This window comes from Ixodes scapularis, unplaced genomic scaffold (assembly GCF_016920785.2).
Source record: "Ixodes scapularis isolate PalLabHiFi unplaced genomic scaffold, ASM1692078v2 ptg000972l_1__unscaffolded, whole genome shotgun sequence".
Classification (NCBI taxonomy): Eukaryota; Metazoa; Arthropoda; class Arachnida; order Ixodida; family Ixodidae; genus Ixodes; species Ixodes scapularis.
This window is the reverse complement of record NW_024610076.1, coordinates 733,285-805,373: the sequence shown is the minus strand read 5'-3', so window position 1 is coordinate 805,373 and position 72,089 is coordinate 733,285. Positions and strand designations below refer to the sequence as shown.

The following is a 72,089-nucleotide window of genomic DNA, read 5'->3' as shown; positions in this document are numbered from 1 at the left end:
TGACATTTGAGTTTTCTTCAGTACTTTTCTCAACATCTGTGCTTGTTGGGCCGTACTCAAGACCATACATCTTGTCTTTCACTAATACATCAATATATAAAACTGTTGATGCCGAGTGAGAATTCAAGGTACCGAATCTGTCGTGCGAGTTAAATAAGAACCAATAAAAAGCTCTACAAAGGAAATTTTGTTAAAGGAGGCTGTATAAGCACTAGAATAGCACATGCCATGCTAAAAAAAAAATACAAATTCTTGTTAGGTATGCAAGGATGACACTGCTGTGCTGTTTCTGATGTGTCACAACAAAAATCAGTGCCGTACAGTGTTCCTTATGGAAGTACAAACTGTCGAATTCAAAGCCCAGAAGTTTTATTCAAGAATGTTCCTCAATACAAATGTATTTAGAGATCTGAGCCACTGACTCATACATGACTATGTGGCGAACATTCATTTTCATGTGCATTATAGTTTACAAGGTCTAGTCTGCATTGATTTATTGCATTCATGCTGAATCTGGGAGGGGTTCTCTGGGTATGAATAAAGATATAAACATTTCTTAAAATCAAAACATTTGAGAACAGACTATACGGCTCTGCATTGCAGTAGTAGTTTTATTTGTAGTCTTTACAGTTGAATGTGAATATTTGACAGAAGTCTCTCAGGTTGGGGCGAAAGAGGGTTAAATGAATGCATTTGATCATTCGCCTTAATTCGGTAGCCATCATTTTAACGCCTACGTGGCCTTGTCCTGGGGGGTGACTATGACTAAAATAAGAGGATCTATGTGCTGATCACGAAAGAATATGCTAGCCATTCTAATGTAGCTCTGCCAAGTACGTGATTGTGATTTGTTTTTATTTTCAGCTACTTGGGTGCCTCAAGATCTGGAGATCCTAGTGGCCACAAGCTTGGACTCAATCTTTTTCTGTGGTCTGGCCAGGACCATGGGGGAGATAATCCCAGCAACAAGAGCATCGCAGTATCTCCCTGCCTATGACTTTCGATCAGCGTCACGACAGGGGAGTCCTCGTGCCACCAGGTGTTAGGTATGCCACTTGAAATAAGCATTTTTCTTACCTATTACTAGAACAGCAAAAGCACTACTAAGCCTAAAATGCAAAAAAAAATATTCAAATCTTAGGTTGGATGGAGTTCCAATTACAAAAAAAAGTCTGCAGACATGTTTAACATGTGAACTTAAAGATCGCGGATGTAGGTTCGACGGTGTCACAGAAAAAACTTCCCGCAGATCGCTTTGCTCGTGCTATACCCAAACAAATTCTTAAAATACAGTATAGACCACTTACAACGTAACCGCTTATAGTGCAGGACCGGGTATAACGCGGTTTTTTTAAACCACCGGTTCGCCTCCCATAGAACTCCATGTATTTACATACCGCTTAAAATGCAGGCGCGCGAAGGGAAATACCGGCTATAGTGCGGTTTTTGGCACAGCCCGCCGACCGCGCCGACGACCGGAGCAGCGGGCACGCTTCCCTGTGCGACACTAGATAACGGCGCTGACGGCGCGGGGCGAGGAGGTTGCTCGAAGAAGTGGGGAGAAGCGAAGAGAGAGGCTTCAGTCGCCGTAGCGACAGAGGGACGCACGCACGTGTCGTTCACGTGCGTGCGTCCCTCCGCTGCGAAAGAAACAAACAACCGCACCGACAGACCAATCGCAGATCGAGGAGAAGTGTTCGCGCGTGTTGCGCACCGGTCGCGGGCCGGCTGCTTCTCCGCAAACATGGTGTCGGTTGTGATCGTCGTCGTAGACGGAGTTCATCTCATCGTTCTGCGTAAAAGCGCTATCCTTGACTGAATTTTCGTTGTGTGTCGCTATGATAACCCAGCACGTACTAGAAGGGAAGATCCACCTACTCGTGCAGCGATGTCGTGGCGGCGCTCTCAAGACGGCAGAAACGCCCGTGTCGTCGTGTTTGTTTACTTCGACTACAGTGGTGATTTCTAAGCATTTGTTGCCTCAAACATCGCCCGGATTTCTTATTTGGCGCATTTCATGCGTGTGCTCAAGTTCAAGGTATTACTGGCGCGTACCGTATGAAGGATGTGAATTTTCACGCGTTTTCATCTCCGGAGAAAAGTGATTAGGGTTAGCAATCCTGAACGCTCGCAACGTCCGTCCGCAACCCGCGACGCCGTTAAAAGGCTGCGCCAGGCAAAAGCCGCTAATTTCTTTCAAATGTGTGACACACTTGAGACATAACTGTACTAGTCTGGTGAAATAAAGACTTCCATCAAACTAAGCTTTATTTTTCATCTAACATAAAATAAATTCTTTTACAAAGGTAAGTTGTCTCATGGCATGTATTTTGGCCTGAAAAATTGATGTTTTGGTTATAACGCGGTACCGCTTATAGTGCGGATTTTCGCGACTCCCGCGACATACGTTATATGTGGTCTACACTGTAATTATTGTGTTTCGTTGGTGTCATCAATCTTATGTCCCTACCACACCCAGCAGTCGGGACATGTGAAATATAAAAAAACAGGAACTTGCACATTGTCAGCTCTGCAAAGATTTATACAGTAAACAGAGCATAGCACGTTCAGCTTAAGAAAAAAATTCAGTGCAGGCCTATATTCATGGTTCACATATGTGTAATTGCTCTTCATAATGAAGGGAAAACTGCTTAAGTTGTGGCCCACTACAGGCTTTCTATTAGTGTTAAAAAGTGTGGTAGAAAACAAGATTGCGCTTGGAAGACGGGGACATAGGAAGGACAGACACAACAGAGCGCTAACATTCAACTGATTTAATTCAAGAACCTCAGCGTAGAAACGGACTTTGTCACCGCACCACATCTCAACCAATCCGTTCTGCCACGGACCGCAAGTACGCCAACTCCTTATCCGCCAAGTCAATTGACGCCATACTGACACAACTTGTGCCGGAACTATTTATAGTGTCAGCCTCCATAATCTCGCTAACAGTCCTATCTTTGTGCCTCTCAAGAACAGTAGACGAAGCAAATAATTGTTTGCACCCGCAGTCATGACAGTGACACGACAGATCATCACTGCGAGTGCAAACCATTATTTGCTTTGTCTACTGTTCTTGCTAGGCACAAAGATATGACTGTTAGGGAGATTATGGAGGCTGATGCTATAAATAGTTCTGGCACGTGTTGTGTCAGTGTGGCGTCAATTGACTTGGCGGATAAGGAGTTGGCGTACTTGCGGTCCGTGGCAGGGCCACGGATTGGTTGAGATGTGGTGCGGTGACGCGGTGTGTTTTTACGCTGAGGTTCTTGAATTAAATCAGTTCAAAGTTAGCACTCGGTGGTGTCTGTCCTTGCTATGTCCCCGTCTTTAAAGCGCAATTATGTTTTCTAACGTACCGTACGAACTTGCCCAACAATCAGCACTTGTTAAAAAGTGCTATTGTGTTTTAAGCAGCTCGCACCAAATATTTTCTTGAAATACATAGGTTCATGAAAATTATTATGTAGATGTTGGCAGACAGTCATGGTGAGGCCAATCTTTAATGCCAAGTGGTCCACTTATTCAGAGTTAATTGAGTTTGTAAATATTGTAAGTCGCAAATTAAATTTTTATGGTATGCAATGGGCACAATCATCCGTAATGACTAGCTCTACCTAGGGGAACTTTATACGTTTACTACGGCAAGATGGTTTCGCAAAACTAAGTATTTAGTTTATTCAACTCCTGCACTAACCTTCTCTCTAGAAACTTTTTATATTCTTTACGATGCTGAGTTAGGATTCTGGAAGTAGTTTTTCTAGAACTACGCTAGATATTTCCAGTTCATCATTTTTCTCGCAAAGCATTCGAAAGAGCCAAACCCTGTAATGTACGGAGGGAATTCACAAAATGATGCGACTGACAGTTTGGAACATTCGGCACTGTAACAGTAATAATGACTTGTCACTTATGTAATGCTCATTATCGCAGATCAAACTGCTTTTTCCGTCTACACTCATTTTCAGTAGACTCATCCAGCGAACTCCCACCTGTGAGACTGCAGCGCTGGGTTCTGCAAAGTAATTTGAATGAATAATGATGCAACAGGTTTCTTTGAGCGTGCGTCTAACACATATTCTTTATATTGAATCTGCTAAGTGTATTCATGACCATGTCCATAATTGTATCCACATTCCAGCTTATTTTTATTTTGACATTTGAGTTTTCCTCAGTACTTTTCTCAACATCTGTGCTTGTTGAACCATACTCAAGTCCATACATCTTGTCTTTCGCTATTACATTAATATATAAAACTGTTGATGCCGAGTGAGAATTCAAGGTACCGAATCTGTCGTGCAAGCTAAATAAGAACCAATAAAAAGCTATACAAAGGAAATTTTGTTAAAGGAGGCTGTATGGGCATTAGAATAGCACATGCCATGCTAAAAAAAAAAATACAAATTCTTGTTAGGTATGCAAGGATGACAGTGTTGTGCTGTTTCTGATGTGTCACAAAAAACAAAAAAAATCAGTGCCATACAGTGTTCCTTATGGAAGTACAAACTGTTGAATTCGAAGCCCAGAAGTTTTATTCAAGAATGTTCCTCAATACAAATGTATTTTGAGATCTGAGCCACTGACTGATACATGACTATGTGGCAAACATTCATTTTCATGTGCATTATAGTTTACTAGGTCTAGTCTGCATTGATTTATTGCATTCATGCTGAAACTGGGAGGAATTCTCTGGGTATGAATAAAGAGATAAACATTTCTTGATATCAAAACATTTGAGAACGGACAAAAGGAAGGATCTGAGAACGGTATCTTAGATTCTCCTTATTCTTACAGTATATCTAATGTTCACTTTATTTCACCTGATGCATTTAGTTTTTAGCGCAGCTGTTAGCACCCGTTTCCGCGTTTCGCGGCGTCGCTGTCGGCGTAACCGCCCAACTAAACTTGGCAGGAAATTGAATTAATGTTGTGGTCATGTGACGTTAATATTTCCGCTAAGTCGCTGAGAAACTGAGTGTTTTTATGGATGACGTGACACGGTCATGCGACGTCATTTTCCCCGCTACTTTTAGAGGAAAAACTGCATTTGTGTTGAGGTCATGTGACATCAATTTCCGCGCTAAATTTATTGGGAAACTTAACCCGCTAAATTTTGTGGGGAAATTTCCCCCTAAATGGGAGGGAGCAGAAGAGGAGGAGGGGAGGGGAAGGAGGGGCATACCCTCCCATCTTCCTCTTCGAGAGCTGTACTGTATTTTCTCATTACAGAGAATTGTAAACGTCTCATGTTTCATCTCATGTTTTTTCAACTTTTATATTGCAGGTGCGCTTGCAGCACAAATCTGGGTTGTGCTGATCCTCTACGCACAAGTTAGGAACTCCTGAGTGACAAGAGTGGGAGTTTGGTCTGACAGCTCAAGGGACACCATTGTTCAGTATTGAATTTTTAATTATCTTCTTTTGAGCAAAGTTAAGCTTTGCTGCATGCAGTTCTTCTAAAAATAAATACCTGCAACCAAATTTACCAGGTCACGACATTTTGCCTCTGCTCTTAGTGCTCCTGGTGAGCCTCGGATGAGAGCTTACTGGGGTGCAAACATCATAATTGTTTGAAACCACTCACTGATGTAGAGACTTATTGACATCCAGCATTCCAATGAAACGCTGGATATCCACAAGTCTTTCTTGAACAATGCAAGCGGGAAAGGAACCATACAATCATATTGTATTGGGGGACATTCTACAGAGTGTTTTTTTGTATATTTTACAGATTTTTAAAAAAAAAGCCGTAAAAGCTACATTTACGCAGTCTGTACACGTGAATTATATGGCCAGGGCGGCATAGTATAAAAGGCTAATTTGTAATGATCAGTCGGCTTATTACAGAGATGTGCCAGACTTCTTTCAGAAAACTAGATGGAGGTTCATTCTCGCGTGGTTTTATCCCGCGAATCTGAATATCCCATTCGTTTTCCACAAAGATATAACTAAACGTGAGAAAACACAAAAAAAACATCCTACCAATAGTGACATCGTAAGAAGACCTTTCAGCCGCCAAGTGTATGTCGCTTAAGGGCCGCGCGTCCAGTCGCAAGTTTTCTAGGTATATTCTCCCGCATTGGCACCAGTCGTGACACATTTTTCTGCCCCTTTAAAAAATAGCATGTGCGTGCATAGCTTTCATAGGCACTGAAGATGCGTGAACAAAGATTTTGAAAGCTGCTCTTGTGACGTCCCTCTCTAGGGAAGTGCTTTCAAAGCGCTTTAAAAATGACTCTATGCAGCCTCGATTAATTAAATTAGCAAATAATTTTGATATTTGAGATTCTGGAAGTCAAATGAAGAAGATTTAAAAGTGTTTTCTCAAATACAAAACCGCTTCAGCCTCTCTCTAAGTATAGTATGTTCCTAAAATTTTTAATCAGTGAAAATAGACCCATGGTTCCAAATAGAAACTTCTAAGCATCATCAAAACACACTAAATCAATTTTCTTTGTGAAGATATAAGACAAGAGCAGCATTTTATGGTGTTCTAAAAGAATGGTCAATTTGGACGCGTTTCCAGACTTCGGTTTCTTACCAGAGCGCATCTTTGCACCTACGGTCCTGCTGCCCGGTGGCCGCAGTGCGAAGCCGCCCCCTCGCCTCCCTCGTAGGATGGAGGGAAGCAGGGCGCACGTGTGTTGCGCGTCTAAGCCCCTGGGGAACAGGACCGTGAGCGCAAAGATGAGCTCTGATAAGAAACTGAAACCTAGAAACTCGTCCAAATAAAGCATTTTTACAGAACGCGTAAAATGCTACCCCTGCATTATATCCTTCTAAAAAGAGTTGATTTTGTGGTTTTCAGTGACTCAGCAAGTTTCCAATAGAAACCATAGTTTCATTTTCACTAATTAAAAAGTTAATTAACAAATTGTATTTAATTATCTGACTGATCGTTACGACTAGGTCCCTATACTACGTACGCCTGGCCATATAACTCTCCTGCACAAATCGCATTAATTTAGCTTTCACGGCCTTTCTAAACATATATGTAAAGCTTAAAACTAAATTGCCGTGTACAACAGTGAAAAGGCGAAACCAGCATGTTGGAGCCATATGGCTCCAACATGCCGGTATCGCCTTTTCGCTGGTATAGGATGTCCCATATTACGTTATCCATGTATGGTTCCGTCCGGCTACATGGTTCCGCCATAATCCACTATGCCGGTATAGGATGTCCCATAATACGACACGCTTGTATGTTTCCGCCTACCTGTATCGTTCCGCCGTAATCCAATATAGTGGAGCTGCCTTTTCGCTTGTATAGGATGTCCCATATTACGGTTACGCTTGTATGAGCCTTTTCCATCATCTTTCCATCATCGATATTTTCCAACAGGGTACGCATGAATAATTGTTTTCTGTTTTTGTTTGTCTTATCATGCAATAAATACAACAAAGAAAAAAGTCAGTAGCTGAGGGGGCTAACTCACACCAGCTCCGAGCATGTATAGCGGAAGCGCAAGCTGCGGACCCCTGAGATACTGGGTCCGCCGATAAAGCTGCAAAACGTGCCTGCCTTTTCTTTCATTTCTCTGGGTATTCAAAGTGTAGCCCGACGTGGCTTGGTCAAAACCAGCAGAGTAGCGTTGTGCGCTTTCGGGGGGATTTCGCCTCCGGGTAGTTTTCCCGCCATCAGCGGGATAAAAATAATTTTACCTCTTTTTTTTTTATTCTAGCTAATCACTGTTGGCCACGTAGGCTAGCAAAAACGTTGACGTGATCGGTTTCCTAAGATTAGCCAGACTTGGATTAATTTTGATTTCATCAACGAAAATAAAAGTAATATCAGGGGGTCAATATTGACGGTGATGTTATAAGAACGCAATGACTCCAAGCTTACACCGTACACAATCAAACTTGTCACCGTCGATTCAAACACGCACCATTGAATTCGTCATTCCAAACTGATAATCCTGATCATGGGGGCTAAGCTCGCCTCCGGCGGGAATCTCTCCGATGCCACGTCACGAGGGAGGGGAGGAGCTTGTTCTGACTCCGCCCCGGCGAGTTTCCCACTCCCCCTCTTACATTTCGACCCCCCCGGCGGCGGCGAGTTCCCCAGCGTAGCTCCGATTTTTCCCTACGCTCCGCAGTGAAGGGTTTTTATTTTATTTAAATCGGGGGATTGGTGGCCGGCTGGGCTATAGTCGGTTACAAGTTAAGAAGGTAGTAGAAGCCCCTCCCCATAAGCGTGATGCGCCCGCTTCAGACGCCTCCGCAGTCGAGAAGATAGTTCGCTGAAAACGCCCCTTCTACTTCAATGGATGGATATTGACTACAGACAGACCTTGTAGCGGGCGGCAGCTTGCGCCACCTAGCCGAGGCAAATTACTCGCTCCGGAAGGTTGACGTAAAAAGAAGGCTTCAGTGCAACGAAAATTGTAACTTTTGTTGGTTTTAGCTTGATAACCTTCCTACTCGAATTAGGTACATTCCGTGTATTTTCTGCGTTTGTTAAAAAAAACCTGCGTTTCGGGTTTTGAAAGTTTCTGCGATTCGCGTTTTAACAATGCCGAAGTCGCCGTTTTCCGTTATGAATCCCAACGTGGAGACAGCGGAATGCGATTCCTCTGATTCTTCTTCGTCAAGAGAATCTGGTGCAACCTCGCCGCCTACGCCAAGGCGCCTCTACAAGAAGCATAAGAGCGGCGATGTCCTCAACCGAGCTGCACGGCAGCTGATAATGAACGCGTACGTTCAGGTGCGACACGAACCGCCCGCCAAGCCCGGCCAGCCCGGCCTCACTGTGGAGGAGTCCTGCATCAAAGTCAGCAAGCTGCTTGGCGTTGGTGTACGCACCGTCCTCGAGATTAGGAAGCAGGCGAAAGAAACCGAGGGACAAGTTGTGACACCTTCTCGGAAGCGCCCAGCAAGTGAAGGCAAGAGGCGGCGCAAAGTCAGGTACGGCGAGTTCACGTTGTGCGCGCTAAGATCGTGCGTCCACCGTTTCTTTCGACGGAACGAGGTCCCCACGGTCAAGAAGATAACGGCTGAATTCTGCGCGAGCACTGAACTTCCCTCGTTGAAGGCTTGGACTGTGCGTCGCCTTCTCCACGACATCGGATTCGAGCATGACAAGAGGGAACGAAACTCCCGGTTGATTGAACGAGAGGACATAGTCGCCTGGCAGCAGAAGTACCTGCATGAGATCGCACGTCACCGACAAGATGGTCGGAAGATCTTCTACTTGGACGAGACGTGGGTGACAGCGCTGTCTAAAGATCTTTGCTACGCAGCAAATGGAATTTTGAGTGCAAATAAGCTCTTTTTTGTCTAAGAAAAACGACACAACATATCACTGCCAGTGCTCTGCTTTAAAGCATAAATGGGACGTCTGTGGCCATTTACATGACTGAGGCTTCTGGGAATAACAAAGCCGTGTGTTAGCACAGTGGAGAGCGAAATCGCAGTACCAGTACTCTGTTTCTAAGTCTAAAGGGAACACCTATGGTCATTCACATGACCGAGGCCCCTCTGAAAACAACAATAATGTGAGCCAGCACTGTGGGAAGCTAACTCTTAATGCCAATGACCTGTTTCGAAGCATAAACTGGACGTCAGTGGCCATCCACACGACCGAGGCCACTCTGAGAATAAGAATAACGTGCATCAGCGCTGCGGGCAGCTAACTCTAACTGCCAGTGACCTGTTTCGAAGCATAAACTGGACGTCAGTGGCCATCCACACGACCGAGGCCACTCTGAGAATAACAATAATGTGCATCAGCGCTGCGGGCAGCTAACTCTAACTGCCAATGACCTGTTTCGAAGCATAAACTGGACGCCAGTGGCCATCCACACGACCGAGGCCACTCTGAGAATAACAATAACGCGCATCAGCGCTGCGGGCAGCTAACTCTAACTGCCAGTGACCTGTTTCGAAGCATAAACTGGACGTCAGTGGCCATCCACACGTCCGAGGCCACTCTGAGAATAACAATAACGTGCATCAGCGCTGCGGGCAGCTAACTCTAACTGCCAGTGACCTGTTTCGAAGCATAAACTGGACGTCAGTGGCCATCCACACGACCGAGGCCACTCTGAGAATAACAATAACGTGCATCAGCGCTGCGGGCAGCTAACTCTAACTGCCAGTGACCTGTTTCGAAGCATAAACTGGACGTCAGTGGCCATCCACACGACCGAGTCCACTCTGAGAATAACAATAACGTGCATCAGCGCTGCGGGCAGCTAACTCTAACTGCCAGTGACCTGTTTCGAAGCATAAACTGGACGGCAGTGGCCATCCACACGTCCGAGGCCACTCTGAGAATAACAATAACGTGCATCAGCGCTGCGGGCAGCTAACTCTAACTGCCAGTGACCTGTTTCGAAGCATAAACTGGACGTCAGTGGCCATCCACACGTCCGAGGCCACTCTGAGAATAACAATAACGTGCATCAGCGCTGCGGGCAGCTAACTCTAACTGCCAGTGACCTGTTTCGAAGCATAAACTGGACGTTAGTGGCCATCCACACGTCCGAGGCCACTCTGAGAATAACAATAACGTGCATCAGCGCTGCGGGCAGCTAACTCTAACTGCCAGTGACCTGTTTCGAAGCATAAACTGGACGTTAGTGGCCATCCACACGTCCGAGGCCACTCTGAGAATAACAATAACGTGCATCAGCGCTGCGGGCAGCTAACTCTAACTGCCAGTGACCTGTTTCGAAGCATAAACTGGACGTTAGTGGCCATCCACACGTCCGAGGCCACTCTGAGAATAACAATAACGAGCATCAGCGCTGCGGGCAGCTAACTCTAACTGCCAGTGACCTGTTTCGAAGCATAAACTGGACGTTAGTGGCCATCCACACGTCCGAGGCCACTCTGAGAATAATAATAACGAGCATCGACATATCTTGCTATGTTTCGTCGACAAGATCTTGGTTTGGTTAAGGGTGCGCTGCTTAGTTGGTGAGCAAGGGTACGGGTACATGCACGGGGGCACGACCACCCTTACACGCTGCTGCGAAGCGGCATGTACGGGTGGGCTGGGTGGGTCCACATCTTTCTAATGAACTGCTGGAGACTGTCGCCGCAAAGCGTCGTGAACTGGGTCGGTCCGATAGTTTAATATGTGCTTCAGTGATAAACGCACAACAAAATGTTCCTACAGCGTGAAATTTTTGTGTCGATGAAACTTCACAGCACAGTGTGGCAGTATCAATGAAACGAGTCGTAAAAAGTTGATGAAACGTGTCGATGAAACGACAGGGACCCTTCTTTCCAATGGTTCCATGGAGGCTCTGACAATGAGGACTGCAAGGTTGCCTCCAAGAAGCTCTATGATTTTACACGAGTCTGTCTTTGCCAAGGTAGACCAGAAAGACGATGGCAGATTCTGAAGAGCTCGTTCGCGGCTACGGCCTGGTATGATCCAGAGATAAACATACATCAGAAATGCAATTAGGCGGTTTGAGCTGCTGCTTTATTCAAACATTGTTGATTTTATTGTTATATAAAGACAAATCATTCTGCCACCTGCATTCGGACCAAGATCAAGAGTATTCGGTATGTTTTCAATTCTTGATTTAAACAAATATTTCGCATATAAAAAAGCCACAAATCATGAAGCAGGAAGCTGCCCTTGAAATCAATTTTTATTGACCATACTTTTCATCTTTTACAAATTATTAAACCAACGCTGCTATCCAGTATTGTGGACACATTTTCCTTCTTAAGTAAATTGGAAAAATTGGTGCGTGTTTACCGGTAATACCTCAGGCCGCGACGCAAAGCGAGTGGAGGTACAGGCGTCACGTACCCGGGTTTCGAAGCATAAACATACGACTGAGAGCGCCTCGAGAGCAAGCAGAATGTTCGGAAGCATTTGAGAGAACCGAATCTGCTTCCCTCAAATTCTCTGGTATTTCTTCCAAAAGAAGACATCAGCCTCTTAACGTCCAAAACAATATCAATTGAATGTTTATAACATACGCATCACTGGCTTTATCATTTGTGTGCCACCTGTATGTAACAGCTCTTTATTGCGAACGAGGGTGTACCCGCGGGTACTATCGCAATCATAGATTACCGTGCAGCCGATTGCGACGCGGAAACTTGAAAAGGACGCCACGTTTCAAAGATGAATGCATACTGCTTCGAAAGCGTCATTTGAGTTGACAGACTATTTATTAACGCCAGCAAAGGTACGGTCGAAATTGGGTAAAGACACTTACTGTGTTCGCGGTTCACTTATGCCCCTCCCGCACAGCCCACTACACTTATAAAGAAGAGTTTGGTGACCGCTGCATTTTAACGTCGCTCCACGGAAACCACTGCGAAGAAAAGCCGATGCCTTCACGATGTTGAGGCGCAACCCGAGGCACAGAAGCAGACGGCGTTCGACGTATGTACGATGCTAGGCCTTACTCCCGCATCGAAATTTTCGATGGCAATGCTATCGCTGGATTCTCACGCTGTCGCGCAGAACCTATTGCGAATAAAAGTGGACGCGGTTACGACTTAGCGACGTATGCTCGGGTAAGTGAAAAACCGCATTAAAAACAGAATAATTGCTGCAAGATACTCGAGTCGTAGAAAATCTGCCCGGCAGCCATGTTGAAAATATTCATTTGCCAGAACAAGATTGGTTCGGGCAGGTCGTGACGTCACGGAAACAACGGGACGTGATTGGTGGCGGAGGAATACAAGATTCCCTTTGAGGGGCTTTTGCCGCTACCTTCTTGACTTGTAACCGACTATAGCGCACACCAGCTCGGAGCACGTCGAGCGAAATGTCCGTTGGAGAACCCAGGATGCTGGGTTCAATCCCCACCCCTGCCCGTTTCGATGTTGATGAGCATCGTACCGGCGTGCAGTCGTGTAACACTACTGCGGGATGGACGTTAAAGACCCCAGGCTAGCGGTTGTACGGCACTGCATGGCTAAATTTCTCATCTACAGCTGGGAGAATCTTCCCCGTTGAGGCAGACCAAGTTTTAGGCAGTATCAACATACATACAGCCCAATTTTTTTTTATTTAAATCGTAAATGACAAATAAGAATAGGTAACAGCAGGGATGCTAATTATACAAACATTGCTTGGATGTGGGCTAGTTGACTAGACATTGTGATGGTTTGCTGCGCCACGTAGATGCAAGAAAAACACTCTTGATAAAGATATAAACTAAAGCAGAGTATAGACGAAACACGACATACAGGAATGGAGCAGACTAACAACTGAGTAATTTCTTTCTCATCTTTTTCCCCCCACACCGCCACACAGCCACAATATATATATATATATTTTTTTTTTTTTTTTTTTTTCAGAATAGGGTGCACGTGGAGCGAAAGCTCGCGCATCAGAACCCAGGATCGTGGTACAGTGTTATCGTGGATTCACTCCCACCCCTGCCCTTTTCGATGTTGATGAGCATCGTACCGGCATGCGGTCGTGTATCACTACTACGCGGTGCACATTAAAGACCCTAGCCTAGCAGTCATACTGCACTGGCTAAATTGCTTATCTACAGTAGGTGACAATGTCGCTATGTTCTGGCATGTTCTCCCGCTGTATAAACAACTAACGGTCAATTTGTTTGTCAAAATACGGTGTGGAAGAAGAAAGATGAGAAATAAATTACACAGTTGTTAGTCTGCGTCATTTATGTATATTGCTTTTCTTCTATCATCTGTTTTAGTTTGAATTTTATCAAGTGCGTTTATTTTGCATCTACGCAGCACAGCAACCCATCAAAATAATTTTAAAAGCCTGTAGGCAATGGTAAATTGCGTTCCTGGTTGCAGATTGCCGTAAAAACACATTTGTTTCTAGGATTCACTTTGTAGAATTTGGATGTAGGATTCACGACGGGGACGACGGTTCATTCACGGCTCCATCGCCTCAAGCCCGGTTCGCCACGCAGTTGATCGCACAGCCACCTTACCACGTCTTTCGAGAGGCGATAGTGTTGTTGAAAATGAACGTCGTCCATGTCCAACACATTGGCGTGGTTTAAATACCTATGCCGACGGCAAAACACGAGCGAAAACGCTGCCATTTTGGACGCTTCTCCCTGATCTCGCGCCCAACTCGCCCAAACTCGCCTAGGTCGGAGCCGGCAAGCTTTTCCCATCCGCGGCGGCTTCTGCCACGTCACAATGACGTCACCGCATCTCGCCGCGAGTTCCGAATATGCAACTCTCCGACCGCCTCAAACCCTCCGTTTAACGTCACGATCTAGGGAGTGCCGGCGCGTGTCGTCATGCACGGCGCCGACCAATCGCGGCGGTCGGCGAGTTTGGCGGAGAACTCGCCTCGATCTTGCCGCGCCGAGCTTAGCCCCCCATGACGGTAAAGGTGTAAAAACTGTAGGTGGACGCCACCGAACGCGCCTGCACACTAGGGCTGTGTTCCAAAATTTACTCGATCCGACTCCGGAGTAAAGTTTTCGTACCGCGGCGTTCCAAAACCTACTCGAGCTTACTCGATGACGTCAGAACTCGCGTTCCAGAAGCGGGTTGATTACTCCGGAGTAATTACTCACGCTACCCTCCTCAATCGGGGGGTAACGTCGGATCAAATCGAGTAAATACGTCACGTGATCTGTTCGTCGTCTGCTTTCTGCGCCGACAGCCGTCAAAGCTCGCTTGCTACGTTGGTTTTGGTGGCGGACTTTCGAAATGACAAAGAATAGGAGCAGCATGCGTGGTTATTGTGATTTGCTGTGTTCTGGGCACGAATTGACTGCATTACACCCAGACCGTGCACTTTCCCCGGGAAGTTATACGTGTTATTATCAGAGTGCGAACGTAAACAGGAGCTTCTCCGCATTCTCGTCCTGGGTGTGGGAAGGAATGCCCTATTCTCACGTTCAAGGCTGAAGATGTTTGAACACAGTAAATGATAAGGTAGTATTTTTGTTTCATCCAGAGTGTGTGTAATGAGAGGATAACGCTTGTAGAGCTGTGAAGACTTCGATGATTTTATTGTAATCATATTCGCGTCAAAGCGAACGTCAGTTTCATATCATTTTTGAGAAAGCACCCTCGCGCTGTACCAGTACACCGTGTGGAATCAATTTCTGCAAAACATAATCGGTCCAAAGTACAAGGCATGGAATATATGCATTTAAGGCGATCGCACTGATTAATAAAAACACATTTTTTGATATCTAACTGTAAGGAGTAAGTAATTTTTATCTCAATATACAGCTCAAAAGGAAGGTGAGTAAAAGGAGCTGGCGGATCCACTGAAAAAGAAAACAAAACGCGTCGTCCTTAATATTATCGTCTCTTCGAGTGCTTTCTTTGTGATCAAAAGGATCGTCTGCTATTTTCTGCCACCGCTGCTGTTTTCTTTCTGCCGTAGCCCAAGACGAAGCCAATCCGCGTAGTATCCAGGTTATTATCCCGGCCGTTCCAAAATCGAGTCGCGGATCGTTTACTCGCGATGTCACGTGGTATTACCCTCTGACAGAGGCAGGTTACTCGGGTAAAATTTGGAACATAGCCTAGGAGTCCTTGCACGAGCCTCTTTCTTCAAAGTCTGTCAGGGTTGCCCGTGAGTACATGGAACGCGAACCATTTTAATTCCAGAACCTCTAGAACCATTATTTTCAAAAATGGCACGCTGTGCTTTTCCTCGTTGTCGCTCTGTTGGAACGCCTTTAAAGGTGTATCCACACGACGGAACGGGCCGCGGACCGACTGATCACGTGATGCACGACCCCCGGGCCGCCCGGCTGCAATGAGCATCCACACGGCGGACCAAAAGAGCAGACGACAGAGCGAAAGGGCCGGTCTAACCCTCGACCTCACAGCTCCGCCAAACGCATGCAGCGAGCTGCTTTGAGGCTATTTGTAAGGAGCCAAAATGGAGGTTGAATGAAGGAGACGTTTGGCCGCGGTGGCCCTAACGTTGGCCATTGAGACCGAGGAGGACTTAAGTGAAGCGAAAAAGGCATGGGGACATCTTTAGATGATTATTTGAGTAGTCGTCGCGACTATTGTCCCACAGAGCGGGGAATTGCTTCACGAGCGCGATGAAGTAAAATGTTGCATCGTCGCACAACAAAATGTTCGTCTTCTTCGTCCTCAACAGTTGGCGCCAAAAGAAAACGACTTTGGATTTGGATTCCAATCCAAGCAACAAAAGTCAGCTTGTTGCCAGACTTAGCGCTTCAATTATACTAAAAACACCGCGGTCCGCCGCCAAGGTCCGGGCGAGAAAAGTAGCTTGGCATTTCTCAGAAGCGCGGGCCGCGGACCACCGGCGGACCTCGGAAACCGGTGACGTAAGATCACGTGATGCGCGGCTGCACTGAGTATCCACACGGCGGACCAAAAGAGCAGACGACAGAGCGAACGGACGGGTCTAACCCTCGACCTCACAAATCCGCGAAACGCATGCAGCGAGCTGCTTTGAAGCTATTTGTAAAAAGCCAAGATGGAGGTTCAACGAAAGAGACGTTTCGCTGCAGTGGTCCTGGCGTTGACTATTGAGGACGAGGAGAACTTAAGTGAACCGAAAAAGCCGTGGGGACATCTTTAGATGATTATTTGAGTAGACGTCGCGACTATAGTGCCACAGAGCGGGGAATCGCTCCATGAGCACGATGAAGTAAAAAGTTGCATCGTCGCACAACAAAAGGTTCGTCTTCTTCGTCTCCAACAGTTAGCGCCAAAAGAACACGACTTTGGATTTGGATTCTAATTCAAACAGCAAAAGTCTGCTTGTTGCCAGACTTAGCGCTTCAATTCTACTAAAAACGCCGCGGTCCGCCGCCAAGGTCCGGGCGAGAAAGGCGCTTGGCATTTCTCAAAAGCGCGGGCCGCGGACCGCCGGCGGACCTCGAAAACCGGTGACGTAAGATCACGTGATGCGCGGCCCGCGGACCAAAACAGCAATTCGGTCCGTCGTGTGGATAGACCTTAAGCAGTGGCGTCAAAGCAGGGAGACGGGGAGGGAGGCAAGTCACCTCCACCCCCCACCCGCCTTTAGTGCCATCAAAGACGAGCAAGGGGCATAAAGGTGGAAAGGGGGGAGGTAATCGCACCAGTCCCTGATCACAGCCTCCTCTATAGTGCTCATACATTTAAGAAACGTATACTGAGAAATTCGGGAGGAGGGATATCCCGCCTTTTCACTACCAACCCCCCTCTCTCCCGAACATTTTCTACTGAACTTCTTGACCCCTGTGTGTGTGTGTGTTTGTGTGTGTCTGTGTGCGTGTGCGCGCGCGCGTGTGTGTGTGTGAGCGTGCGTGTGTGTGTGTGTGTGTGCGTGTGTGCGTGTGCGTGTGTGCGTGCGCGTGTGTGTGTGTGTGTGTGTGTGTGTGTGTGTGTGTGTCGTAACACGTTTTTTTTCCCTCCCTCGGTTTTTCCTCGCCATCCCCCGTCGCATTCTCATCGTTCACATACTACCGACGTTGCTACTTAAACCACCTCTAGGTGACCCCGGTAGCGTTGTTGGCAGAGGCTGAAGATAGCTGTAGAGCCGCGTAAATCACGCATGCCTCCGCAATATCACAAAGTTCAATCATCGCTTCGATTCCGAAGCGAAGATTTTGGCCTCAAATAACTCCTTACCAAAGTTGGGAAACGTTTCTTTGTCGTCACCAATAGCTTATATCAACGATGATCTCGTGGCGAGAAAGCTAAGAGTATTCACAGCCTGCCTAGAGACAATCTAAGCAGCACTTACTCGAACGAAGCGTAGCAATATAGGGACACAGGGGCACTGGTCATCTGCGCAGCCGTTCAATCGCCTGACCCGGCGGTTTTTCTCGCGAGCGCTACGGTGAAGCTCGCTACGACTTTCTGTTTAACAATGTCGCTATAATTTGAGCACCGAGAGTTGTTTGGATGATTAAACATCTCTAACATTTGGCGCCAACTTTTTGTTTCACGGGTTTAGCGACGCTGCCCGTTTTGATCTGGATGAGTACGGTGCCTGCGTCCGACCGTGTATCACTCTGCGTGGTGCAGGTTAAAGACCCCAGGCTAACGTTTGCACTGCACTGCTTAAATTGCTCATCTACAGCTGAGACCCCAGACGTCCGTTAGGGTTGACCACGGTGAAAGATACATTTAGGTGATGGCTCTACGTCGGACGCGGAGACCACAATATGCTCGGCGCACCAAGCGCTCAGTTAGTTAGTTAGTTAGTTAGGTGGCGGTACCTAACCCCTTTCGAGACAGGTGGGTAGCAAAAGTTCAGATTAACGACCCAGGTACAAGTTTAAGTTTCTTCTTTTGGTGAAGCGTTTCTCACTTTTGGGACACTTTCTCTGATTGGCGATCGCACGCAGTCTCTCCCACTCCTCGAGAATGTTCTTGGTTGCTATTGTACCAATGGCCCCTTCCCCGAATCCCAAGATTTCGGGAATCCTCTGTTCGCTGGTAGGCCAGGGCGGTCGACAGTTGTCTGGGGCAGGGCACCACAGCAGCACATGGGGACGTCCTCGCTTGACTGCCCTCACAGAGGACAGGCCGTGTCGTTGTCTCCGAAGAGTTGGGCACGTCGGCAGTTTGTCACCAGCACTCCTACCCGTGCCTGAAAGAGTAGCGCACTTTCATGGTCCCCTCGATGCTGTATGCAAGGAGACGGCTCTAGCTTGTGATGCTCGTAGATGCTCTGCAGGCTATGCTTTTTCATCACCACCTGTCTCCAGGCGTCAAGTTTAATCGCGTTCACCTCCTCTGTCAAAGCTTTGAACCATCCTTTCTCCAATGTGGCCTGATGTCGCTTTCCCCCTTTGCTGCACACAGAGTCATGCCCCGCAATGGTGTTTGACCGGTCCGTCCTCCTGCTGCCATATTTAGCGTAGTGGAATGTTTTTATGGCGTACGCTTTATCTGGCATGTGGATCAGGCGTCCGAGTTAGCCAAGCTTGGCCCTTGCATCCCGTTCTTTGAAGATCAACCAGGCCATCCCTCCCGTGACGGGGTTGCAGTTGCCCCGTTTCCGCCCAGTGCCCACCTCTCGATTTTCGCTTGATGGCGGTCCAGTGACTTGAGGGTGGTCTGCTGGAAGACCACTGCGTCGTTTGCGTAGTTGGCAGCCGGTAGATTTGTGCACGTTGCGTGCACAAATCTAAATTCCGGACCATCGTGGCCATCGACGTGAAAAAAGCGTTCGATTCGGTGCCCCACTCGACAATTATCAAGGAAGCCAGCCGGCGTAACATCACCGGCAGGACCCTCAACTTCATCAAGAGTTTCCTGGAAGGGAGGACATTCTCGGTACCCTGCGGCAGGTACAATAGCTCGCCAAGAGAGAACCACGTGGGTGTCCCACAAGGTTCGGTCCTCTCGCCTACGCTATTTCATCTAACGATGGTGGCGCTACCACATGAACTCAGTAAGATCTCTGGCCTAGAATTCACCGTATACGCGGATGATTTTTCTATCTGGGCTTATGGGGACAATCTCGAAAAGCAGCGAGATATACTACAATCTGGACTAGATATAATCGAGGCTCACCTGGCCCGTGTGGGAACGCAGGCCGCACCAGAAAAGACGAACTACACGGTCGTACGCAGCCCGAGAATTCGCGTGAAGGAGGACTATGCAGCCAAACTCAACCTGGTCCTGGCGGGGAAACGAATCCAGCCGTCCCCTTCGGTAAAGATCCTGGGGATCACCATCGAGGAGAACGGCAAAGGAGACGCTTGGCTCCGCGACACACTCAAACAGTGCAACTCGGTGCTCAGCATGATCAGACGGATCTGCAATGCACGCGGAGGAGCGTCACAAGACATTGCCAAAAAAATGGTCAAGGCTCTCGTAGTATCCCGGGTATGCTACGGAGCACGCCAGTATTGGCTCACAGCAAGGCAATGGGAACGTCTCGAAGCTTTGAGCAACCACGCTATGAGAGTTATCACTGGGCTGCCCCGTTTCACTCCTCTCGTCAAACTGAGGCAGTACGCGCAGTTGAACAAATTGCACGACGTCGTGGAAGCAAGAAGGAACGCGCACGACGAACACCTTAAGACGACACCGCAAGGCATCATGCGACTCCTAAAAAAATCAGTAGATGGCCTCCCAGAGCTGCAGAAACAACTGCCTCCGTGGGGAGACCTCGCGGCCATCACAAGCAGCAAGCCTCTAAGGGCATGCGGAAAAGGGGACACCAAACAACTGGTCCGCCGGGTAAAAGCACACAACAAAATGGTGGAGAGCTGGAAGCAAAGCAAGACCGTAGTTGCTGCTTATACGGACACTGCATCGCTTGAAGGCCCCGTCACCCTCAAGTCGGCTGCCGTGGTATTCCCAGCACTTCGACTCGAGGCAATTGAAGCATTACCCCCTACGGTGTCGACAAAGGGAGGAGAACTGGCAGCCATCAGTTCTCCTCCCTTTGTTACCCCCTACATTACCCCCTACGGTGTCGGCAAAGCAACATTACATGAGCTTCCTAACACCGAATCTAATTCTGAGGATGTCGCACTTTTGAATCATGACGATCGGCAGTTGCGCCTGCTCAGCACAAGCACCAAAATGGCGGCGTTCACAACACTGTCAGGGAGGAGAATGCCGATACTCTAAGCGCAGCTCATTTATCGGCTCTAGTTCCCGCGGAACTCCTTTTCCCTGACTGAAGCTGAAAGTAAATATGAATAATACACCATTATTATAGCTTATTTAGTTATAATTAAATACAAATAATGAGAGGAGGAAGCGGGCGGCTAGCAGAAACGCGGGTTTTATGTGCGACCGTTCTAACCGCCTCAAAAGAGAGAACGCACTAGCTTGCGCTGGTTTTAAAAAAAAGGCATCCAAAGAAAAGAGGCGGCACGCTGTGTTCTTTGTTATGGCGAATTCGGGTGGTCAATCGCCGGCGAGCTCACGCCGGCGGCACAGGCAACGAAAACCGCGCCAGCGGCGCACCACGTGACCCTCTCCACCCGAACACAAAGCGCCTGCAACTGGCGTTTTCGTCTGCCTGGGTCGCGCGTGAACTTCGTTAACTTCTTCCTCGATTATTTTATGATATAATAGGCACGCTGTAGGCATCAGCAACATATATTCGAACTCTGAGATGTGGGTAAACAAATTATAATATATTTTGTTTAGATTCTCGAAGAACTGTTGCCATCTTACAAGGATCCCAGAAGGCTCACCAGCGTCGCCATTTTATATTCCAGTTTCTTGTTATTAGCTTTTTGCTGAAATCCTCAGCATTTTGATTTGACCCAGCCTTTTAAAATAGTAATGCGCGTTCAAGTGTCGAGCTGCAGCACTATCAATACATTTTTTACAGCGGTGTAATAACACGCTGTGTCCCATAGGAAACTGATTTTGCGGAAGCTTCCTTTAAAATATTTTATCTTTATCTCCGTTGTTTTTGCTGTCTTTTCTCGGACCACAGAGGGGGTCTGTCTCAATGGCTTCGTTTTCTACTCGAACCCGCTATCGGCGACCATTGTTTCGTTTGGTTCCCTTTCCCAATTCGGATATGACGATACCGGATACAGTCTGGCAGACAAGCTGCCTGACCTCTTGGAGCTCGGGCAAAAATTGTGCCAGGAAATTGCCAGCACACGCCTGAGAAGTGCCACCCGAACGGCGCGCACTAGCCAGCCTTTGACCACGCGAACGCCCTTGGCGGAGATATGGCAAAATATTTTGCCGGGAAATGACCACGCGAATTCGCCATTATTAAGCGTCTAATTGCAAATTGTTGTGTGTACGTTTATGCAGCCGGAAGTTAGTCTGCCTTAGTGGGCGTCTGGTGTCTCAGCTGTAGATGAGCAATTTAGCCAGTGCGGTACAACTGCAAACCTGGGGTCTTTAACGTGCACCACGCAGTAGTGATACACGACCGCACGCCAGTACGATGCTCTTCCAGATCGAAACGGGCCAACGGGCAGGGGCGGGGTGGGTTATGCAGCGCGAGCTTTCGCTCCAAGTGCTCCGAGCTGGTGTGCGCTAGACCATGCACTCGGCCACCGACCCCCCCCCCCCCCCCCCCCTTGTGCGTCTAATTTATATACAGGTATAAGTATTTGAAGATCGACGATAGACGTCAATCGTCTCGAGGTGATGTAACGTAATAACATTATATAAATAATAAACTTCTAGAAGGACTGAACGACTAAATTTTTAAATTCTTGGTTGTAATATGGCGGTAGCCTACTGTACTTACTGTTGATGAAGAGCAATATGAGGTGAAGATGTAATGATTAAATGATGAGGCTCTATGAGGACGACGACATTAGTGGGGGTCGAACGACAACGTACAGTGCCAGACTTGTTTCAAGTATCGTGTACCTAAGGACTTTCTTCACCCGCAACAGTATATGGTGGAATCAATGAGGATGCTGCTTTACAACTGTACGTGGAACAGGAAAACTGCACTGTGCAGAAGTGCGGCTTATTCGTTAATATGAGGGACGGATTTCTAGCAGCATTCCCTGATTGACTTCTTGGAACAAATAGCCTCGTTGACGTAAAGTGTCCCCGTTCCAAAAGATTCTTGAAACTTACTTAAACCGCAAAGGAGTATGAGGAGAAAAATAAGAAAAAGGAGCCTGGTGTGAAAGGTCAATATCACCACCATAGCTTCTACTATCAAAGACAAGGGCAGTTACACAATACACAAAGAGAGTTTTGTGATTTAGTTATATTTACACTTAGGGGCATTGATATCCAACGTATTTAGAGAGATGACACCTCCTGGTCAACCAATATAGAGCCTTTTCTACTCAAGTTTTACATGGTAGTATCATAAGATCGAGGGGTGTGGCTCTTCGTCCGCCGAATATTGCTTCGGCGGGTTTTTTTCCGTGTAAGATGAGACCGTCGCGTGCTGCCGGAACAAGAACCTGGCGATTCTTCACTGAACTGCTACTTCCGTAAGCTTCAAAAGGGCTTTTTTTTTGTTTCGCACACCATCTGTTCTGCTTGCCCGTTAGTTGCAGGATGGTATGGTGCACTAATGTGATGCCTGATGCCGGTTTTTTTTTCTTAAAAAACTTGTTTATTTATTTGAAGCAAGATTTGGCGCCTTATCAGAGAAAAGTATTTTCGGTAGGGCAAAAGCAGGTAAAAGAAACCGTAGAACGTCAATGACGTGTTTGGACGTCGTGGAAGGCATCGTGTAAACTTCCAGCCACTTAGAGTACGCATCGCCCATCACTCCGCAGACCCAGACAACACTTGGACATCCCCAGGATGTCCTCAGGACAACCTTTTGAGGACATTATGATGTCCTGAGGATGTCCTCAAATGATCCTGGAAACATCCTAAAAACGTCCTATTCCCCGGCCTCAGGACATCCTCAGAACGTCCTCAGGGGGCCAGCCAAGGATTTTTCCAGTACATTTTTAGGACAATGCACTGCAGGTGCAGCTGTTCACTGAGCTGTTAGGATGCTTTCATTTTTACTGTTTCTAGGTTTTCTCCAACTGAATTTTGATCCTGAACATGCCAGCAAGAGCTGCCTGCAGAAAGAAATTTATTGTTGTGTACTATTTTAGACTGAAATTCACGCGCTAATTCTAGGTTACTAGTCAGTTGAGAGGCTAAGAACATAGGGCAAGGAAAAGGGGGAAGAAAGCTGGCGGAATGCTGAAGAAGAGAGAGGCAAACTTCTCCCCTCCAGCATCCCGTCTGCTTTCTCCTCTGCGTCTTTCCTCGCCCTGTGTTCTTAGTCTGTAACAATGAACATGATCATGCCATTCATTATTGCAAACAAAGGTAACTGTCCAAGAGATACTTTATTGGAGAGCAGATGTTATACATGACTTTTTTTAATGTCTGCAGCAGACATACAGTCTGCAGCTTCGCCTCTTGGCCAGCACTACTCCGAATAGTCAGCGGGATCTACAAACAAAACAAATCAATTCCATAAGCATTAATAATAAAAACAGGTAATGTGACAATCTTACCATCATGTCAAACACCTCCGGCTTTTGACTCCAGCTTTTTCAGTTTCTCTCCAGCGTGGCGCAGACTTTGATGATGGTCTCCACGTCAGCTTTGTTTGCAAACTCAAAATTTGCTTTCACTGCCCCTGAAACATTGATTTGTGGTGACAGTCACAGCAGAAAACTAATATGGTCTAGAAAAAAATAACAATTAATGTTTGTGCGAGGAAGATGCCCTTGCTACCGAGTCTACTTTCGCACAGTTGATAAGCTCGAAGCATTCGTTTACGGGCCGGCATCTTTTCCGCCGAAATTGCCGTTCACTGCTTTCCGCCATTTCGAAGAAGCACTACATATTAAAAAAGCACTAACCTTTGTCACTGCCTTGCATTGCTGCCTTCACCAATTTGGATGGAACAGCGCGGATATAGACGCTTTTCAGCAGCTGTGCATGGGCGCCGCCATAACTGACCTTCAGTTTTTGTTTCTTCTTATTGAATTTTATTCACATCATCATTACCATAGCAGGCCAGATTAGTTCCATCTTAAATTCTGTTGCATCCTTCTACCCAGCATTGGCCTTTCTGGAGCCGCATCAACACCCGTTTCAGTGGCTCGGTATCTCCATAAGACAAAAGAAGGTCAGAAATGGCGGCTGTAATTCGGCGCGTGTGTAAAGCGTCTATACAGACTCGCAGCGCTGACTAACAACTCAGTGATGTATTTCTTCTTCCCCAAATCGTCATCTTCTTCTGCTTCGCCGTTAGTGAGAACATTTTAAATTTTTAAACACCATAAACAAAATAGCCAATAAACATTAATAAGTAAATATTAAATAAATAAAAGACAACTAAAATTAAATAAAATAAAAATAAAATTAAAGAAAATTTTTTAGAAAATAAATTATAATTAAAAAAAATAATTTTTAAATTTTTTTATTTATTCTTAGTTGTAATTTATTTATTATTTATTAATGTTTATTGACTATTTGCTTTCTGGTGTTTAAAAATTAAAAATGTTCTCATTAACGGCGAAGGAGAAGATGACAATTTGAGGAAGAAATATATCACTGAGTTGTTAGTCAGCACTGCGAGTCTGTTTCCTTCTTGTGTGCCTGTGACTGTATCCGCGCTGTTCCATCCAGCCATCATAAACCTCGAGCAACGAGGTAGAGGGGCTTAGAGTGATAAACCGGAAGTTCGGAAGTGGCACCCCCCCGGTTGCCGCCATGTTTTACGCAAATGTGACCACTCGTCACGTGACCTCCCAAGAGCCGTGACGTCACAGGTAAGATGGCAGCGCCCAGAGCTGGCGGATGCGAATTTGTTCGGTGCGCGGTAGCCGTGATGTGCAGCTGCTTTCCGACGACTTCTGGCTTTTTCGTGTTCGCTGACGCAGGTATGATGTGAAATTATGAAGGAATGAGACTTTATACTCCTTTTTGCGCAAGATCGCACTGGATCATCTGGATATTAACACCTGTAAGGCAGCATCAGCCGTAGCGCCGTACCGGCGCTCGGATTCGGGATCTGTTCGAGGATCGATAGAACTTTGAATGCTTTTAGCTTGAAATTTTCGCATTCTCTTAGCTTTCTTTGAACTTTGGAATGTCTAAGAATCGATGCGAAATGTGTTCGTCGGATGTAGGGCCTAGGGGAATTTCTTTCATCCCTAGGTACGTTGGAATGTCTGAGAGTCGCCTAGGGGAAGTTGTTTCAGCCTTGCGTCACCGAATAACCATAGCAACTTTTAGTGAGGAAGTTCCTGCGATCTTTAACCTTTTGTGCTAATCGACGATTCTACATTCGATCGCTTTTCTTTCTTTTTTTGTGACTGCGAAGTGCGCATTTATTTTCAGCTACGAGGATGACGTTTTATTGAGTGTGGGGATGAATAAATCTTTGCAGGCACCTGCTTCAAAGCTACTCGACTTGCTATAAGAACAACTGTTTTGGTGTATGCATGGATTAACTGCACCTTTTTTTCTTTCGTAGGATTTATTGCAGCAATACTTTTTTTCATCAAGAGTGTATTGCATTAGTCGGTCAATTATTTACTTGTTCTAATTACCTGGATACGATGATTCACATTTGTGTTCATCCCTTGCCTGAAGAGCAGTCGGTGAAAAATGTGGATCCCTTCCTCTCTGTCTCTTCAATAGACTTTTTGGAAAGTGTGGGCTGTAATACTTCGTATCATTGTAACTTGGAAAAGGGCAACTGCCACGGCCCCCTCGAGCCAATCAGAGAGACGGAGCGAAGGTGTGTGACAAATCTGTGCAGACAAGCACTCTGATGATATGTTGTCATGTGCCTCTCTGCAATGTGCCTATTGACTCGCCGAGACTTGCGTTTGCCAAATTGTGATGAAACAAATTACAGTAGCTACTACTCTAATTACCCCAGGCTTTTATATTTTGGATATTTGTTCGGCAAGAATGTCATGTCCGCCATCACTCTGAACTCGGCTCGGCGCCTATTGGACTCGAATGCTGCATTAGCATTCGACGTGAACTGGGGCCCAGTCGTGTGCTTTACGCCGAAAAAAAAATGGTGACACTTGTGTTGCTTGATGGGGTTCTGCAAAGGGTCTATTGTGTCCTGCTATATAACTATGCATCAACACATGCTATTAAAGTGTATGCTCAGAGGTGTGCTTGTTTTTGCAAATAATCAGTTACAGCAATGTGCTTTAATGTTATTATCATGTGTGTAGTTTTAAGTATCCTCTCTGCAATGCCTACGAAGGCCCCTGGAGGGAATAAATTAATAATTAACATTTTCACATCACTGGAGTTGGTTTTCGGATACACCACGTGTTCAGGAGAGGTGGAACGAGTGCAGCCCCATGCAACAAGTCTGCCAGTCTGGTATGTCCCATTAATTAATATTGAAGGGTCAAAGAATCGAGTGTCCTCAAAAGGGCCTGCGAATGTGAACACAATTCTTTGTGTATAAACTCTCAAGGCGTAAAGGCAAGCGGAAATATGTTTATCTGGTTAGTGTATCAAATATGTTTATTTCCACTCGATTACATAATTATTGATTCTTAGTAAATGGTTCCACAACGAGTTCTTTCTGCGAAAGTCTTCTGTCAGGCATTCAGTCGTAGTACTGGTGGACCTTGTTGTCGGACGACGCTCCTGGCACGTCGGTGTTCAGCTCGGTCGAGTAGCAACTTTGACCGACTGATGCCGTCTTGTAATCATACGTCATGTGCAGCCTCTGACATCTCATGCACTGAAGCCGCAGGGCTGGCTTCTAATCCGAAAATTTTCCTGGTAGTTTTCTGCATCAATGCAGCAAGCTCGGGCATTTATTGGTTACGTGGCTGTGCTTTTTGCTGTACCATTGACTTGATAGCTGGCAACAATGTTTGTTTGCTATCAAAGCCATTTCACTTCCATTTCATAACGGCGATTTATTCTGCATCCCCCGACCACTGCAACTTGTGTAAGTCTCGTGTGGCAAAGTAAAGTCTGGTGATGCTTGCAGTCCACTTTTGGGAGCAACCGACCATTCTATTTCTTCAAGTCACCCAGCGGCATTCTCCGTCAAAGTTGGAAATTGTGTGCTTCGTGGCGTGGACACAGATAATTAATGTCGGCAAATTATTAGTTATTGTCCTTGGACGACAACCGACACCAGATCAACTGTCCTTGCATTGCTGTTCACCTGCTTCGTCGTGCTTACCTCCCGTCCAGATGAAGTGGATCACGAGCTTCGGGGTAATGTCGGCACCAGGGACAAAGACCGCCGAAGATAATCCTCAATCTTTCGCGAATGCTCGTCGAGACGTGGTTGAGGGTCGTTCGGCACGAACCCTTGCAGGCCAATTCATTTGTACGGGCACCTCCAGTAGACATGGTCGGCCTCATGCAATGATAGCAGAGTGGTTTTCGGTCGGCAATTCGCAGCACCTCCGTTTTCCTCTGTGTAATTTGTTCAGCGCGGACCTACACTGGTTCTTCCCGATGTCAGGAATGCTTCGGAGTTGGGGTGTCTCGTTGAATTGGCATTGAATAGTAACAGGTAGCCGGTGGTGGTCGTTGTGACTTTTTGGCAAAAGTCGCCCTAGGTTCGTCAGATGCCTCTTTGCTCGAAGAAGTCTCCAGTTGAAGTGCCTGTCGAACCTCTTCCGAAACAATCTCGGCAATCACAAACAAAAGCCGGGCAACAGATGACAGGAACTAGCTTCCTTATCTCCTCCCGGACACTGTTGTGGATGATGTTGCGGATGCCTGGGGGGGGGGGGGGGGGGGGGGGGGGGCTGGCGTCAAAGTTGCAGCTGGACGACTTGAGTGTCGAGACGCTGGGGAGTTGATATTGACATGCTCGGGCCTGCAGCGTATATCAATGTTGGAAGCCTCGGTGATATGAACCCTTCGACTGCTGTCGTGGGGTTGCGGACAAGGCTGCCAAAGGTGTTGTCCCGCACATGAGGTTCTTAGCTTCTTGTCTTCTGTAGCATCAGGGTTGGCGTGGGTGCTCGATCAGGCGCAAAACATCCTCCACAAAGGTGGCGACACTCTTGCTGGGGCCGTGTCCTGGACAGAATCAGGAATTCGGCTCCTTCTCATCAATGTTGGCTCATGAACTTGCACTTCAGCTCGGTCTTGCAAACTTCCCACGACGTTAAGGAGGATTCCTGGTTCTCAAACTAGTGCCGGCAGTTTCTTCCACGAGAAGCATAGGTTCTGCAGGAGCTGGTTTTCTGTCCACCCAATGTCGCGGGCAACACTGTCATATTGTTCAATCCAGTCCTTGATGTCTTCATACACCTTGCGGGAAAAAGCTTCGGAGTGTGATTTGCGACGGGCATGCAAACAATGGTGGGAAGGTATGCGGTTTGCTGCTACAGGTTTGTCATTGTTGGCTTAGTCAGCTTCGGTTTTTCTGGCAGGAGACCGAATTCCGGTGGTTTTCCCTGGTAGCAGCAACTGGCTCGGATTTCAGGTGCTTCGTGGTGTATTTCCGAGGTTACTCTTTGTGGTACTCGCTCGTCTTGCGGTTGTTCTGCCAGGCTCGGGTTAGGACTTTGCTTACTGCTTACGCAGGATAGTCCACCACCCGTGTCCCATTATAGGGCAACTCGGCTGAGGAGCCGCCGGGTTCACACAGAGTGAAGGGCTATGGGTAAAGTACCCAGCACCTCCACCAGAACATACGATGACAGCCGAGCATGACCTGCAGCGTTCCAGAATAGTGAGTATTGATAGAAGATAGGACTGGAACAAGGATCCGTGAAAATATAACAAAACTCGCAGAAGAGAGTCTATCCTGACCACTGAAGAAGCTGCATTGCTTTAGTGGCATTCTGTCCGAATAAACCCTCTCCTTCGGGGTTTGGCGACTGCCGTGGACGAACTGAACTGAAATGGATGTGGGACCACTTTTCTGGTAATGAGCCACTGCAGACTGTTGCCACAAAGCGGCGTGAGCTGGGTAGGTAACACGCTCGATGAAATGTCCGTACAGCTTGCAATTCGCGTAACGAGTGTGGATGAAACGTTTGTGTTGACGAAACGTGCGACAGACCAGCGGGATCAATACCAACTGCAACACCTGTGCTCCGTGAAAGTGCACGTCTACGCCGGAACAATTTCGGAAGCAGCACAGCATCACATAAAGCATGGCACCGGAACTACCAGCTTGAAGGCAGCTCTTCGGTGCGCCGCACACCTGTGCTCCGTGAAAGTGCACGTCTACGCCGGAACAACTTGGGAAGCAGCACAGCATCATTTAGCACGGCACGGGAACTACCAGCTTCAAGGCAGCTTTCCCGTGCGCCGCACAACCAAAGTGAGCCCTCGGTTATTTGACCGAAGCTGCACAACGATTGCACACCGCCAAGTACGACTCACGCAATTTCCGTCGCTAAACTGTGTATCGAAACATATTGCACACGCTTCACTGCAAGCCTCGAAGATTCCGATGATCAACGAGGGCACAGAAACGTCGCCTTAAATTTTATCCTAGCGGTATCCGAATCAATCCGAGGTCCGAGCAACGTAGGTCAGATTGTCTCTTCCGTGGCAATATCCCGGTCGGTCACCAGCGAAATGCACACCGTTCCTCCGTATTTTCACGTTATACGTACGTCAAACACCACGCTAAACTCTGAACTCGCTTTCGACCGGCCTCATATGACGGCTTCCGCGTCTGAAATCAACTCGCCGAGACGAACGACAACCAACAAAGCATCCGACAAGCTCCGACCCAGCTGGGGCCAGCCGCTGCATGGGCGCTGCCATCTTTCCTGTGACGTCACGTATTTGGTTTGGTCATGTGACGTGTGGTCAAATTTGCGTACAATGGCAGCCGCCTTATGGGGGTCACTTTTGAGTGCAGACCGGAACCCCGGTTTATCGCTCTAAGCCAGTGCTCTAAGCCCCACTACCTCGTTGACCTCGAGGGTATTTCTGTTTCTGTCCTGGCTTGACTTAGCTTGCTTGGGTCTCTCGCATGGGTGGATAATTGCAATAACGGTACGCTTTGTGGTAGGCGGTAGCTTGCTCCACCTAGATTGAATGTTGCCAATGGAACTGAATTCCGAAATACTGCGCAAACACAGAACTAATAATAATTGCAGTGCGTCCTGGTTTTATTAAAGAATTGTTTGATCAAATCTATAGTTAAAAAATGTCCTAAACCTACACAACTACACGTAATAGTGTGTATGTGATATTTAGTTTAGCAGTAAACGGGAACTACATGTGTATACTATCGCCATTTCATTCATTCTTTTTTAAACGCAATCAAATTGAGGACGGATATATTACCTCTAACTTTGTATCCTTCGTCCTCAATAAGTCCTCGGAAGGACGTTTCTAGGATGATCCAGCGAATGACGTCCTCAGGATGTCCTGAGGACGTCTTGAAAACCGTGAGGACGTTTGTACCTTTTGAGGACGTCCTGAGGATGTCGGGTGTTGTCTGGGGATGTGGATACGTTTCGCCACCCACCGACTGAATAGTGGATCGTTTTCAGTTACTGTTCATGATGGCGTTGGACTCAACGAAGTCTTCGAATCTTTCCACAAAGTTAGCCCAGGTGCCAGGACTTTTGTCAAAAGCGGTAAGTGTTCGAAACGTCGACAACGTCGGTAGCCACGTGTTGTGCTTGACACTGAACACTTACCATTCCCTGAGAAGAAACTTGCATGTTCGTCTGCCATGAGTCGTCCGATATGAGGTCATCACCGCAACACCATCTCCCGACAAAACTGGTCTTTATTGTCCGCATGTCCATATAGCAATCACGTCAACTTATAAATTTTCGAACGCTCATAACTTGCCGCCGCTAAACGCCGTTCATTTATAGCGTCTTCATTGCAAATAAACGTCTTCCTATTTCTTCTGATGGTTTTCATCATATTCCTCCTAAGCTGTACTTAAAACATTATGTGTGTCGGTATATCCGAAAATATTGCAACGGCGTTTGTTTTCTGGGAACTATAATGTAACAACCTTTACAACATCTTTCGGACCCCGTGAAACATAATATTTCGTGACCTTTTTTAGTCGTCATTAACATGGTGAGGTAAGTACCGTAAATCGCGAAGCAGTTTACTTGACGTCCGCTTCCACTGGTGTCTTGGAAGATTGAGTCTACTGGGCGTGCATTCCTGCATAGGAAGTTTTCATTGATAGAATATTGACACGTCAATCAACATTTGATTCCTTCTTGGTAAGATTTATTCCAAAAGTCCGTTACAACCGCATGTCCCTATATCAAAGAACAATTTATACCCAGCCTGACATTCTCGCGTACATCCGTTTGATGGGCCACGCTACTTGAGCTGGCTGAGCACAGCTGGCAGCGGCGCGAGCAAAGCCACGAGGGGAACGTGATGGTGCTCGAGCCATCCCACTGTCAACCAATGTTTCGGCCACCCCACTAAGGCCCCTCGATATGTTTCCGTTTGCATCACAAGTAGCGTCAAATCCGCGAGCTCACGTGGCCCGTGTCTCGAGCAGCCCTTAGAAGCAAATGGCGGCGCAGCACTGAAATGAGCGGCCCTTGGAAGCGAATGGCGGCGGAGCACCCGCTCGTGGCTCGTGTCTCGCGCGTTTCCACAACAATGGTTGGCGGTACTTCTAAAAAACGGCCTTATCAAGGGGCTTTACACCCCACGTGTGCGTGTCGCCATCTATTGGTTATTAGTTTGTAGTTTTTTTGTTTTCTTTTTGCGTTTTTCTATTATTTACCTTGTCGTCACTTTTTTGCCATCTGTATGTGTCGTTTGATCCCCCTCATGTAATGCATTTCATCTGAAATGCCTTCGAGGTACAATAAACTGAACTGAACTGACCTAACGCCTTGTTCAAGATGGCTGCCGTGGGACCGCAGCCTTAATTGAGTTTAATAATTCACATTGGTGCTAGCTGTAAACCGCGCGTAGGGACACACCCGAACGTGGTGATCGCTCAGAGACAAAGACGTTTATTCGCGCGCTTTTGATTCCGACTGCAGAGGGTTTGGCGCTGCTTGTGTCGGTATTGCGTATGACGATGCCGCTGGCCACACTAGGGAAGGGCCCTAGTTTGTTACAGCTAATATTTCTTTGGGATATGGTGTGTGTTATTTTAGGGAGCGGATCAAATACCCCGAACGCGTCTGGTATGTGACCATAAAGTCCGTCCGATCATAGAAACGGTAGTGTGCAGACACCGTTGGAACGTTGGCTTACCGCGGTACACCCGCTTCGTATGAAACGTGCCAAACTATTTTTTTTAATTGGTTGCCATGCGGTATAAAGCTCGAATGATGTGACAACTTGCATTCAAATCTGTCTGCAGACGTTTCGAAACCAGCTTACCACATATGAACAGACGAAAGCATAATTTTTGCTTTAATGGTGCAGGGAGGTTTTCATCAATTTTTTTAATTACAAAAGTTATAGTAGTACCCTATTTATACTTTCAAATAAAAAAGAAAAAACTCTTCTTGACTAAGTTTTTTGCTTGAGAGGAACCAATATTATTATGGAAAGCACATGAAATACAAATGATGTGCGAGCACTGCGATAAAAAGGAGCACTCGTATTATCTGATGCGGTCTTAATAGGTGTTCAGTCAATGTTCTCATCCGGCTCGCAATCAATATCTGCGCTTGACGTATCATTTTTACCTATGTTGATGACAACGCTGTCCACAACGTCATCAATGGTGGGGTCCACTTTCATCACCTTATCTTCTTCGACAATAACGTGACTGCAATAACACGCCCACCTCTCCGCGTGACCTGAGCGAATGCTTTGGTGACTAACGGTTCTAGATCGCTAACCTTAAAAGTTTTGTTTTCGGAGGCCACGTACTCCTTCACATGGTTCCAAACCATCATCATAGGGTTCAGCTGGAAGGGGTAAAGTGGCAAGCGCAAACCTCTTTGGCCGAATTGTGCAGAACCCTGGTCAATGATGCTATAATTGTTGCCGTCTTTCTCTATAGATACCAGCCTAAACTGCTCAGCCTTGACGAGCCCCTTGCTCCATGAAATGCTTTCGCAGAAAGCCGGTCCTGCATGTCTTTCTGTGTGGCTATTCGGGGGACGTTGTAGGTCTCCACTGAGGGATATGGAGCGTTGTCCACCACAATGACGCTCTTCGTTCTCCATCACAATGACGCTGAATCAGGGTTGCCAGTTATCTGAACCTTTATCAGAAATCATAGGAAACGTTTTTTCTGTCCCCCAGAAATGTAGAACAGTTCGCGACCAAGTAAAACGATATTGCCTGAGCTGCCTAACACCTTGACTAAAGCTGAAAAAGTCGTATTTTTTTTAAATTATGACGATGACAGTAGCGTCGGCTCTGATCTAGCCACCAAGATGGCGGCGCCTGCTACAAGATCGGGGAAACGAGTGCCTTATAGTGTCACTGAATTGTCGCACTATAAGTGCCGCTTCAGAGTTACCACACTTGCCTATCTTGTGGGTTAAAATCATGGTTGCCAGTTATCTGAAGCTCTATCTGAAATTACAAGAAACGCCTTTCTGTACTCCAGAAATGTTTAAGGGAGATTCCACCGCGATTCATTTGTAGCCTTTTGCTCTCAGATGGAGCAGAATGTTTTCCGGAACCAACGAGTTGCATGATCGCAGCTACGCATGCAGGTCGGGCGCTTGGGATGGCATCGGGCCACGGGCTGTTCACCGCCGATCTAGGAGAGGTGGGTTTTTTTCGCCCGGCGTCCGCCCCTATCGGCAAAGGCCGTCGCGAAACACCAGCAATATTGTAAAAAAAAAAAAAATGACTTCGATTTCCAAACCATTCAGACGTATTTCGTGAACACACTATTTTTTTATGTTGCTGGGCGTTGGTTTGCACCCGTGTTTTCAGCGCTTGCAAGTGCGTCATTTATTTGCAGATGAAGTCGCTCATGCAACTGACGCCTTGACATTGTGTATTGGCTTTGGCGGCGTTCATTGCTTTCTGTTCGCATAGAATTTGGTTTTCGACGGGGCACCGCCCCGTCGTTTTCGACGGAGCACGGGGGCACCGCCAACATGCAAACAACTCATGGAACGCTCTTCTTGTTCGTACAGGTCATGGCAAGCATCTCAGTCTCGGCTTTCGGGCCGATAACAGCCGTGGATGGAGCGGCGCCAACATTTCGTCAAGTACGCGTGGCGAGTTTCTTCAATCACAGTGACGGTGATTCCCTACTTCGTGAAAGTACGTCTATTCTGCTGACAAGTCGCCGTACGAACATTGGCCAATTGTTCGACCTCCCGTCATCGTCAACAGCCGCAACGACATCGCGACCATCATTTAGCGCGGCTATATACGCCTGGCATCACCTCGCTACTCGGAGTGAGCACGGGGGCACCGCCAACATGCAAACAACTCATGGAACGCTCTTCTTGTTCGTACAGGTCATGGCAAGCATCTCAGTCTCGGCTTTCGGGCCGATAACAGCCGTGGTTGGAGCGGCGCCAACATTTCGTCAAGTACGCGTGGCGAGTTTCTTCAATCACAGTGACGGTGATTCCCTACTTCGTGAAAGTACGTCTATTCTGCTGACAAGTCGCCGTACGAACATTGGCCAATTGTTCGACCTCCCGTCATCGTCAACAGCCGCAACGACATCGCGACCATCATTTAGCGCGGCTATATACGCCTGGCATCACCTCGCTACTCGGAGTGAGCACGGGGGCACCGCCAACATGCAAACAACTCATGGAACGCTCTTCTTGTTCGTACAGGTCATGGCAAGCATCTCAGTCTCGGCTTTCGGGCCGATAACAGCCGTGGATGGAGCGGCGCCAACATTTCGTCAAGTACGCGTGGCGAGTTTCTTCAATCACAGTGACGGTGATTCCCTACTTCGTGAAAGTACGTCTATTCTGCTGACAAGTCGCCGTACGAACATTGGCCAATTGTTCGACCTCCCGTCATCGTCAACAGCCGCAACGACATCGCGACCATCATTTAGCGCGGCTATATACGCCTGGCATCACCTCGCTACTCGGAGTGAGCACGGGGGCACCGCCATCATGCAAACAACTCATGGAACGCTCTTCTTGTTCGTACAGGTCATGGCAAGCATCTCAGTCTCGGCTTTCGGGCCGATAACAGCCGTGGATGGAGCGGCGCCAACATTTCGTCAAGTACGCGTGGCGAGTTTCTTCAATCACAGTGACGGTGATTCCCTACTTCGTGAAAGTACGTCTATTCTGCTGACAAGTCGCCGTACGAACATTGGCCAATTGTTCGACCTCCCGTCATCGTCAACAGCCGCAACGACATCGCGACCATCATTTAGCGCGGCTATATACGCCTGGCATCACCTCGCTACTCGGAGTGAGCACGGGGGCACCGCCAGCATGCAAACAACTCATGGAACGCTCTTCTTGTTCGTACAGGTCATGGCAAGCATCTCAGTCTCGGCTTTCGGGCCGATAACAGCCGTGGATGGAGCGGCGCCAACATTTCGTCAAGTACGCGTGGCGAGTTTCTTCAATCACAGTGACGGTGATTCCCTACTTCGTGAAAGTACGTCTATTCTGCTGACAAGTCGCCGTACGAACATTGGCCAATTGTTCGACCTCCCGTCATCGTCAACAGCCGCAACGACATCGCGACCATCATTTAGCGCGGCTATATACGCCTGGCATCACCTCGCTACTCGGAGTGAGCACGGGGGCACCGCCAACATGCAAACAACTCATGGAACGCTCTTCTTGTTCGTACAGGTCATGGCAAGCATCTCAGTCTCGGCTTTCGGGCCGATAACAGCCGTGGATGGAGCGGCGCCAACATTTCGTCAAGTACGCGTGGCGAGTTTCTTCAATCACAGTGACGGTGATTCCCTACTTCGTGAAAGTACGTCTATTCTGCTGACAAGTCGCCGTACGAACATTGGCCAATTGTTCGACCTCCCGTCATCGTCAACAGCCGCAACGACATCGCGACCATCATTTAGCGCGGCTATATACGCCTGGCATCACCTCGCTACTCGGAGTGAGCACGGGGGCACCGCCAACATGCAAACAACTCATGGAACGCTCTTCTTGTTCGTACAGGTCATGGCAAGCATCTCAGTCTCGGCTTTCGGGCCGATAACAGCCGTGGATGGAGCGGCGCCAACATTTCGTCAAGTACGCGTGGCGAGTTTCTTCAATCACAGTGACGGTGATTCCCTACTTCGTGAAAGTACGTCTATTCTGCTGACAAGTCGCCGTACGAACATTGGCCAATTGTTCGACCTCCCGTCATCGTCAACAGCCGCAACGACATCGCGACCATCATTTAGCGCGGCTATATACGCCTGGCATCACCTCGCTACTCGGAGTGAGCACGGGGGCACCGCCATCATGCAAACAACTCATGGAACGCTCTTCTTGTTCGTACAGGTCATGGCAAGCATCTCAGTCTCGGCTTTCGGGCCGATAACAGCCGTGGTTGGAGCGGCGCCAACATTTCGTCAAGTACGCGTGGCGAGTTTCTTCAATCACAGTGACGGTGATTCCCTACTTCGTGAAAGTACGTCTATTCTGCTGACAAGTCGCCGTACGAACATTGGCCAATTGTTCGACCTCCCGTCATCGTCAACAGCCGCAACGACATCGCGACCATCATTTAGCGCGGCTATATACGCCTGGCATCACCTCGCTACTCGGAGTGAGCACGGGGGCACCGCCAACATGCAAACAACTCATGGAACGCTCTTCTTGTTCGTACAGGTCATGGCAAGCATCTCAGTCTCGGCTTTCGGGCCGATAACAGCCGTGGATGGAGCGGCGCCAACATTTCGTCAAGTACGCGTGGCGAGTTTCTTCAATCACAGTGACGGTGATTCCCTACTTCGTGAAAGTACGTCTATTCTGCTGACAAGTCGCCGTACGAACATTGGCCAATTGTTCGACCTCCCGTCATCGTCAACAGCCGCAACGACATCGCGACCATCATTTAGCGCGGCTATATACGCCTGGCATCACCTCGCTACTCGGAGTGAGCACGGGGGCACCGCCATCATGCAAACAACTCATGGAACGCTCTTCTTGTTCGTACAGGTCATGGCAAGCATCTCAGTCTCGGCTTTCGGGCCGATAACAGCCGTGGTTGGAGCGGCGCCAACATTTCGTCAAGTACGCGTGGCGAGTTTCTTCAATCACAGTGACGGTGATTCCCTACTTCGTGAAAGTACGTCTATTCTGCTGACAAGTCGCCGTACGAACATTGGCCAATTGTTCGACCTCCCGTCATCGTCAACAGCCGCAACGACATCGCGACCATCATTTAGCGCGGCTATATACGCCTGGCATCACCTCGCTACTCGGAGTGAGCACGGGGGCACCGCCAGCATGCAAACAACTCATGGAACGCTCTTCTTGTTCGTACAGGTCATGGCAAGCATCTCAGTCTCGGCTTTCGGGCCGATAACAGCCGTGGATGGAGCGGCGCCAACATTTCGTCAAGTACGCGTGGCGAGTTTCTTCAATCACAGTGACGGTGATTCCCTACTTCGTGAAAGTACGTCTATTCTGCTGACAAGTCGCCGTACGAACATTGGCCAATTGTTCGACCTCCCGTCATCGTCAACAGCCGCAACGACATCGCGACCATCATTTAGCGCGGCTATATACGCCTGGCATCACCTCGCTACTCGGAGTGAGCACGGGGGCACCGCCAACATGCAAACAACTCATGGAACGCTCTTCTTGTTCGTACAGGTCATGGCAAGCATCTCAGTCTCGGCTTTCGGGCCGATAACAGCCGTGGATGGAGCGGCGCCAACATTTCGTCAAGTACGCGTGGCGAGTTTCTTCAATCACAGTGACGGTGATTCCCTACTTCGTGAAAGTACGTCTATTCTGCTGACAAGTCGCCGTACGAACATTGGCCAATTGTTCGACCTCCCGTCATCGTCAACAGCCGCAACGACATCGCGACCATCATTTAGCGCGGCTATATACGCCTGGCATCACCTCGCTACTCGGAGTGAGCACGGGGGCACCGCCAGCATGCAAACAACTCATGGAACGCTCTTCTTGTTCGTACAGGTCATGGCAAGCATCTCAGTCTCGGCTTTCGGGCCGATAACAGCCGTGGATGGAGCGGCGCCAACATTTCGTCAAGTACGCGTGGCGAGTTTCTTCAATCACAGTGACGGTGATTCCCTACTTCGTGAAAGTACGTCTATTCTGCTGACAAGTCGCCGTACGAACATTGGCCAATTGTTCGACCTCCCGTCATCGTCAACAGCCGCAACGACATCGCGACCATCATTTAGCGCGGCTATATACGCCTGGCATCACCTCGCTACTCGGAGTGAGCACGGGGGCACCGCCAGCATGCAAACAACTCATGGAACGCTCTTCTTGTTCGTACAGGTCATGGCAAGCATCTCAGTCTCGGCTTTCGGGCCGATAACAGCCGTGGATGGAGCGGCGCCAACATTTCGTCAAGTACGCGTGGCGAGTTTCTTCAATCACAGTGACGGTGATTCCCTACTTCGTGAAAGTACGTCTATTCTGCTGACAAGTCGCCGTACGAACATTGGCCAATTGTTCGACCTCCCGTCATCGTCAACAGCCGCAACGACATCGCGACCATCATTTAGCGCGGCTATATACGCCTGGCATCACCTCGCTACTCGGAGTGAGCACGGGGGCACCGCCAGCATGCAAACAACTCATGGAACGCTCTTCTTGTTCGTACAGGTCATGGCAAGCATCTCAGTCTCGGCTTTCGGGCCGATAACAGCCGTGGATGGAGCGGCGCCAACATTTCGTCAAGTACGCGTGGCGAGTTTCTTCAATCACAGTGACGGTGATTCCCTACTTCGTGAAAGTACGTCTATTCTGCTGACAAGTCGCCGTACGAACATTGGCCAATTGTTCGACCTCCCGTCATCGTCAACAGCCGCAACGACATCGCGACCATCATTTAGCGCGGCTATATACGCCTGGCATCACCTCGCTACTCGGAGTGAGCACGGGGGCACCGCCAGCATGCAAACAACTCATGGAACGCTCTTCTTGTTCGTACAGGTCATGGCAAGCATCTCAGTCTCGGCTTTCGGGCCGATAACAGCCGTGGATGGAGCGGCGCCAACATTTCGTCAAGTACGCGTGGCGAGTTTCTTCAATCACAGTGACGGTGATTCCCTACTTCGTGAAAGTACGTCTATTCTGCTGACAAGTCGCCGTACGAACATTGGCCAATTGTTCGACCTCCCGTCATCGTCAACAGCCGCAACGACATCGCGACCATCATTTAGCGCGGCTATATACGCCTGGCATCACCTCGCTACTCGGAGTGAGCACGGGGGCACCGCCAACATGCAAACAACTCATGGAACGCTCTTCTTGTTCGTACAGGTCATGGCAAGCATCTCAGTCTCGGCTTTCGGGCCGATAACAGCCGTGGATGGAGCGGCGCCAACATTTCGTCAAGTACGCGTGGCGAGTTTCTTCAATCACAGTGACGGTGATTCCCTACTTCGTGAAAGTACGTCTATTCTGCTGACAAGTCGCCGTACGAACATTGGCCAATTGTTCGACCTCCCGTCATCGTCAACAGCCGCAACGACATCGCGACCATCATTTAGCGCGGCTATATACGCCTGGCATCACCTCGCTACTCGGAGTGAGCACGGGGGCACCGCCAACATGCAAACAACTCATGGAACGCTCTTCTTGTTCGTACAGGTCATGGCAAGCATCTCAGTCTCGGCTTTCGGGCCGATAACAGCCGTGGATGGAGCGGCGCCAACATTTCGTCAAGTACGCGTGGCGAGTTTCTTCAATCACAGTGACGGTGATTCCCTACTTCGTGAAAGTACGTCTATTCTGCTGACAAGTCGCCGTACGAACATTGGCCAATTGTTCGACCTCCCGTCATCGTCAACAGCCGCAACGACATCGCGACCATCATTTAGCGCGGCTATATACGCCTGGCATCACCTCGCTACTCGGAGTGAGCACGGGGGCACCGCCAACATGCAAACAACTCATGGAACGCTCTTCTTGTTCGTACAGGTCATGGCAAGCATCTCAGTCTCGGCTTTCGGGCCGATAACAGCCGTGGTTGGAGCGGCGCCAACATTTCGTCAAGTACGCGTGGCGAGTTTCTTCAATCACAGTGACGGTGATTCCCTACTTCGTGAAAGTACGTCTATTCTGCTGACAAGTCGCCGTACGAACATTGGCCAATTGTTCGACCTCCCGTCATCGTCAACAGCCGCAACGACATCGCGACCATCATTTAGCGCGGCTATATACGCCTGGCATCACCTCGCTACTCGGAGTGAGCACGGGGGCACCGCCAACATGCAAACAACTCATGGAACGCTCTTCTTGTTCGTACAGGTCATGGCAAGCATCTCAGTCTCGGCTTTCGGGCCGATAACAGCCGTGGATGGAGCGGCGCCAACATTTCGTCAAGTACGCGTGGCGAGTTTCTTCAATCACAGTGACGGTGATTCCCTACTTCGTGAAAGTACGTCTATTCTGCTGACAAGTCGCCGTACGAACATTGGCCAATTGTTCGACCTCCCGTCATCGTCAACAGCCGCAACGACATCGCGACCATCATTTAGCGTGGCTATATACGCCTGGCATCACCTCGCTACTCGGAGTGAGCACGGGGGCACCGCCATCATGCAAACAACTCATGGAACGCTCTTCTTGTTCGTACAGGTCATGGCAAGCATCTCAGTCTCGGCTTTCGGGCCGATAACAGCCGTGGATGGAGCGGCGCCAACATTTCGTCAAGTACGCGTGGCGAGTTTCTTCAATCACAGTGACGGTGATTCCCTACTTCGTGAAAGTACGTCTATTCTGCTGACAAGTCGCCGTACGAACATTGGCCAATTGTTCGACCTCCCGTCATCGTCAACAGCCGCAACGACATCGCGACCATCATTTAGCGCGGCTATATACGCCTGGCATCACCTCGCTACTCGGAGTGAGCACGGGGGCACCGCCAACATGCAAACAACTCATGGAACGCTCTTCTTGTTCGTACAGGTCATGGCAAGCATCTCAGTCTCGGCTTTCGGGCCGATAACAGCCGTGGATGGAGCGGCGCCAACATTTCGTCAAGTACGCGTGGCGAGTTTCTTCCATCACAGTGACGGTGATTCCCTACTTCGTGAAAGTACGTCTATTCTGCTGACAAGTCGCCGTACGAACATTGGCCAATTGTTCGACCTCCCGTCATCGTCAACAGCCGCAACGACATCGCGACCATCATTTAGCGCGCCTATATACGCCTGGCATCACCTCGCTACTCGGAGTGAGCACGGGGGCACCGCCATCATGCAAACAACTCATGGAACGCTCTTCTTGTTCGTACAGGTCATGGCAAGCATCTCAGTCTCGGCTTTCGGGCCGATAACAGCCGTGGATGGAGCGGCGCCAACATTTCGTCAAGTACGCGTGGCGAGTTTCTTCAATCACAGTGACGGTGATTCCCTACTTCGTGAAAGTACGTCTATTCTGCTGACAAGTCGCCGTACGAACATTGGCCAATTGTTCGACCTCCCGTCATCGTCAACAGCCGCAACGACATCGCGACCATCATTTAGCGCGGCTATATACGCCTGGCATCACCTCGCTACTCGGAGTGAGCACGGGGGCACCGCCAACATGCAAACAACTCATGGAACGCTCTTCTTGTTCGTACAGGTCATGGCAAGCATCTCAGTCTCGGCTTTCGGGCCGATAACAGCCGTGGATGGAGCGGCGCCAACATTTCGTCAAGTACGCGTGGCGAGTTTCTTCAATCACAGTGACGGTGATTCCCTACTTCGTGAAAGTACGTCTATTCTGCTGACAAGTCGCCGTACGAACATTGGCCAATTGTTCGACCTCCCGTCATCGTCAACAGCCGCAACGACATCGCGACCATCATTTAGCGCGGCTATATACGCCTGGCATCACCTCGCTACTCGGAGTGAGCACGGGGGCACCGCCAACATGCAAACAACTCATGGAACGCTCTTCTTGTTCGTACAGGTCATGGCAAGCATCTCAGTCTCGGCTTTCGGGCCGATAACAGCCGTGGATGGAGCGGCGCCAACATTTCGTCAAGTACGCGTGGCGAGTTTCTTCAATCACAGTGACGGTGATTCCCTACTTCGTGAAAGTACGTCTATTCTGCTGACAAGTCGCCGTACGAACATTGGCCAATTGTTCGACCTCCCGTCATCGTCAACAGCCGCAACGACATCGCGACCATCATTTAGCGCGGCTATATACGCCTGGCATCACCTCGCTACTCGGAGTGAGCACGGGGGCACCGCCAACATGCAAACAACTCATGGAACGCTCTTCTTGTTCGTACAGGTCATGGCAAGCATCTCAGTCTCGGCTTTCGGGCCGATAACAGCGGTGGATGGAGCGGCGCCAACATTTCGTCAAGTACGCGTGGCGAGTTTCTTCAATCACAGTGACGGTGATTCCCTACTTCGTGAAAGTACGTCTATTCTGCTGACAAGTCGCCGTACGAACATTGGCCAATTGTTCGACCTCCCGTCATCGTCAACAGCCGCAACGACATCGCGACCATCATTTAGCGCGGCTATATACGCCTGGCATCACCTCGCTACTCGGAGTGAGCACGGGGGCACCGCCATCATGCAAACAACTCATGGAACGCTCTTCTTGTTCGTACAGGTCATGGCAAGCATCTCAGTCTCGGCTTTCGGGCCGATAACAGCGGTGGATGGAGCGGCGCCAACATTTCGTCAAGTACGCGTGGCGAGTTTCTTCAATCACAGTGACGGTGATTCCCTACTTCGTGAAAGTACGTCTATTCTGCTGACAAGTCGCCGTACGAACATTGGCCAATTGTTCGACCTCCCGTCATCGTCAACAGCCGCAACGACATCGCGACCATCATTTAGCGCGGCTATATACGCCTGGCATCACCTCGCTACTCGGAGTGAGCACGGGGGCACCGCCAACATGCAAACAACTCATGGAACGCTCTTCTTGTTCGTACAGGTTGGTACAACCCCTTCACTACACGCAAAGCGATCTAGCGTCGTTTTTTTGCTGGTGTTCCCGTGCTCAAAAGTGCTGCTTGTTACCTTGTATGAGTGTGTTGACGTCATTAGTCTGCTTCTACTAACTTCCGGGGATGTGGAAACTAACCCAGGCCCAATGAGTGACAGCCAGCTAAAACTGTTTAACGAAATGCATGGAATGCTGGTCGATCTTAATACACGATCGGTACAAATTCAAGAATCCCAATCAGGAATCCTATCATCCATCAACGAAATTAAACAAAACCAGGAATCACTGCGTGCTACTGTAGCTGATATGAACTTGAGACTCGTCACAGTGGAATCCAATGCCTTAAATGTAGAGCAGCTTAAAGCCGCGGTAGTCGAGGTGAGAGGTGTTGCTAATAACGCACAAAAGGAAAACCGCGTCTTGCAGGCACGGCTTGACGAGGCGGAAGACCAATCTCGTCGAGATAACTTAATATTTTTTGGGGTTAGCGACACCGTATCTGAGACGTGGGCGCAGACTGAAGCACGAATTTTGAGTATTTTTCAAACATCACTCAATGTACAAATCACGGGTGACTCGATAGTTCGTGCTCATCGGCTAGGAAACTTTACACAAAACAAATGCCGACCAATCATTGTAAAGTTTGCGTCATTCAAACTAAGAGATCAAATACTACTCGCTAGAACTGGATTAAAAGCACTCCGTATCTCAGTCAGCGAGGATTTCTCGCTCGCCACACGTAATGCCAGAAAGCAGTTAATTGAATTTGGTAAAGCAAACGGAGGTGTATTTAAACTACGCTACAACAAATTGCATATTAATAACAAGTGTTACGCGATCGATCAAACAACTAAAGAAATTTATGAGCTAGGTCCTTCTCGACTGTCTGCAGCCCCCAACGCGCAGCCAACCGCCCCTCAATCACCGTCATCATTTGCTCGGAGTTCTAATCAGGCGCCCTCGCCGATATAGGATCTGTCGAGGGGTAGGGCATGCGTGTCACGGTCTTCGGATATTTCTGTTGTTTTCACCAACATAAGAAGTGTCCTGAAAAAACGCGACGAATTGTGTTCCATTGTAGATACCACCGATGCTGATGTCATTGTACTAACCGAAACGTGGCTTTCCGGAAAAATACAAAACTGTGAACTGTTCGATGGAAACAAAACGTTCAATGTTTACAGACATGATAGACAGGAAAGATGTGGCGGTGGAGTGTTAATTGCAATCGCTGATCATATCAAATCCTTTTCTGTGGACGTTATATGCGAGTTGGAAATAACGTGGGTTGGCCTGCTTGTTAACCATAAGAAGTGGATTATGGGAGTTTGTTATCGGCCACCCTCGTATTCGTTGCCATTTGTCGAAGCGTTACATAATACACTTAACACCATTATGGTGCGTTTTCCGGGTGCTCCAATTTTTCTTCTCGGCGACTTCAATTTCCCATCTATATCATGGTCAAACGACGTTCCTTGTGTAAATGTACATTCTGAGGAATGTATTTCGTTTATTAACCTATGTCTAGATTTTAGCCTTTCACAACTTGTTCTCCATCCCACCAGAGTTACCCAGTCGACAGCCAATGTATTAGACCTCATTTTGACCAATCATCCTGAGTATGCAACTCCCATAACATATCTGCCCGAGATTAGTGATCACAAAGTGCTGCATTTTTCTCTAAAAGCGTCGGCAACGAGACCCACTTTTCAGCCAAAACAAATTCGTGATTACGGAAAGGCCAACTTTGAGCAAATTAATAATGACCTTGCCATTTTCTTGAACCAGTATCTAACAACTTCTTCGGGGCGTTCTGTCGAAGATAACTGGAATATCATAAAGTTGAAATTTATCTCTCTTATCAACAAGCATGTCCCACTAAGAAATATATTCGAAAATACCCAGTCACCATGGTTTACGAAAGCCCTAAAACGGTTATCAAATAAAAAAAAAACGCTTATATCGTGCTGCGAAGTTTTCAACGTGTGGGCATCGCTGGGCTGCGTATCAGTTGTCTGCAGAAGTATATAAAAAGGCGATTGCAGATGCGAAATCAATTTTTTTTTCAAATACTCTCCCAAATATGTTAATAAATGACCCCAAAAGGTTTTGGAACACTGTCAGCAAGAAAGACACTTTTTCAATTTTACTCAAAACGTCAAGTAGTGATAGTGCCTCTAGTGATGACTGCGCTAATATACTAAATAATGTGTTTATTGAATCATTTTCCAATATTAGTAACATAAGCTACCCTTCAATTGTGTGTGCCGGTTATTTACCAATGGATGCTAGTCTTGTTGACCCTATTGGTATAGTTAAGATTATAGATGGGCTGAAATTGTCTTCTTCTTCAGGAGTGGACGGCATTAATTCAAAATTTCTTAAAAGCACCAAGTTATATTCTTCAATTATTCTTGCTAAATTATTCGAACAGTCACTCCAAGAGGGTGACCTACCCTCGGACTGGAAGGTGGGGAAGGTGGTCCCTATTCCAAAAGCTGGTGACAAACATTCTCCTCATAACTATCGTCCCATTTCGTTAACCAGCATCCCATGTAAACTTCTCGAGCACATCATATTTTCCCATCTTGTAAACTTCCTAGAAATGAATAATTTTTTCACCACAGCTCAGCACGGATTTCGTAAATCATTGTCATGTGAAACTCAGCTTCTATCTTTCACTCACGACATTCATTCTCTCATTGACCAAGGCTCCCAGGTGGACTGCATCTTCTTGGATTTTGCAAAAGCTTTTGATAAAGTGTGTCATAAACTATTACTATTGAAACTTGCTAAACTTAACATTGACCCTAACGTTCTTGCATGGATTCATTCTTTTCTTACTAATCGTTCGCAATTTGTAACAGTCAATAATGAAAACTCTCCACTTGCGTCAGTAAACTCTGGTGTTCCCCAGGGGTCTGTTCTAGGCCCCTTACTATTCTTAATTTATATTAACGACCTACCAGTTAATATGTCATCATCCGTCTGTCTCTATGCCGATGATTGCGTAATATACCGTGAAATCCGAAGTAACCAAGACACGCTCACACTTCAGTCTGATATTAACTCTGTGTCTCGTTGGTGTGAGTTGTGGCTAATGAAACTAAACACTAGTAAATGTAAACACATGAGAGTAACCCGTCAGTTTAGTGAGAGTCCTTCTTACTACCTTGATGGCAACTCCTTGGAACAAGTGTCGTCATACAAGTATCTTGGTGTTAACTTAACTTCTAACCTTTCATGGAAACCCCATATAGAATATGTCACTAATCGTACTAACTGCATGCTGGGTTATTTAAAACGGAATTTTTCTTTAGCACCTGTTTCACTTAAATTGGTCCTCTATAAAACATTAATAAGACCTAAGCTTGAGTATGCAGCATCCATCTGGGATCCCGATCATATTACCCTCATCACTGCTTTAGAATCCATTCAAAATAGATCAGCTCGTTTCATTCTATCGAACTATCACCGCACCGCCAGTGTCTCGTCAATGAAGAATAATTTATCTTTACCATCTCTTTCACTTCGCCGTAAAATTTCACGCTTATGCCTTTTTCATAAAATTTATTTTCATAATCCCCTATTACGCGACCATTTCATAACTCCCCCCTATTACATCTCGCCTCGTGTAGATCACCAGCACAAAGTTGGAGTCCCAAGCTCATTAACCAACACATTTCATTCATCTTTTCTACCACGCACAGCTCAAGAATGGAACCACCTTCCCGGTTTAATTGCTGCCATAACAGACTCTAATCTTTTTCGAAGTGCCATAAATAACCATTTTTGCGCTGATTTCTGACCTGTTTGTTCACTTTTTATTTGTTTTAGTATTGCTGAATTGTTATATTTTCCCTGCCTACGCTCTCCCCCTCTGTAATGCCTTCGGGCCCTGAGGGTACAATAAATAAATAAATAAATAAATAAATAAATACGCAGCGGCGTGTTGTAATAGACTTTTGCAGCGCGAATTTCGCTGTCGATCTATGCTCCACCAAGTTCAGTCTTTAGATGCGAGCCTGTCATGACTAGCATCAGATTATGCAAGAGTCACGGTCGTAGGTAGAAAACAACTTCTGATCATGTAAGTGGTCAGAAGCTATTTTTAGTGCCTCTTAAAGGGGTTCTGCAAGGACGTTCTACTGGTTTTTAATTTGCACCGAACCTGACGGCACTGGACGTAGTAACTTAATGAAACTTTTCATTTCTCGGATTTTTTCTTTATTTTCAAAGTTATAGGCAAATTAATATCACAAAAACAAGAAAAAAATAACCTCCTTCATGACGTCCTTGGTTGCTTGAGTGGCCGTGAACTAGAGGGGGGGGGGGGGGGTGATGAGTTCAGCGACCGCTCACGGCTGCCGCACTCCGTGTGAACGGCTCGAAAGGGCGCCACTGAAGCACGTTCTGGCTAGGCTGTATGAAGCGGGCAGCTAGGGCGGCTCGCATTGCATTTGCTGCGCGATTAAACACTAATTTGGCATGACACTTCATGGGCCACAAACGACAGCAAACACGGGGTAAAGATCAGTTCAGGAAGGGAGCCAATTCGCGCTGCCACACCGCCAAAAGGCCAAACCGCAAGCCAAACCTGCCCGCCGCAGGCCTTCGGAACGCCCGGAACCGGTCGGATCCTCGTGGCCGTATACGACCGCAGCGCCGTCGCGTTAATCCGGGACCTTTCTACGCTCGCCGCTCGTTGGTGCCGGATCCCACTACTCCTTTCTAGTAAGCGCCGCCTTTTCCACCGCTTGGTGGCGGGTATATCGACGGATCATTTCTTGTTTCCGTACTTAATAAACTGCATTTGTTTCTTTTCTGATCAAAAATACTCAACAAAATCTACTTTTATAAATAATTGAAACGAATCGCGCCACTTATATTTTGTATTTGGACCAAAAAGAAGCTTTTAGCGGCTTTGACCAGTAGTGAGCCCAGGACCAAAGACGCCACATATTGCGCGCTTTCGGCGCCGCGGGTCGCCCCCGTAGGTGGAGGAGGTTTCCGCGTCGTCCGATTAAAATATGACGCACTGATATTTAGTTACTCTCTCCGTACCCGCTGGCTTGCCCGAACCCCAAGAGACGTGGAAACCGCAAAAAAGGTAGACACTTAAATATGATTGCAGGGCCCCTTTAAAACGCAAGCTTCGCGGATATTAATATTTACCTACAGCTTTGTTTGTCTGCGCCTGGAGCGCAGGCCGCCCCTTACCCCCCCCCCCCCCCCCCCCCTCCCCTGATCTGTCCGCAAGGCTGCTGTGTTCTTCAAAAACCACAACCCTTATCTCCTTTAATTCTCTTTTCGATAAGAATGCGGAGAGAAAGTCGTCGTCTACTTTTTGCGTAGCCGGCGGGTGCGTTCGAGGTCAAAGCGGACGCGCTTCAGAAAAAAAAAGAAGACAAGGAAAAGCACAGCAACGCAATGCTTCGCCACGGAAGCCGTCGTGAGCCCAGGAGGGTTCGCCGCACGTGCGCAGTGGGGGAGCGCGATGTCATCACCGCAGTGACATGTGCGATAGGAAAACGTGGCACGCTGCATGTAGGAATGCGCTGCGTTTGAGAATGGTTTCGCATTCTAAACACGTAAGCAATCTTAAATATCTCTGTCGAACATTTTTTTTTTTCAATTAGCAAGTAAGAGTTTTACGTTCTGACATTATCACTGCAGGACGCTGTCTTGGGGGTTTTGTATTTTTCTTTCCCTTTCGAGGGCAGATCATTCTTTCAACTGCCTCACACAAGATGGTATTTGAATAGCCAGAAGTCGCAAGCCGTTGTAGTTGGTCTTCAAAGCTCTTGTAATTTTTGCAAGCGATAGAGCTTTGCGAAGTGCGGTGATGATCACAGCCGGCGTTAGACAAGGCACACCCGGACCATGTCCCTACACAGTTAAGCTACTCGCGTCCACGGCCGTCAGCCCTCGGTCGGTTTCAACGCTGGTCCTCCAGATCATCAACCCAAGGCGAGAACCTTTTGTTGGCAATCAGGTCAGCTAAACACGAAGAAACAAGGACACGAAGGAAAGAACTGGACAAAGACAACGCTGACTATCAACTGAATTTTACTTTGTCTTCTTCCCGGCCTAGGCCCTTTTTTTCTTTCTTTTTCTTCGTCTAACGGCAGAATAAACACTTATAAAAACCTTTTAGCCTAGTATTCAACGGGGTGTGGCAGACCGCAATCTTCTCCTTTTTCTTCGATGGCCAAGGCCTCCAGCACTTCACGCGCGAAGGAGCTCTTGTTCCTATGAAGGACGGTTATGCTGGTGAGCTCGGCATCGCATCCACAGGTCCGGCAATGAGCTGACAAAAGTCCTGCTGATGTGCTTCTCACCGAGGTTGCGTGCTCCCTTGCTCTATCATTTATACATCGGCCAGTTTGGCCGATGATTAAATGCGAGCAGCGAAAGAAAACTAAGAGCAGCAAAAAGAAAACGAGCCGGTAGCACACAAGAAGCCTAACGTGGACGTTGTTTTCTCTACAAATACTCTCCAACCCAGTGCGCGTCAGGTTCGTCCCATAGGTCCCAGCACATACTCGCCAAAAGGTCCATTGTTCAATAGGCTGTCTTGGTGGGCAAGGTAGAGATCACTTAGAACTGGAGCTATACACGACCCAGTGAAAATACCTTTATTCTGTAGCTAAGTTTTTAGAGCGCAGCTCTTAGGGGCCCGTTCCCGGCTTGAGCGGCGTCGGCGTCGCCGCCGCCGTCGCCGTCGCCGTCGGCGTTGGCGTAACCAAGGTCATCCCAAGGTCACGTGGCCCCCAAGGTCATCCCAAGGTCACGTGACCCCCAAGGTCACCCCAAGGTCACGTGACACCCAAAGTCACGTGACCCCCCGAGGTCACGTGACCCCCCGGTCACGTGACACCCCCAGGTCACGTGACCCCCGCCGAGGTCACGTGACCTCCCCGATGACGTCATCGATGACGTCACCGGCATCCGCATCGTCATCGTCATCATCACTGATGACGTCATCAGTGACGTCATCAGTGATGATGACGATGATGATGCGGATGCCGGTGACGTCACTGATGACGTCATCAGTGATTGTGACGATGACGATGCGGATGTAGGTGACGTCATCAGTGACGTCACTGATGACGTCATTTGTGATGACGATGACGATGCGGATGCCCCCCGAAGTCACGTGACACCTTCAGGGTCACGTGACCCCCGCCGAGGTCACGTGACCTCCCCGATGACGTCACCGGCATCCGCATCGTCATCGTCATCATCACTGATGACGTCACTGATGACGTCATCAGTGACGTCACTGATGACATCATCGGCATGGTCACGTGACCCCCCCCCCCAGGTCACTTCACCCCCCAGTACCCTTCCCTCCTCCTCCTCAAGAGCTGCGCTCTAATTCGGTGTTACAGGGAGTTGTAAACGGCTTTCACTTTTTTTGTTCCCAGGCAATGAAGGTCGAGTGTAGATAGACCAATACTTGATCTAGAAAATTGTCTTAGGAAATACCCGCAGAAGTTTGGAAGGCGATCTCACCAAAGGAGTCAATACTCTATTCTACATATCGTAAAAGGCAGTCCTGAGGTAGTTCGTAATATAGACGCTTTACACACGCGCCAGATTGAGCCGCCATAGCCGCCCTTCTCTTGTCTTACCGAGATGCCGAGCCACTGAAGCGGGCGTTGACGGGTCTTCACAAGGGCCTATGCTGGGCACAAGAACACAGTAGCATCTAAAATGGCAGTAACCTGTCCTGCTGTGGTAATCTTGAGGTGAAGCGAACGGAATAAGAGGGAACAAAAACTGAAGGTCAGTTATGGCGGCGCCCATGCACAGCTGCTGCAAAGCGTCTATAGGTATTTTATGTCGATGGAAAAAGCTTCTAGGTGACTATAACTTTGCTGTGCCAGGAATGCGATGACCTCGTTGGACCTTCTAATTAATAAAGGGTCGTCAATAGTGAAAATATTTAGTGTTTTTTATATAGGGTGTGTGATTTCTGCCAAGTTCTTCTTTCGGGTACAATGACTCTGAAGAGGCAACCGGGTTTATGGGTCTTGGCACTGAAAAATACGCAGAGGCTTAGCAGCTTGTTGCGATCGATGTGGGTGCAGAAATTTTCCCCTTCATACGACTGACACAATTGTCTAGCATGTTTTTGACCTTATTCAGGGAGACGTCTTCATGATATTAAAATACTGACTCGGTCGCTCAGATGGATTTTGTCCCAAACACAACTTTGTGCATAACAGCAAAGCCTCATTCTTTGCGTGCAGGCACAGGAGATAGGATATTCTCTTGTAAATGTTTAATCACCCTCCAGGTAAATATGGAACAAACCTGCGGTACTTGTCGGAGTGGCAGGTCGACTTCTTTGGATGTAACCCGGCCAACTTCCAACTCCGGAGCACGGCGCGATACTTGACGTATAAACGATAGTATTTCTTGCGGCGACCCCTTTGGTTCCACAGCAAATTTGGAACCAAGACTGAGAACGTTCTGCACAGCCTGCGGTAGATTAATGTCGCCTATGACTTGCACGGAATTGCTGGGTCATTTTACCTTTTTGGAGGTTTGATTGCGGGGATGCCTCGAAGTAAGCCGCCATCAATATTCTGTTAGGCGATCAGTGTGTAGAAAGTGCTCACGCCAAATGCTTTTCCCATGGGGAAGATTACACAGGCTCACGTAAAGGGAAGTCCGGTAAAATCCTGTCTGTCTATGCCAAGGGCGGCCAAGCTGCGGCTCGCGAGCCGCACGCGGCTCTTAGCCTGTTAATGTGCGGCGTCACTGCTCCCACCCCTACCCACCCCCCTCCCCTACCTCTCTCTCGGTCACACGAGCACTTTCCCGAAAAGAGAAATAGAACCCGTTTTAAATCGAAAGACAGGTTGCGGCTTAGTAATCTTGTGCTACTGCTACCTTACGTACAGTTGGGCTGCTTTTGACTCAGATAGATTAAAAGTAGTTCGAGCAAATAATTTACTAGAGGGAGTACACTCCACTCCGCTCATTTGCATTAGACAGAACGCCTACAGCGCCAAATCCAGCCCTGACGGAGGGGAGGTCCACGTCAGCCGACGCGCATACGCATCAGGATGTTAGCGGAGGTGTCGTCTCCGGGTTTCTCCGCGCCGAACCGAGTCTTGTGTTTTTGTTTTTGGAAAATAAGCTATAATCATCAGTCGCAGACATTTCATGACTATGCGCTACGCTACGCCGACGGTCGGTGCGCCAGTGCAAGCCAGTGTCTCGAGGTGTCAAACAACGTCAAATGTGTTGTGTGGGGCTTTCGTTCGATACTTTTTTCGAAACGATGCACACGATATACCCCGAGTTTCAGCAAACATTAGTTTAGTTCAGGTTTTCGAATTTGTCTTTTAGAAAGAGAAAAACTCCCCAATTACCTGTATTATGCCGTTTTGCGTTCAAGAGACACTAGGGAGTTTTAGAATAACGTACGCAATTTTAGCGCACGCTAGCGCTAAATTTAGCGCTTGTATTAGCGCACGCGACGCAAGAGAGTTTTAGAATAGCGTTTCTCCGCCGCGACGCAAAAGCCCAAGCATCTCGCGCTTGCGGCGCCACCAAGATACAGTAAAGAATATTATTTCACACACGAAATGCTGTAACTTTAGAAAAAAAACGAGTTTTTTTTTGTCCAGAGTAGCATTTTAATTTGTTTAAACATGAGAACGCGACGCGAGCGGTTGAGAGGTCGTGTCCGCTTGCGTCGCCTCGGCAAGAGAGGTCTCGCGTACTGACCTTCGCACACCGTACCTTCGCCGAGAAGTGTTCGCGCGTCGCAAGCATCAAGTTGCCGGTGATCGTTGCCAAACCGAGCACAATGTCGTCCCGTATTGAAATTCGCAGTCGCGAGGATGCCGCCGACGTCGCACTCACGACGCCGCCAAAGCAGCCGCCGACATAATCCTGGAAGCCGCCATTTTCGCTTAACTCTGCTCGTCTTGGCTTTAGCCAACTTCTCATCACGAATCCTCCTTGGAGAAGCGCAAAGACTCTTTGCGTACGCACGCTATTTCCGAGAAATAGCGCACGCTAAAATTGCGAACGCAAAGCGCGAAACCTGGTTTGCGTTCGGAGCATGCGCAGTAGCGACGACGCTATTCTTTGCGTGCGCAAAGCTTTAGCGTGCGCTATTCTAAAACTCCCTATTTTCTGTATTGCGTATGTTATTTCAGTGATGTGCGCCACTAGTATGATGTAGTTTTGGAATTTGTATCCATGAACGAGGAAACACTATTGTTCTTGTTTTTTTTAAGGCGCTACCGGCTGTTGGTCAGCAAAGCGTTTTGTCTTTAGTCTTTATTTATTTGGCTCTGGAGGGCCGCGTCACCGCGGGAAGGCAGCAGCCCGTACCATGGAGGCCCGCGGTGCCGCGTCTAGTGAACATGATAATGTGATGAGTGTATGCCTGCATGATAACCACGACATGGATTTTTGATATTGTGGAGGATGGCAGTCCAATTCGCAGAAGTCCAGATTTCGTGGAGGTGGGTTGGGCTGCTCAGCAGCAAGCCATGGGGATCTGGCACGCCGTTTGATCGGTGCATGAAGGAACCCCAGGAACATGATGGTGCTGTTGCTCACCGGGGGCCACTGGGGTCGAAGCATCAGGCTTCGAAGAGGTCGACGAAAATAATCCCTAAAGAAGGCGAACAAGGAGGACCAAGGACAAACTCAAGTCTCCAAACCCAGCTAAGTGACAGTGGTGCGTGACCGAAAAACTCCGCCTGGTCCTTCTCGTCCAGCTCGCTTGCACCTTTGCATTTAATTGTATTATAATCAAGGAGGTAGCCCAGTCAAAGTAGAAGCTGCCGCCTCCTAGAAAGCGTAGCCCAGTGTAGTGATTATAGCTCGTCGCCAAGATGTTATGGTCGCATGGGGCCATTACGAATGGGTGGAAAGAGACAGGGAAAGCTAAGATAAAGACAGCGCCCCGAAAGGCCTGTAGAGATGCTGGAAAGGCTTACATTGCCGGCGCGTGGGCAGCGGGGTGCCGAGGTGCGGGGCCCAAGGCGGGAACCCCGACGAAAGGAAGAGACGTCACACCAGCTCGGAGTTTTTGTGAAGACTGTTCTTATTTACAATATCTACATCAATCAGCGCGTGCCGCTGTCAAGCACGCGGCGCGCGGCACCATCTCAAATGAAGCTGAAAACGCCATCTAGATTATTTACAGCACACTACATCTTCTCCTCCCTTAATAGAAAACTAAATGTTGGATAATTTATTAGGGAAGAGAAGAAAACAGCTTACTCCTTAAAGAAAATACAAAGTTCACGCACACACAAAATTCTTACCAACCAATCAGTACAAGCAAAAATAATTGTGAAGTGGTCGGAGAAAATAAGGATAACGAAATACATTGGAAAGATACAATCATAAATGATACACTTTGTACTATGTCGAGCACTTTTCAGTCAGACTGAAAAGTGCTCTCTTCACTGTAACGAAAAAAGTCACTGGCGAGTCTTTTGAAACACGAATAACACTTTCACCTCTGCGAGTGAAATGAATGACTAGACCTTAGAAACGTAACAAATAACACTTTCAAAAAGCTCACGGTTTGACGAGTCATTTGAAACAAAGATTAACACTTTGACCATAACCTCTATGTACATAACATGGAAACATGAAAATATACCTAAGGCAGTTCATCCAAAACTTCCATGTCCATAACATGGAAATTTGACATTTGAAGACATATGAAAAATGCAAAAATAACTATCTCTGTTCACATCTATCCCATAAAAATACAGTGCACACTATGAAATTGCAAACCACTATGACTTAAGTCCCAGAGTTTTTAAGGAGCGTCTTTGGAGTACATATCCACTTGAAAGTCACGAAATTTTGCGGGAAGTCGTCTACGCCGCGTGGGGCGTTGTGGTGGAGTGTCCGATGGGGATTGTGGTGGAGTACGATATGTCCTTGGTGGTGTGACTGCACCACCGTCACCTGATGTAGAAGTCGATTCTTGGGTTGCCTCAGGACTTGATTCCAGGTCTTCTGCTAAACCAGGAGCTACTGAAGGCTCGGAAAGCATGGAGGTCTTTGGCCCAACGGAGTGCAGGGACTCCGCTGAGACCGTTGCGGAGCTAGATGACGGCAGCTCGCTCCAATACCCGAGTCCCAGTTGAGATGAACTTGATCCGGTGCTCAATATTGCACCGCTTGTAAGAACGGAAGGTTCAGGACCCTCTTGGAAAACGAGCCTGGAGGCCTCTTGGAAGACTGCAGCCGGGGCAGCCGGCGGGACTGGTGGCTGGCTGCTGGCTTGTACTGGTACAGCAGCGCGGAAGGCCGCTTGGAGACCGGAATCAGGAACGGCACCGGGGACTGCGGTGGCGGGAAGGCCACCGAAAACCACCGCATCTTGCACGGTACAGGGTACCACGGAACTGGTGCCGGGTACACCAGGGACAGGAAGGGCACCGGGTACTACCGGTACATGGGCAGCACCAGGGACCACAGCTACATGGGCTGCAGGAGCCGTATGATGAGGAACGACGCCTGGCCCAGCAGGATCATGGGCAGCCCCAGGGGTCGCTTGACTATAGGCACCAGGCACCACAGCAATATGGCCAGGGCCGGGTGCCGCAGTAGCATGGGCGGCCACAGGGGCCGCAGTGACATGGACGACCTCTTGGGCCGTCGGGACAGGACCGGCATCAGGGGCCGCAAAAACAGGACCGGCCGCAGGGGCAGGAACGGCAGCAGGGGCCGCATGGACAGGAACGGCAGCAGGGGCCGCAAAAGCAGGAACGGCAGCAGGGGCCGCAAAAACAGGAACGGCAACAGGGGCCGCAAAAGCAGGAACGGCAACAGGGGCCGCAAAAGCAGGAACGGCAACAGGGGCCGCACGGACAGGAGTGACGCTGGGGGCCGCAGCACGCAAAGTTGGAGGTGCCGGACCCTCAGGTGGCACATGGCCCAGGCTTATAGCTGGAGCCGCATTAGTTGAAGTAGGTAATATGTCATCATCCATAAGCCACCACGGCTGACGTTGGGGTGGTTTCAATGTTGTACGTGTCATTTTGTCTGCATTCCATATGGTTCCATCATCTAATTTATATGTGGCTGGCCCAACTTGTTCATGTATATGTTGCGGTGGGGCATATTTGTTGCGCATTTTCCCTCTAATGTTAGGTTTGAAAACCTTTACTGCTTGCCCAGGAGCAAAAACAGGGTGCTTGACGGCTCGCCTGGCATCTGAATACTGTTTCATCTTCGTTTGATATGCCTTGACTCTATCAGGAAGCTCTTCCTGAACGACCTGCGGAGGGACGGCGGACTCTGGGGTCCCTCGCCCTTGAAGATGCAGTCGCGTCCGGTGGGTGCGACCGTGTAAAAGAAAAGCTGGCGTTTCTCCAGTCGCGGCATGGCGCGTACTCCGGTATACCCCGAGATATTCTGTAATGGCTTCGGAAAGCGGACGATGTTGGACGAGAGCCAACTGAATAACAGACTTAAGGACTCTATGGAATCTCTCTACCTGTCCATTAGCTTGGGGATGGTAAAGGGATGACTTCACATGTTTGACACCATGCGTCTTCAAGAAATCGCTGAACTCCTTTGAAATAAATTGTGGACCATTGTCTGTCGTGATCTCTTGCGGCAAACCCTCGCGGGCAAAGACAGACTTCAAAAACTTAATGACTGCAGCAGTCGTGACGTTGTGGGCTGGTGCCACTTCAGGCCACTTACTGTGGTAATCTACCAGTGTAATGAAAAACCTCTCTTGAGCTGGGGCTCGTTCAAAGGGACCTACTATATCCATGCCCAGTTTTACCCATGGACGGTTGGGGAATTCAACTGGTTGAAGAGGTGCTGGAGATGCCTTTGCAGGCTTGTCTGTCGACTGACATACCGAACAGTTCTGAACTTTCGTCCTGACATGTTGACTTAAATGCGGCCACCAGTAAAGCTCCTTGATGATACTGGTGGTGCGCGAGATACCTTGATGGGTTTCGTGAGCTACATCAATCACTTGATCGCGGAGAGTGGACGGAACCACTATTTTCTCTCCTTGGAACAACAAGGCATCGGTGACTGAGAGCTGGTCTCTTACAACGAAATACGGCTTGAATTCTGGAGGCAACGTTTCCTCTGAGGGCCATGTGTTTGAAAGGTATGTCATGATAACTGGTAATACAGGATCTTTTAGAGTTTCTTCCTTGAACTCCTTGTGTGTGAGACATGCACAGACAATTGAAACAACCTCTTCTTCAAAAGACGTACCTTCTTCGGTATCTGGGACCGGAAGGCGAGACAGAGCGTCGGCAACTACGTTGTCGCTGCCTTTACGATACTTCATTGTGAAATTATAGTTGAAAAGTCTAGCAGTCCAACGACTGATGCGTCGTGGACGAACACCTGTCCCTTGAGTGGACATTAGTGTGACAAGGGCTTGATGATCTGTCTGAATTTCGAAATGTCGACCCCAAAGATAAACGTGCCATCTCTCGCAAGCCCAGAGGATTGCGAGAGCTTCTTTCTCTCCTGCTGAGTACTTCCGCTCTGCTTCGGAGAGAGAGCGGGAAGCGAAAGCAACAGTCTTTAGTTGCTTCCCATGCTGCTGCTGGAGAACAGCACCTAGTCCGTAATTGGACGCGTCTGTGGAGACGACAACTGGAAGATTTGGATTGAACATTGCAAGAATGGGAGCCTGTTGAAGGCAGGACTTGACACTTTGAAAACTGGCCTCTACGTCGGTCGACCAGACAAAAGATGCGCCCTTACGCAGAAGCCTTCGGAGGGGTTCTACCAGAGTAGCACAATGGGGGACAAACTTACTGTAGTATTCTACTAGACCTAGGAAGGCCTTCAACTGCGAAGGTTCCGATGGAACTGGAAAATTTAGGACCGCGTCTATCTTCGACGGAAGGGGTGCTAGACCCTCCGCAGACAGACGATGACCAAGGAATGACAGTTCAGAAACATTGAAAACGGCTTTTCTATTTAGTTTCATGCCGGCCTCTCTAATACATTTGAGGACTTGTCTGAGATTATTATCATGTTCCTTCTGGGAGGAGCCATAGACAATGATGTCGTCCAGATAAAACTGGACTCCTGGACAATGTTTTAATATCTTGGACATGACCTGTTGGAAGGCCGCTGGTGCAGACGCCAGCCCGAAACAAACTCGTTTGAAACGAAAAAGCCCTTCATGGGTAATGAATGCTGTTAAGTCGCGACTCTTGGGGTCGAGACGGACCTGATGATAAGCAGACGCAAGGTCTAACTTAGAAAAATGGGAAGCTCCACTGAGGGAGTTCAGAAGCTCCTCAATGTGCGGAAGCGGAAAAGAATCAATGACGACTGCCTGATTTGGCGCCCGCAGATCGACACACATACGAATTCCACCGTCTTTCTTCTTAACTACTACAATGGGGGACACCCATTCCGACGCGTTTACGCGCTCGATAACGCCTTCGCGCTAGAGCTTCTGAATTTCCGCACTGACGGCATCACGCAACGTGATGGGTAAGCGGCGAAGTTTAGCCTGTACCGGCGGGACATGGTGCCGGACAATGATTGTGTGAGTTTGGTTTTTAACTAACCCTAACTCAGGAGAAAAGAGATCCTCAAATTCTTCAAAACCAGAAGGTAACTTAGATGAATCGCTCACCGATGAAGGTTGCAAAGATGGTGCCGACGTCGACGGATCCCTTGAAGGCTGGTCTCCGAAGACGCCTCTACTGGAGTAGTATTCAGACGATGTGGATGGCTGAGTGCCATGAACAGAGGACAATGATGAAGGGTGCTTGCAGGGAGCACTTGAAGGACGCGGTGGAGGACTGGGCTCCACCGTACATGGGGGCTGCGGGACTCCAGCCGACTTTACATGTCCCGGGATGGCCGAGCGAGGATCAGCTGCACTGACATGGAAGCACTTGAGTGGCGCGCCCGATAAAATTAGACGCAGTCCATGCACGGCATCTGTCCCAAGCAGGGATCGGCCATTGCGAACGATGTAAAAAAGAATGTCCGCGGAGCGTTCTTTGAAGCTGACTTTGGTCTGGAAACATCCCATGACTGGAATCGACCCTCGGGGGTAGTGCACAAGAGTGCGCGGCGGTTTCCTTAGCCGGATTTGCTGCTTAAAGTTGATCTTGTTAAACATGCTCTCGGAAAGTATTGACACTTCGGAGCCAGTATCAATGAGTAAGGGTAATGTAAATCCATTCACCTGAACATCAGCGGTGAAATTCCGTGGGCGACGGTCCGCATGTCCTTCAGGGAGGACCTCCGGGGATCCGACGGTGAAGACGTTGTTTGGATGTTGTTCCCCCTCGTCGTCGTCGGGAAACGTCACGACTCCATGGATCGGCGTCTGGTTACGGCCAGGTCCAAGCCTCTCGTACCGGCGACCGGCGGCGCGGCCTCGTCCCGGCGGAAACGCCAGGCGACGGGGGTCGATGACTTCAGACGACGAAGACGAACTTCGGCAAACATTTGAAAAGTGGCCTATCTTGCCACAAGAAAAACAAGTCATTCCGGACGCTGGACACTCCTCACGCGGATGGGTTCGGTGACCGCAAAAGTGGCACGATTCCGCCCCGCGCCCAAGAGCGCGCGCGCCCGGAGGAGCATCCCGAGGCACTCGGCTTGTAAAAACACGGGTGAGTCCACGCGACTGGTGGCGCGGCGAGAAGGAAACCTTGGAAGGTGAGGAGGAAACATTTGCGGGAGAGGAGGAAACGGCAGGAGGCCGCCCTCCATTTTGGCGTTGCATGTTCGAATTTGACCTCAACTGGCGGCCATCTTGTCCACCCTTTGTACTGCCTCAACGGCCTGTGTCGACTCGGAACGCGGAAGACATGATGAAATTTGGCGGTAACGATCGCAATCTCGAGCAGCCCGTTCGAACTGTTGTGCCAGAAGCACGATACGTTCGAGGCTGGGTAGTCCAGCTTCCGCAGACTCTCGGATTACCAGATCTTGTACCTCCGATGATAATAATCCAGCCAAAAAAACTTCCGCGATGCGGGTTTCAAAAGACTCTTTAAAATCACAAAAAGAGCCGAGGTGCCGTAGGGCACCAAGGTACTCAAGGACACTTTCTCCCTGCGACTGGACGCGGGTGAGGAATAACCTCCGTTCGACAACAACATTCTTTTTGGCAGCGAAGTGCTGATCAAGCGACGTCATAAGAACGTCAAATTCGGAAACGGTCTCGCTATGTGCGAGGGCCGTGGATGGAAACGTTGAAACTATTCTTTGGCCTTCGAGACCAAGCAAGGACCACAACAACGCGCGCTTACGCTTCGGCGAGCTTTCATCAGCCTCTAGGACCACAAGATAATTTAAAAACGACGCTTTCCAATTTAACCAAGGCTGCACAGGGGCACCTGGCGTGGGAAGAAATGGTGGAGGTGTCGGGAAAGAAGCTGTTGCCATTTTTTTGGAACTTATGAATGAGTGAAGCCAATGGCTACACACGCATATTTGATGGACAAAATATCTATTATATCTATTCACTTCGCCTTTTAAAGTTAATTGGGATGTACTACATGGACATGAAACATAGCGACGCTATCGTCTACTATGGCTATGGTTGGGAGACAAAAGTTGAAAACGAAGGTGAAAATCCGAAAAAATTCCACCGAAATGGAAACGAGACAGTTTCTCCGAGTCTCGGAAAATTAAGAACGACGCTTCCGTGCGGTGCGCACTACTTGCATGAAAGTAAAAGAACCATTCGAACGGCCGTTACGGCGTTCGAAAAAAAGAACAAAGGATGGCGTTACGCCTAACCCTACTGGCGTTCGGAATGGACCATTGCCGCTCGAAACGGAACGTTAAATGTCGCTATGCATCGACAGTATTTTTATGTACTACATATGCAAAAGATGTGGTCGATGGGAATATTCAAAAGGACCTCCTTACATTTCGAAAGTTCAAATATTTCCTAACACACAAAAGAAAACTATACAGGCCGGTGCTGCCACCACTCATCTCCGGCACGGAGTCTCACATAAAAAAAACTCACGAGGGCGAAAATGGAAAAAATGCAAGAAAAGACCTCGTCGCCAAAATGTAGTGATTATAGCTCGTCGCCAAGATGTTATGGTCGCATGGGGCCATTACGAATGGGTGGAAAGAGACAGGGAAAGCTAAGATAAAGACAGCGCCCCGAAAAGCCTGTAGAGATGCTGGAAAGGCTTACATTGCCGGCGCGTGGGCAGCGGGGTGCCGAGGTGCGGGGCCCAAGGCGGGAACCCCGACGAAAGGAAGAGACGTCACACCAGCTCGGAGTTTTTGTGAAGACTGTTCTTATTTACAATATCTACATCAATCAGCGCGTGCCGCTGTCAAGCACGCGGCGCGCGGCACCATCTCAAATGAAGCTGAAAACGCCATCTAGATTATTTACAGCACACTACACCCAGGTCTTAGAATGATGCACCGCCGTCGCGCGGTGTGTCGTCCTCTCCACGTCGTCGTCGTTGTGTTCTTTATTTATACACGTATATATGTATAAATAAAATGAGATAAATAAAAAGAAACACAATTGAACGGCCAGCGGAGCGCCCACCGGGCACTGCCATTGAAGGAAAAAGCCAGCCTCAAAGTCCAGAACCATTATCATCATTTACCGCCCGATAGCCGAGACCCCCCCGACGATAGATGGCCCTCGCCAAGCCCCCCGATTCAATGGGGGAAACGTCACGGCTGCGGGAGGTCCAGCCATTCGACACAGAAAACTTGTCCGCGCCGAGGCTATTATATTTTCGAGGAATGCAATGTATTCCCTCTAGTAAAGTAGTTTGGTTCGAGTTTAGTTTATTGCTCTAAACAAAAGTTTGCCACCCGCGCGGCTCTTGGAAAATCCGTGATTTTGTTTGCGGCTTTTTAGGCTGGGTCAGCCTGGCCATCCCTGGTCTATGCCATTAACATTGTAATATCGTGCACATCTCTCGGCCACACAGAGCGGTGATGCGATCTAGGAGTAGAATTTGAAATTTGTTCCTGAAAACCGCTAATATATCTTTCCTGTTAAACCTGTTTTTATTTTCACTATGTACAGTTCAAGTCGGAAAGAAGCTAGCCATTCCTCATGGCGTTTTGGAATCAGAGTGTGACCGCTATCGCGGGTGCGCGTGTGCTCTTCTTGAGTCTCGGCTTTGTCTTGCTTGACCGCGATATAAATAAACCGCCGTTTTCGTTGTAGTTTTTTTTTTCTCGGGAATTACCTTTAGTATTTCGTGCTCAAATATCGAGACGAATAGGACACCGATCGTTTATAAATAAATATCTGCTTATCGGTCGGGGTTTATGACTCCGTACGCCCTGCCGTTCTCATTCGGGATTCACCAGAGGAAAGGACTTGCAAAAACGACTCGCAAGTTTACGGATTTTTTTTCAAATAAACTGTTGAGTAGTCATATCATCGCCGTTTTTCTTTCTTGGTATGGACATGTTTTTTATTCTAGGCGGTCCTAAGTAACAATGTACGTACGTTTAGACAGCCGGAAGTTTGTCTGCCTCTATGTGCAACTTTTCTCTCGGCTATGCATGAGAAATTTAGCAAGGGCACATAAAGCGCAAACCTGTGGTAAACCTGGGGGTCTTCAACGTGCACCGGGCAGTAGTGATACATGACTGCGCGCCGATACAATGCTGATCCAGATCAAAACGGGCAGAGACCTGCAGAACCAATATGCACAACCCAGGATCCCTGGGTTCTGCCAGCGTGAGCTTCCTCTTCACGCACCGAGCAGGTCCTCTCTAAAGGAATTGTCCCTTGAAAACCAGAGGTTTTTACAATCGCGTGATGGTTACCTGGTGAGAGCCTAATGACTAACATGGGCCATTTTTATCCTAAACCACGCCCCAATTTAGTGTAATCAATGACGAATTATTATACGAAACTCTATGCCAAATCTGGTAAGTATAATGGATATTCTAGTTTACTGTATCATGGCTGCGTTCCCATGCCTGATGTGACGTCACACCAGGCTTCTAATTGTCAGATCTTATCAACCGATCTTATGCCTCGTTCCCCCGTGGGAACAAAGAGCTCCCGACTGACCGCAGCGTTCAATTTTACTCGCCACTATTCACGTGTCCATCTCGTTGCACGCCCTCAGGCGGTGGAAACTTGAAGCGCTCTACTGAGGGTCCTCCGATTCTGCTGCTCAGCGGGCACGGCGGAACTGCTCGTGACCATGACTTGGCAAATGTCATTTCCGAATGCAAACAACACTCTTCATTGTGCAAACGTAGTGCTGCACTCGGTATGGGATTGTACCTTACGCGAGTGTTTTAGCAAATACCATTGACTACCAATATTGGAAACTGGAGCCAAAATACATGGAGTTGTCGGGAGACACAGAAGTGCTGCCATCTCTCGGTATGGGATTGTACCTTACGGAGTGTTTTAGTATCACGTATAGAAGCAAACGCCAGCGGTGTGCGTTTGCCTTAGGGTTGCGTGCCCCACGTTTTGGCTGCGCGTCTTCGCCATGCGCCAATCCAAGACCGCAATTTTGGGCTCCGCGCACGCGCAGTGTGGAATACTCAAAGCTAACGCAAACACAGAGCGCTTGCGTTCGCTCGTATACGCAGTACTAAAACTGACTACTGTTTCACCGACTTCCGACGCCAACGAAGCGTGCTGCAGTGAGCAGACGTGCAAGCAGGTAGGCGTTCCTTCGAACGGGAAAGTCTGAGTTTGGGAAACCGAAGGAGCGTAAAAATAAAAGTAAATGTTATAAAAAAAAAAATTAATCATTACCATTTTAATTTTTTTTTTTTTTTTTTTTGGGGGGGGGCATTTTGTTTGGGACTATATTGGCGGCGACTTTGGACGTTCTGCCGATTGCCAAAAGTCGCGACTTTGATAGCAAAATATACTTTACCCACAATTAATGTAATTTTACATAAAGTTCTCAAGCTAGCAGAATGTTTTCATTGATTTTAGACTGTTTTTATTTGATTACTTGGGAATTCAAAATCCTGCAATTGGCTTGAGTGATGATAATTAACACACTTCTTATTGTCATAGTTTTTCGCGCGTTTGAAATTCGATCATAAGCACTAAAGTATATTAGAGCTTAAAAAATGGTTATTAAAATAATTCAATTTTGATATTAATATTAACACAAATCGCGGCAAGGTATGCCACCAATTAACGCATGATCACAAATATACGCCATTTAATCATAACAGTCTTTCCAGAAATGTATAATTTTGTATTCTTTTTAGCATTTGAAAAACTCTAACATCGTTATCAAGATAGACAAAGAAGGCAGAAACGCCTATTAATCACGCTGGAATAAAATACGTGCGGACTCTTTTCTGTACTTGCGAGGACCAATGAAATTATCGTATGTTTGAAAATTTTGGCGGTCTTTTTAAAGTTTTGCTAAAAAAACAATTTTCAGTTCATTTAAATATGTTGTGCATGATAATTTCACAAGACGTAAAATATTTCTAGTTTAGAATACGCGATAGCGCAATTATCGTTTCACAAACAAGGGACTATGTTTTCTATTTGCCTTCCTCCGCGGGGGGTGAATTTCCCGTTCCCCAGGGATGCGCGGAAGCGCACGTATCTCCGCGCGTTGCAGGCCGGTCGTGCCGGTCGCGGGCCGGCCGGCTCCTTCTATCCGCAAACGTGGCGTCGGTGGTGATCGTCGGAATGGACGGCCTGGTGAAAGCTCATCGTTCCGCGTAAAAGCGCTATCCTTGACTGCGAATTTTCGTCGTGTTTCGCTATGATAACCCAGCACGTACTAGAAGGGAACATCCACCTACTCGTGCGGCGATGTCGTGGCGGCACTCTCAAGATAGCAGAAACGCCCGTGCCGTCGTGTTTGTTTACTTCGACTACAGTGGTGCTTTTTAAGCATTTGTGTCCTCGAACATCGCCCGGATTTCTGATTTGGCGCATTTCATGCGTGTGCTCAAGTTCAAGGTATTACTGGCGCGTACCGTATAAAGGATACGAATTTTCACGCGTTTTCATCACCGGAGAAAAGTGATTAGTGTTAGCAATCCTGAACGCTCGCAACGTCTATCTGATCACGAAATCATATTTCTACGTTGCTATATCGCTGCTAAGATTACATTGTCTTTTATAATCGTAGAAAAGGCGTGTGGCGATATTTGTACTATTGCAATGTCGTGTATTAGAGTCGTGATCGTCCAAGACGGCGCTGCATCTTTTTAATTTATTTTTTTTCATTCGCTGTACCCTGCAAGCCTATCAAGAAAAAATAATAAAGCTTTAGACTAGAAAACTGTCTGTCTATATTCTATTACGGCATTGAGTAGCAGTGCGTCCCCTTTTTTAGAGGGGCCGCTGACACAGCTGACGGCGGCGTACAGAAGCGGTCGCCGTGCTGACGACCCGCTGCGCTTGTTGTAGTGGTTACAGGTGTGTGTACGCGCGGCGCAGTGCGGTCGTTCCGGTCGCTCCGGTTGCAACGGACGCAGTCGTAGGTACGCGCTCGTTGCACATGTCTGAACCAGCCTTCCCCCCGTTCTCCCGAGGCGAAAGTCAACGTGGCGACATCGTTTTCCATCACATACCAGAGGTAACGCTGCGATGTCAAACGTTGGTTTGGTTACGATTTGCCCAAACCGCAAATCGAAGAACGCCCGAAAAGGTCTGCGTTTCGTCGTCCTCGGAACCCGAACATGACTCCGAAGCGCTGCTGTCGTCCACATTGCACGTCGCAGTGGCGTCATAGGAAATCATCCCCAGGTCGGCTGTCCGCCGAAGAACTTCAACCTCTAACGGCGTCAGGTCCTCGAGCGTAGAGAACTCCGCCATGATCGAAGCTCGAATGACAAAGAGGTTCGGCCGATGCGGCTACTGCGGCTACCTCGGGATCACTGCGCGACGGAACGTCGTCCAACGCCATTGGCCCGAGATCCTTTTGATAAGCGTGCGACGACCAATGAGAGTGGTTTCGTTTTCGGATGGATCCGAGGTTTGGCGGCCTTCAATTACATTTTTATTAAAGAAATAATCACCGTATGACTATACTTTTTGGTTTTTAGGGATACTTAAGGCATCTAAATTCAGCTGTCATTATCAAAACACGAACTCGAAAACCACTTGACTGCCCCTTTAAGAAAAAAAGTGGGTGTGTCCCTCTTGTCGCATGCTTATTGGTCGCATGCCGTCGCACATATTATTCCGTTCTGCGAAGTAGTTCCGATAAACGTTTGCTCTCTGGGAAGCTATAGTTATTTAAAGAGGCTGTGCAACGACATTGGGTAGGAATATTCCTTACTTTACACCAGCTTCCTGGCACCAGTGGAACCCAAGAATACTCGAACGCAACACCACTGACCAAGAAGCGTATTCGTCGCGGCGGAATTCAAAGGATGAAAGCGGAGCTTTTCTTTCAGTCTCTCCTTCCAAAGCCGCCTGTTGCTCCTTCGCGAAATTTGATGACGGAGCTGTGGGGAAAATGGCAACAGTACGATCCCCGGGAATGCGTCATCGAGCTTTGCAGTGACGATATTCAAATGCTGCCCACACAGTGGACGCGAAGACTGCGTACGCATTCGATCTCGGCTCGTGACAATCGATGCTAGTGGCCCGTGTCCAATCGCTGCAACGACGACAAAACCCGAGTCATAACAATGTCTGGAACTCAGCGCGTGTCCTGTGCTTTGCCAACCCCAGCGCGTGGCTATGATCAACATTGGCGGCATATAATCGGCTCCAGATCACGAGGCCGCTTGTTCTGGCTGCGAGTTGAGGGGGGCGAACGGTGCTCGTTTTTCTTAATTTTTTTTTCTGGAACTTCTATGGCACGGGGTGAAAAACGAACGCGTGTTTCATAGATCATTAACGTCAGGAATCCGTTTTAAGCTGTATATGCGCAAAGAACAAAAATTGTTGCATTGCCCCTTTAAGCTTAAATAAATTTGTTAATCTGAGTAGGATAAATAAAATACCTCCTTAGTACGCGTGTATTCACGTAATTCAGCGCCTCACAAGATCTTAGGATCGATGTTCGTAGCCAGCCGGCCAGCCGCTGTTGCTCGCCTTCCAAAATGGCGACTCCAACAACTCTGGCTGATCGGTACGTGAAGTCAGCACTCTTTCCTGAAGACGTTTCTCCTCGGGTGTACTACAAACGTCACGCAAGTGGAAATGTCCTGTCGAGCCAGACAAGGCAGTGTGTTTTGAACGTTTATTCTTGAATGCGGCGGCAGTACTGTGGTGTTACTGCAATCTAGTTGAGTTTGGACTTGCTAGGGTTAGCCGCATCGCGTTGGCATCAGTCTGTGCCGTGTGTGTTTTTCTTCCTTTTTTGTTTTGGACTCGTTCGATCTGGGATCACCATGTAACGCGCTACTACGAAGCACCGTCTTTTACGGTGGTTGTTATGGATATAAAAGTACAGTTTTTCTATGACATCCAGTCGTTCGCTACCTGAGGAGTGGCCGTTCGGAGGCGCGCCATGGAATCAGAATAGTAAAAGACGGTGAACGCCAAGTGAGCGCGTCGGAACGTTAGGCCTCGTCACCTTGGTTCAGCTCGAACTCGAACGCGGGACGCCGCCACGCAAGCTTGGACGAGATGGACCCTTCGGACGGAGACTCGGCGGCTGGTCACGTGAGTGAGAACGCCATAAAGGATCAACCGCCACAAGGCTCGAGACCGCGAAGAAAAAAAACGTTGTCGCAGAAGGCCTTGCTTAACTACGAAGCGAACCGGGACGAGCAACGTCAAAAGCTCGATTGCGTCTGGGAGCGCATCGCAAACGATCTTCGGGAAGTTGAACAGGCTACAAACGCCGAAACGCAGCAAGCGGCGACGGGCCGTCTCCGAAAAGAGTACGGTCGCTACCAAGCGCTGTCGGAACGCTACGTGGCCTACTTGTCGGGGATCAACGCGGAACAAAGCCAGCTAGAGCTAGCCCTTCAGAAGACAGCGGATCGCGACAGAGCTCGCGCGGTTCAGAAAGCCTTGATGGACACCGGAAAGACGCCCGACCGCGCCACGAAGTCTCGGGACTCGGAACACGCTAACTCGGGGTACTCGTCGAAGTCTGCCGGGCCACGACTTCACGGCTCGAGACGTTCTGGAGGATCGACGCGTTCGGAACACTCGATCGCGACCACGACAAGCACGGCTGCAACGAGGGCACGCGCCGACGCTGCAGCGGCGCGCACTCGTGCTTCTTTCACCAGAAAGGAAGTGGCCATGAAACTCGAAAGAGCAAGGCTCGAAGAAAAGGAGAAGAGTGCGGCTGCGGCTAACGAGCGCAGAAAAGCAGAACTAGACGCCGAGTTACAGATCCTACAGCTGGAAAGGGAAGCGGCTGCTATGGAAGTTCAAGCAGAAATCCTGCAAGCGGCGGCAGAACAGCACGGCGGGGAGCATCGCTCTGTCCGAACCATCTCAGATGTATCAGAAGTCCGTGCTCAGCGCACTGTAGATTATGTGCACAACCAGACTGCCGTCCACAATGGCTCAAATGAACGGCCTGCAGAGCAGGTTGCTCCAGAATTGAGTGGTGTGCTGAAATACCTGGTCCGTCGAGATTTGGTCAGCACAGGACTCGTCAAGTTTGATGACCACCCCGAGAATTACAGAGTATGGAAAGCCACATTCAAAAGTATGGTGCAAACTCTGCAAGTTACGGCAAATGAAGAGTTAGATCTTCTCGTGAACTGGCTGGGCCGTGAGTCTTCGGTCTATGCAAAGAGGCTGCGTTCAGTATATGTCGACAACCCCGCGGCGGGGTTAGAGATAGTCTGGGAAAGACTGGAGGACTGCTACGGGCGACCCGAAGTAATAGAAGATGCGCTCTTCAAGAGGATCGGAAGCTTTCCTAAATTCTCCGACAAAGACACTCACAAACTGCGGGAACTGGGAGATCTGCTTCTGGAACTGGAAGCCGCAAAAGCTGATCCCCACTTGACAGGACTCAGCTATTTGGATACGGTAAGAGGGGTGAACCCCATCGCGGAGAAGTTGCCACACCGTCTCCAAGAGATGTGGATCTCGAAAGGCTCAAGGTACAAAGAAGATCATCACGTCTCTTTTCCTCCTTTCTCGTTCTTCTCGAAGTTTGTCCGAGACCAGGCCAGGATGCGGAACGACCCGAGCTTTGCTTTTGGCACAACGGGAAGCACCTTTCCGAGGTTCCCAAAGAATGAGAAGGTCACGGCAAGAGAAGGCTTCAGAAACACGCCCGTTTCAGTCCATGCGACCGACGTTACTCCAGAAGCCGTCGACCATTATTCGCCAGCCACAGCCGAGAGGATGGAGGACCCTAACAGACAGTGCCCGCTTCACATGAAACCTCACCCTCTACGAAAGTGCCGTGTGTTCAGAGAGAAACCACTGCAAGAACGCAAGTCTCTGCTGAAACAATTTGGGATCTGCTTCAGGTGTTGCTCCTCTACAAACCACCTCGCAAGGGACTGTAAAGTTGTGATCAAGTGTGACGACTGTGACAGCACTGAACATACCAGAGCGCTTCACCCGGACAGTTCCAAACCTTTGTCTTGGAGCCTCGGACAGGATCCCGAAGACGACACCATTCATCACGGACTATCACCTGACGTATCTTCCAAGTGCGCCGAGGTGTGTGGGGAAGGTTACGGTGGAAGGTCCTGTTCCAAGATTTGTTTGGTGAGTGTGTGTCACTCAAGCACACCTCAAAAGGCTGTGAGAATGTATGCCATCTTGGACGACCAAAGCAATAGGTCACTGGCAAAAACAGAATTCTTCAACCTCTTTGATGTCCAGGGAGAGAGTTCGCCATATACCCTCAAGACATGTGCTGGAACAGCAGAAACGACAGGAAGGAGAGCCTCTGGGTTCATGGTTGCAAATATTAATGGCAGCGTGAAACTACCTCTCCCAACCCTGATTGAATGCAATCAGATGATCCACAACAGGAACGAGATTCCGACACCAGACGCTGCACGTCATCACCCACATCTAAATGCTATAGAGAGCCTCATACCTCCATTGGATATGGAAGCTCAGATTCTGCTTCTACTGGGAAGAGACATCCTGAGAGTCCACAAGGTGCGTCAGCAGTGCAATGGGCCTCCTGATGCGCCCTTCGCTCAACGACTAGACCTAGGATGGGTGATTATAGGAGACGTCTGCCTAGGTCGCACACGCAAGCCGGACTGTGTCACCAACTTCAAGACAAATGTGCTTGAAAATGGACGACCCTCCCTTTTTGAACCATGCCGCAACCATTTTCTCGTCAAGGAGAAATTCACTGGTCCCGTCAATCCAACCCAGCACGTACCACCTACCCAAGGTGTACCCATCAAAGACTACTTTGTGAAAGAAACGACAGACACGTTGTTCCAGACGACGAAAGACGACGACCAACCAGCTCCATCGGTAGAGGACAGAAAATTCCTAAACATCATGAACAATGAAGTCTTCAAAGATGAGTCATGCAGTTGGGTAGCCCCTCTCCCTTTCCGCGTGCCAAGACATCGGCTTCCTAATAATAAGGAGCTTGCACAGTCTCGTCTTGCATCACTGCGACGCACACTGCAGAAGAGACCAGAGATGAAGGAGCATTTTGCGACATTCATGAACAAGATGTTCAGGAATGGCCACGCAGAAGAAGCCCCACCGCTAAGAGAAGAAGAGGAATGCTGGTATCTTCCAATCTTTGGTGTGTATCACCCACGCAAACCAGGCGAAACCAGGGTCGTGTTCGACTCAAGTGCTCAGTTCAAGGGAACTTCTCTGAACAATGTTCTTCTCACAGGACCAGACTTGACCAACAGCCTGCTGGGCGTCCTGATTCGTTTTAGGAAAGACCTCTTCGCTGTCACAGTGGACATTCAGCAGATGTTCTACTGCTTCCTGGTACGAGAAGACCACCGAAACTATCTGAGGTTCTTGTGGTTTCGCAACAATGACATCCACGACAAAGTGGTGGAATATCGGATGAGAGTGCATGTCTTTGGTAACAGTCCATCACCAGCAGTGGCTACATATGGACTCCGGAAGACAGCACAGGAAGGAGAGGAAGAATTCGGCAAAGCCGCCAGGGAGTTCGTCGAAAAGGACTTCTACGTAGACGACGGGTTGAAGACTCTCCCTACGGCAGATGGTGTCATCGACCTGCTGGAACGCACGCAGCAAATGTTGGCAGTTTGTAACCTAAGGCTTCACAAGATAGTATCAAACAGCAGTAGAGTGATGGAAGCTTTCCCCAAGGAGGACCACACAAAAGATCTAAGGGAACTCGACCTGAGTCACGACATTCCACCGATCCAACGCAGTCTTGGAATTTGCTGGGACGTAAAGAAGGACGTCTTCACCTTCAGGGTTCCAGTTCAGGACACACCATTCACCCGGCGTGGTGTCTTGTCAATGGTGAACAGCGTGTGCGACCCATTTGGATTCGTGGCTCCAGTTACCATACAAGGGAAGTCTCTCCTACGAGAACTCGTCACAGAAACCTGCGAGTGGGATTCCCCACTTCCTGAAAACAAGAGGAAAGAGTGGGAGAACTGGAAGGATTCCCTTCAGGCTTTCGAGCAGCTAGAAGTGCCTCGCACTTATGCGGCCGTTTCACTTAGCACGGCTCAGCAGAAGGAAGTGCACATCTTCTCAGACGCCTCGACCAAGGCTGTAGCAGCTGTGGCGTATCTGAGAACCACAGACTCGGATGGTGCGTGTCATGTCGGCTTTATAATCGGCAAAGCTAAGCTAGCACCACGTCCACAACACACCATTCTAAGGCTCGAACTGTGCGGTGCAATACTGGCTGTGGAGCTGGCAGAGCTCATTCAGAAAGAAATAGACACACAACTAGA

The 72,089-nt window shown here is 48.5% G+C and overlaps 1 pseudogene; it reads right to left on the bottom strand.

Moving 5' to 3' along the window:
- Positions 1 to 32,901: 32,901 nt before the first annotated feature.
- LOC115330666 lies at positions 32,902 to 60,803 on the bottom strand (annotated as a pseudogene).
- Between the last annotated feature and the right edge of the window lie 11,286 nt (positions 60,804 to 72,089).